Source organism: Peromyscus leucopus, chromosome 20 (genome assembly GCF_004664715.2).
Source record: "Peromyscus leucopus breed LL Stock chromosome 20, UCI_PerLeu_2.1, whole genome shotgun sequence".
Taxonomy (NCBI): Eukaryota; Metazoa; Chordata; class Mammalia; order Rodentia; family Cricetidae; genus Peromyscus; species Peromyscus leucopus.
Window position 1 is genome coordinate 40,177,627 of NC_051080.1, and position 72,089 is coordinate 40,249,715.

At 39.5% G+C, this 72,089-nt stretch overlaps 1 protein-coding gene across 1 annotated transcript; it reads right to left on the reverse strand.

Moving 5' to 3' along the window:
* Nucleotides 1-9,658: 9,658 nt before the first annotated feature.
* LOC114709800 (zinc finger protein 431-like) lies at nt 9,659-52,324 on the reverse strand. Its single transcript, XM_037197720.1, has 4 exons — nt 52,162-52,324; nt 12,103-12,229; nt 11,840-11,900; nt 9,659-10,744 (listed from the first exon to the last, which is right to left on the reverse strand). The coding sequence occupies exons 1-4, from the start codon at nt 52,162-52,164 to the stop codon at nt 9,799-9,801; spliced, it is 1,137 nt and encodes a 378-aa protein (XP_037053615.1). The 5' UTR covers nt 52,165-52,324; the 3' UTR covers nt 9,659-9,798.
* Nucleotides 52,325-72,089: the final 19,765 nt, after the last annotated feature.

Sequence of the window (72,089 nt, forward strand, 5' to 3'; positions counted from 1 at the left end):
GGTTAATGTAGCATAAAACAAATTGAAGGTATCCATGAACTTCCTGCTGCCACTGGATAATCTGGTTATTACCCTATTTATACTAAATAGGTGATACCTGATTTCAATGGTGTGTGTTAGTTTTATTTTTCACACATTGCTTTACCTGATATATTTAATGCATTTTCTTAGCCATGGGACTCCAACACTAGCAAAGCATCAAAGGGATCTGGCACTTTTAAATGGTTAGGCATGGAAAGATCAAATAAATTTTCATCAGCCTAGAAGCAGTTTTGGACAAGCACAAGCCCTACCAAAGAATACACCACCAAGTGCCAGAAAAATTGTTTCCAGCAGACACATTTTATAGCTGCGGGCTGGAGATGGAGGTTATTCTGGGTTTTTCTTAATAGCTAGCTTTCCCACCTGAAATCACCAAAACTTTTTCTCTAAATATTACTACAGTCCATGTTCTCTGCTCACTTTAGCACTAACATGCACTAAAAACAATGTCTTTATTTTAATTTTCTAGTCTCTTCACAGGCCTTGGAAAAGCAGAATATCATCCCTTCCAGACACATCAATATTCATGCCCGCCAATTCCTTTTCTCTCCTTATAGGATGCATAAACTATAGCAGGGGTTCTTAACAAGTGTCTGGTGGGCTCTCATTGCTACCTATTTACCACATTTGAGGTAGAGATAGTCTTGCTGCTTTGGTCAAGCAGTCATTTTAAGACTTCGGTTGTAATATTCTCTGCTGAAAAATCTTTGCACTCTTCCCTTATTTTGTGCAGATTTGGGCTCATAAATTTCTTGAAGCAGCAATTCTAAGTTACTTTCTGTTGCTAAGCAACCTTATATTTCTTCTGGATCATCAGGACTGAAGTAAAAATGAACTGAAAAATGGCTATTTACATCTTACTGCTATCAATGACACGTAAGGGGTATGAATAGATGGCTCAGCAGCTACAAACACTGGTTTTTTTATCCACAGGGCCTGGCTTTGATTTCTACCACAGAGGAGACAGCTGTCTGTCATTCCAGTCATGGGTTATCTAACAACCTCTTCTGGCCTCCACTGGTACCTGGAATTGAATTGATATACACACTGGCAAACATATACAATCAAAATTAATTTTAATTAAAAGATAACACATATATGAAAAAAATTTTAAAAAATATGTAGTTACATATATGTATCTACACCATATGCATATCTGGGCCCAGGGAGGCCAAAAGAATGCATATCTTCTGCATTTAAGATTACAGGAAGTTCTGAACCATCTGACATCGGTGCTAGGAATCAAAATTGGGTATCTAATAGGATCATCATTACTGAGCCAACTCTCAAGCTACTAAATGTCATTGTAATGCAGATGAAGATACCCCATTACTCTTTCTGTCATCTGTCACTTGAAGGTAATGAAAGCCCCTGCTACATCGTTGAATGATTCAAGGGATTTCTAGTCTTCTGTGAATAGACTCTGAGGGTTATTGTTATTGTTGACCCACTTGTCTTAATGTGAGTTAAGGCAAGAAAAGGTTTTTTTCAGTAGAGATGAGTCCAGCCAGATTACATAAAAAAATTTCCATAATCTAGGTGGGTTTTGTTGTTGTTGTTCCTTTGAATTTTTGGGACAGGATTTCTCTACATAGTGATGGATGTCCTAGAATTCACTATCTTGATCATGTTGGTCTGAAACTCAGAGAGATCCTCCTGTGCTGCATTTACAGGCATGTACCACTATGCCCAGCTGAGATATGATGATAAATATCCTATTTTTGAAACAGAATCAACCAATAATATAAATTTTAAACAGGAACCATCATTTTGATGATCAGTCTACAATGTATTCATTTCAACTGGTAAATCATTTCATGTTCTCAATATTTTGGTTATTTTCTTTGCATTCCTGAATTTAACTTTTTAAATTGTTTTAACTGTGTATACACTTGTGCTATGGTGTTGACATTAAGAGGACAACTTACAGGTGTAATTTACTATTTTGCCCATGGGAGTTCTAACAATCAAATGAAGGTAGTTAAGTTTGGCTGCAAGTGACCTCACTCACCTCATTTCAGTTTAAATATTATTTGTGTATGTGCTGGTATGTGAGTTTGCAATATGCCCAGCCCAGATAGAGAAATAAGAGAAAAACTTGGAAGAGTAATCTGGATCTCCCAGAAATTGAACTCAGATCATCAGGCTTAGCAGCAACCAATTTTACCCAGTGAGACAATTCTCTGGAACAAGTGTTTAACTCTCAAAATAAACTAACACTATCAAAAAAAAAAATGACAACATAAGTATCATTTTCATTTCAAAATAGGATTCATTATTCAAATTGCCCCATGTTCCTCTATCTTTAAATGACTCTATGTTTACAATTTGAATAAAAGAATAGTTTATTGCTGTAATGTTTCTACTAATCATATATGAGGACTGGTGAGACGCCTCGTTAGAAAAAACACTGTCTGCAATGTACAAGGCTGGCAACCTGACTGTGATCAATGGCTTAGGATTTCTATTGCTGTAAAGGGACATTTGACCAAGGCAACTCTTATGAAGAAAACATTTAATTTTGACTGGCTTACAGTTTCAGAGGTTTGACCCATTCTTTTTTGAGAGACATGGAAACATACAGGCAGAAATGGTGCTGGATGAGTGGAGAATTCTACAATTTGATCAGCAAGCAGCAGAAGCAACTGTGTATCACAATGGGCATAGCTTGGAGCATAAGAGATCTCAAAGTCCATCCCCCACAGTGACACACTTCATTCAACAACACCATACCTAAAGCAATAAAGTCACACCTTCAAATAGTGCCACTCCCTAAGGGGACCATTTACTTTCAACTCATGACAATCGCCATATGAAGAGGGCCAAAAGAATCCCCACAAGGTATTCTTCTAGACCCAACATATTTGTCATTGCCTACAAACCCATAATTGTAATACATACACACACAATGGAAATGTTTTTAAAAAAATAAATCCAGAGCTGGGCAGCGGTGGCACACGCCTTTAATCCCAGCACTCAGGAGGCAGAGGCAGGCGGGTCTCTGTGAGTTCGAGAGCAAAGCTATGCAGAGAAACTTTGTCTCAAAAAGTCAAAAAAAAGAAGAAAAAATCCCATTGCCCTTACATTATCTAGAATTGTTGTTGATACTTTTAAGTTTTTCTCCTCAATAAATAATCTTGTGTAATTAAACTAAGTTTGTTGGCTAAAGATCGGAACAAATCCATTATAGTCAGAGTTCTTTAGTATGATCAAATTCTATGATATAAAAGGCTTAAATTAATTAGTCGGTGCAGGATTTACTCTTGGATAATTTCTTTAAGGGTTTCAAAGACTAAGGTGATGGACAAAGACTTTACAACACTGATTACATTCATAGTTACTCTTCAATATGAATTTTTCCATGACTTTGAGGATAACTGTGACATGCAAAAGTTTTATCACATTGTTTATATTCATAGGGTTTTTCTCCAGTATTTCTGGGGTTTTTGTTGTTATTGTTTTAAGATTTATTTATTATATATAGTGTTCTGTCTGCATGTATGGCTGCAGACCAGAAGAGGGCACCAGATCTCATTATAGATGGTTGTGAGCCATCATGTGGTTGCTGGGAATTGAACTCAGGTTCTCTGGAAGAGCAGCTAGTGCTCTTAACCACTGAGGCATCTCTCCAGCCCCAAAATAAGGAGATTGCTTGTGGTTGTGTTTTTTTTTTGTTGTTTTTTTTTTTTTTTTTTTTTTTTTTTTTTTTTTTTTTTTTTTTTTTTGAGGCAGGGTTTCTCTGTGTAGCTTTGCACCTTTCCTGGAACTCACTTGGTAGCCCAGGCTGGCCTCGAACTCTGCCTCCCGCCCAGCTTCTGTTTTTGTTAATTTAACATAATTTCCTTACTGAATCATTGGGAATTTCTCATCATGCACACCAATTCCACTCAACTTCCAGTCCAGCCATATCCTCACTTCATCCCTGCAGCACCCCCAAGCAAATTATTTAAAAAAAACAAATCAAACCAAGCAAAAAACAAAACAAACCACAAAAAAACTTATTTGCTTCTCTATCTTCCCCACCTTTCCAACACCTCTTCATTTGGCCTGAGGACATTGAGATCCTTGGTGTTCACACAGTATATCCTTTTGTACAATCAGCTTTACTTGCAAATGATCATTGCAATGAGTTTTATTCAAGGTCTCTTGTTATACCAGTATAACTTTATCCCTGGATCCTCACAGAAACTCCTCTTGGATATCCAGCAGATGCCCCAAGTCATGGAGATTCTGACGGTATTGTTCCATATAACCAATCCCTTCAGGAGCTCCAGTAGGTCCTAAATGACTCCATGTTAGAGTGTTAGAGTGGGCCAACCCCAGGCCTGGCTGTGGGTCTGCATGGTTGTTGAGCTGGTCAGTCCAGGCACCTAGGGTTTCTTCCCTTAGGCAAAGAGTGGATAGAGCCAACTCTCTTATGCCCAAGTCATCAGGGTAAATCCTCCCTTGCCCATGGTATGGGGTATGGCCATCTCCCCAGAGTACAGGGATGGGGCCAGCTCTTTCAGTACCCAATGAGGGGCAGGAGCTGCTATCCTGAGGCTAGCCAAGGGCAGGGATGGCTCAGTATGGCCTTCTGATTTCATGACAAATGGTTCCTACGGTCCCCTGTGGTGACACATGACACAGGAATCCACACGGAGCCCTGTTGCAGGAGAACCAGAGACCCAGACATTGCCCTCAGCAGGAGCTTGGACCCAAATGGCATCCTGGCTCTGGATGGAAGCATACACCACTCGGATCACGATGGCTCTGGTGGTGGCCTGGCTCCCGCATACCAGTAAGGCCACAGGTTTTGGCCCTGACCCCAGGTTTCCATGTAACCTTTGGTAGCAGGACAGGCCTCGGACTTTAACACAGACCCTAGCTGGGAGAGGAACACAGACCCAGATATGGTTCTTACCAGCAGCTGGGTCTGGATGTCACTACTGTTTTGCATGGCAGTGCAGGTCACTCAGGTTGATAGCCCCAACAGTAATAGGGCCCTAGGACTCTAACACGACAACAAAACTTGGGCATTCACATGATCTTTGATGGTAACAGAACACTGAACATCAACAGACAGTTGATGCAGTAGGGCCATGGACCCAGACATGGCTCTCAGATGCAGCTGTGGCCTAGACATCACCATGGCATAGGGTAGCAATACAGGCTGCTCAGGTCTGCATGGCCCTGGCTTCAACATGGACTCAGGTGGGTGACCAGAATCTGGGAATCAACATGGCCCTTGGTGGCAACAAGGGCCATGGACTTCATCACAGATCCAGGCTGCAGTAGGTCCATGATGCCAGACATAGTCCTTGGCAGCAATCTGGGTGCATATGTCACCATGGCCCCTGGTGGTGGCTCAGGCCACACAGGCAGGAATGGCTTTGGTAGCAGGGCAACCCTCAGACATCAACATGGCCAAAGGTAGTGGCCCAGACCCCAGAAATCAACATGCCCCCGCCCCCCGCCTGGCATCAGGAGCCATGGACATCAACACAGACCCTGGCTGTTATGGGGCCACAGACAGAGACATGGTACTTGGCAGCAGCCTGGGCCCAGATGACACCATGGCCTTGGGTGGTAGCACAGGTCACTCAGATCTGTATGGCCCTCACTGGGGCAAGGTCCTCAGCCTCTAACAAGGTCACAGGTATCAGGTGGCAACAAGAGCCACAGACTTGAACAGACTCCAGCTGTGGTAGGACCACGAACTCTGACATGGCTATTGGCAGCAACCCCCTTCTGGATGTCACCATGGCCCCAGGTGGCAGCACATGGTAGAACAGCCCCTGAACATTGTCTTAGGGTTTTTATTGCTGTGAAGGGGCATCATAACCACAGCAACTTTTATATAAAAAACATTTAATTGGGGTGGCTCACTTACAGTTTCAGAATAAAGTTCACTATTGTGATGAACATGGCAGTGTGCAGGCAGACATGGCACTGAAACTGAGTCCTACATCTTGTAAGCAATAGGAAGTTGACTATGCTCAGTTGACTATTCAGGATACTGAGCATAGGAAACCTTAAAGCCTGCCCCTAAAAAGACAAACTTACTCCAACAAGGCCATACACACTTCAACAAAGCCATATCTCCTAATAGTGCCACTCCCTATGAGATTATGGGGGTCAAATACATTTAAAGAACCACATCTACTCCCTGACCCCCATAAACACTATTATGGCCCCATAACAGTATCATAATGGAAAATGCAGTTAGCCCGACTTCCAAAGTTCCCATATGTGATATGTATATCACAGTCTCATCAATGTTTAGAAATCCAAAGTCTCTTGAGATTCATGAAATCTCTCAACTGTAAAATCAAAATGCAGATCACATCATTCCAGCATATAATGGTACAGGATATACATTACCATTCCAACATGTAGGGAAAGGACCATAGTGAGGAAATACAGGACCAAAGCAAGACCAAAAACCAGATGGCCAAATCCAAACTCTGCATTGAAACACCACCTCCAACTCTGTTCAGCTTTATTGACAGCAACACACTTTACTCTTGGCCTGGTTCCAACTCCTAGTTAGCAGCTCTCCTTGGTGAGTATATCCCATGACTCTGGCATCTCTAACATCTTGGGTTCTCCAAGGAAATCCAGGCTATAGCTTCAGTTACACATAATGGTCTTTCTACTAGGCCTCCATTCTGTGACACTCCTGACACATGCCTGGCCTCAGTGGCATTCTTGAGGCATTGAAACTATTTCCATAACCTACTTCTATCCTTAACTCTAAAGCCTGAACAACATGGACAAAGCTGCCAAGTTCTGCTGCTTGCTGGGGCTGGAACATAGCCCCCACGTTCAACTACATCTTCACCAGTTTTCTGTTTTCCACTTTCACTGCCTAAGCTTGACTGTATTTGAACTTTATACCAGGTTGGCGTCAAACTAAGAGATCTATCAGCCTCTGCCTCCTGAGTGCTGGGATTAAAGGCATCCACCACCAATTTGGCTCTAAGCTTTTCTTTAGTTCCTTTCTACATGTTGGAAACATAGCTGGATAGGATCTTTCCCTGAAATAACCACTCACTTTATTCCATTTCTTGATCTTCAACACAGGACTTAGTACCATTCTACTTTTTGGTGTTCCTTTTCTCCTTAAATTTTACATTTTGTAATTCACCCTGTTCAACTTCTTCCTTTTCATAAATCTTCATAAGAGTTGCCACTAATAACAACATGACAGAATCTATACTATGCCGTTTTGAGATTTCTTCTGCCAATGAAACTAATCCATAATTCTTCAATTTATATTCAGGCACACTCTTCAGGTAAGGGCAAAAGGCAGTAATTTTATTTATTTTGTTTTAGCTTCTGGAGGGCTCTGGGTCAATACCACAGTCACCTTGAGTTTATTTCTAATTGGATTTTTATACACCAGCAAGGGGACAGGCAAAAGACCTGCCCCTTTCAAGATCAAAGTACAAACAAGTGTAGAACTTTCCATAACTGTTTTTCTTTCTTTTATTTATTAAGGAAATTTTTATTCATTTTACATACCAACCACAAATGCCCATCTCTTCCCTTCACATACGCCTCCACCAGCCTTTTCCCACCAACCCATTCCCCCATTCCCTCCTCCAACAAGGTAGGGCCTCCCATAGGGAATCATCAGAGCCTGGTCCATTCAGTACAGGCAGGTCCAAGCCCCTCCCCCTGCATCAAAGCTGTGCAAGGGGGGCACCATAGGCACTGGACTCCAAAAAGCCAGCTCATGCACCAGGGATAGATCCTGATCCCACTGCAAGGGAACCCTTTAGTGGATAAAGCTACACAACTGTCTTGTTTATGCAGAGGGCTTACTTCTGTCCCATGGAGGCTCCACAGTTTTGGTCTAAAGTTCATGAGTTCCAACTAGTTTGATTTGGTTGTCTCTGTATGTTTCTCCATCATGACCTTGATGCCCCTTGCTCAAAGAATCCCTCTTCTCTCTCTTCAACTGGACTCCTGAAGCTTGGACTGATGCTTGGCTGTGGATCTTGGAATCTGTTTTCAGCAGTTACTGGATGAAGACGCTATGATGACAAGGTATTCACTGATCTGATTACTGGAGTAAGCCAGCTCAGGTACCCTCTCCACTATTGATAGTAGTCTAAGATGGGGTCCTCTTTGTGAACTGCTGGGAACTTCCCTAGCACACAGTTTCTCCCTATCTCCATGTCTCCCTCTATCAAGGTTTCTCTTTCATTGCTCTCCTATTCCGTACTATTTCAACTCAACCACCCCATTCCCTTATGTTCTCATCCCCCATACCTTACCCTCTATTGCTCCCCCTCATCCCCAGTTTACTCTTGGAGATCTCATCTATTTCACCTTCTCAGGGTGATCCATTTCTCCCGCTTAGGGTCCTCGTTAGCTGGCTACTCTGAAGCTGTGGGCTGTAGTCAAATTATCCTTTGCTTTACATCTAGTATCCAGTTAAGAGTGAGAACATACCATGTTTTTCCTTCTAAGTCTGGGTTACCTCATTCGGAATATTTTCTAATTCCATCCATTTGCCTGCAAATTTCAAGATGTCATTTTTTTTACTGCTGAGTAGTACTTCATTGTATATATGTGCCACATTTTCTTAATCCATTCTTCAGTTGAGGAGCATGTACGTTGTTTCCGGGTTCTAGCTATAACAAATCATGCTGCTATGAACAAAGTTGAGCATGTATCTTTGGGTATGATTAAGCATTCCTTGGGTATATGCCCCAAGAGTGGTATGGCTGAGTCTTGAGGTAGATAGATTCCCAATTTTCTGAGAAACCACCATACTGATTTCTACAGTGGTTGTACAAGTTTGCACTCCCAACAGTTGTACATTCATTTTCATTGAATTCTAGGAAGTCTTTAATTTCTTTCTTTATTTCTTCCTTGACCCAATAGTGATTCAATTGAGGATTATTCAATTTCCATGAGACTGTAGCCTTTCTGTAGTTTGTGATGTTGCTGAAATCTACCACTCCACTTTTTCGTGTTCCTTCTCTCCTTAAATTTTACATTTTGTAATTTATACTGTTCAGCTTGCTCCTTTTCATTATAAATCTTCCTTAGAGTTACCATTCATAACCACATGACAGAATCTATACTATGCTGTTTTGAGGTTTCTTCTGCAGAAGGAACTAATCCAAATTTCTTTACACTCAGGCAGGCTCTAGATAAAGGCAAAAGCCAGCCATTTTCTTAACCAAAATAATAAAAGAATGGTCGATCTAAGCAACATACTAAAATCTTCTCTTCTTCTTCTTGAGTGAGCCACTCACATTTTATCAAAATCACATTCAGTACCACTGTCTTCTATGTACCTACTAGTTTGGTTCATTAAGTAGTAGTGCTTAAAACATTCCACTGCTTTCCAAACACCAAATTCCTCCAAACAAAATCATGGATCATGGTCAGGCCAATATGGATGTCTTCCCACCAGCTGAGGTCTTAACCCAGTCTGGCCTGTGGGTGGCTTGTATCCATCGGAGCCAAGTGGCATCAGATGGGCCATGGATGTCTTTTTGCCAGGCCAGATCTTGAGAACCCAGGCTGGCCTATGAGTGGCTTGGGACCCCCTGAAATGAGTAGCAAAAGTTGGGCTTGTTTGTCTTCCCCTACTATGAATTTTGTATGCATTTGGAGACCACTGTATTCTGAAAACACTCTACCACATTCATTAGATTCATAGGGTTTCTACTGATTATGAATTATTTTATGTGCTTGGAGACTATTGTAATCTGAAAAGTCTTTCCCACATTAATCACATTCTTAGGTTTTCACTCAAATATGAGTTCTTTTATGAATTTTGAGATGACTCCATTGTGAAAAGGCTTTCCCACATTGCTTACATTCATAGGGTTTCTCTCCAGTATGAGTTCTTTTATGCGATTGGAGACCACTGTGTTTTGCAAAGGCTTTCCCACATTCATTACATTGATAGGGTTTCTCTCCAGTATGAGTTCTTTTATGTGTTTGGAGACTATTGTGGTGTGAAAAGGCTTTCCCACATTGATCACATTCATACGGTTTCACTCCAGTATGAGTTCTGTCATGTATTTTAAGAGCACTGCAATTTGCAAAAGTTTTATAACATTGCTTGCATTCATAGGGTTTTTCTCCAGTATGGGTTCTTTTATGAATTTGGAGATGACTCCGTTGTGAAAAGGCTTTCCCACATTGCTTACATTCATAGGGTTTCTCTCCAGTATGAGTTCTTTCATGTAATTTAACATAACTGTAATCTGCAAAAGCTTTTCCACAATGATTACATTGATAGGGTTTCTCTCCAGTATGAGTTCTTTTATGTGTTTGGAGACTACCATGTTTTGAAAAGGCTTTACCACATTGTTTACATTCATAGGGTTTCACTCCAGTATGAATTATTGCATGTCTTCTAAGATGAGTGTAATCTGTAAAAGCTTTTTCACATTGATTACATTGATAGGGTTTCTCTCCAGTATGGATTCTTTTATGAATGTTGAGATGACTCTGTTGTGAAAAGGCTTTTCCACAATGATTACATGAATAGGGTTTCTCTCCAGTGTGGCACCTTTTATGAATGTTGAGATGACTTCGATTTGCAAAGGCTTTTCCACATTGATTACATTCATAGGGTTTCTCTCCAGTATGTCTTCTTTCATGGTTATGGAGATAACATCGATGGGAAAAGGCTTTACCACATTGCTTACATTCATAGGGTCTCTCTTCAGTACGACTTCTTTTATGCCTGGGAAGATAATTCGCACACGTAAATGTTTTACCATATTGATTAAGTTAATGAATGCTTTTATCAATATGACTTAATTTTACAGTTTGGTCTAATGGTAAAGAGGAGTCATATCTTAATGTTTTACCATGTTGTTTACATTCATAGGGCTCTTTGTAATAATGGGTTCTTTTGTGTGTTTGAAGATACCTGTGATGGTCAGAGCATTAGTACACCGCTCATATTTTTGGCATTTTCCTATGAGCTTTTTCATGTTAATTGGAGAGAATTGGAAGAGCCCAGAGCTACACACTGATTACATTCATACCATTCTCCTATACTATGAGTCACACTACATTTGCAATGTGAATCAGAACAAACAGAAGCATTTCCACTTTTTTTTATTCACAGGGTTTTATGTGGTATGAGTTTGTTGATATATTTCAGATGAAGTTTACCACATTCAGAAAGCCTACTCAAAGTGGGGACTTACTACATATCTTCTAATTGTTCTAGGAGAAAGGTACATTGTATTCTTTCCATATCCTTTATGCAACTTGGTTAAAGAGTGGCATATATTATACCAATAAAGAAAAAATACTAAAGGTTTCCATAATGCACCCACAGTTTAATTTTTTGTTCATCATAGAGATATGGTATTAAAATTTCTTGGCAACCTTAACTCTCATAAACTGCCACTCTCACTATATTTTGCTAACTCACCACCACAAATACCTGAGTAACACTACCTTTACTATAGACTATATGCTTATTAGAAGGCTTCAGACATACACTTATTGCCTAATCGACAGGTATGCCTTTTGCTATATCCCACTGGTATGGAACTAAATGGATTGACAGATCTACAGCCTAGCACTCATGGAGCTATGAGTAAAATGACGATATCTGTTAAAGCATTGTTTCCTTATCTTCTTTCTTAGAAAAATGCTTTTCAAACAGAGAGATCAGCTACCTGACATTGAGGTACATCATGTTGTAAGAATTTAATAGTCATCAACACACTTAAAGCTGTGCTTATTTTCACTGTTGCTTTTCCTTAAAACTTCCAAGGCACATTAAAGTTCTTGTGAGTATTAGCTTGCACATGAAAATTACCTTCCACGTCTTCGAAATCTTTGACAATGTTCTTCGATATTATGGTCTTCCCATTTGTAGCCTATAATATAGTATCAGAAAATGCACAATGTATTACTGGAAATTATGCAAGATTTAAGTTACTATATTCATTGACCCTAAAAACCATGCCTGATTTATTCACCACATTCTGCAGCATTTTCAATCAAAATTAAAGAGGAGCATCAATAACGAAAAAACAGTTGTCTCCTTATTTTAAATGTTGAAGGGAAATTCAGTCTTACCTATAGCAGTAAGGTTACTGTAGGTTTCCAGCATCACATCTTTGTAGAGTCTCTTCTGGGAAGCATCCAGCAAAGCCCACTCTTTGCAAGTAAAGTTGATATGCACGTCATCATAGGTCAATGAATTCTGAAATATCCCATATATGTGTGCAACAGAAAGCATGATATTGATCACAATGTGAATATATACATCTTTGACAATATAACATATTCATATAATTCTGGTGTTTCACAGACTCATTCCTTGATGGAGAAATTCTAATATAATCACCAAGTCATTTTAGAAGGAAACTCAAAAGGAGGTTCACATGTGTCATTTCTTAGCTCTTTGAATAGGATTTATCCTTCTAGGAAAAATGACTATTAACAGATATAAAGAGACAAGCAACAAATCAACAATACTAAGTACACATTGGAGAAATTGAAGGAACAATTACTAACTACAAAAAAAAATAGGGAAAACATGGTATATTGTCCCATGTCTTTAATACTACCACACAAGAAGGTGAATCTCATTGAGTTAGAGGACAGTCTGCTCTATGAAATAAATTCCAAGAAGGTACATATTTGGACCATGCCCTACCCCTTCAAAAGACCTAAATCAACAAACAAAAGAGAGGATCTCATTGAAGTTCCTACAAAGAGACATGCATTCATTATGGTTCTGAATTCATTTTCCGAAAACTGGAATGTCATAGTTTGAATTGTAAGATTAATAAGATTTTACTAAAAGGGAATGCATGTTTAAATTCATTAGAGATGGATAGATGAAAACATAAGCATTGTAAAGGGAGATCATGAAAAAAAGAAAAAATAGGGTAGGATAGTTGGTGCAGCAGTGAACAGCACTTTCTGGTCTTGTAGAGATGTGTTCAATTTCCAATACTTATATGAGGGCTCACAACTATCAATAACACCAAGTTCAGGTTTTCTGGGATGATGTTCTGACTACTGGGTTCACCAGGCACACATGTGGTACATATCCATATAGACGGGCAAAATATTCATATTTGTTCAAAAATTTCAAAACATACACAAAAGGTAGTAAGAATGTCACACCCCTGCATTCCAATGACTCAAGAACCTAAAACAGTATTAGTGTCATGTATATAAGCCATCCAAGGAGATAGCCTCTGCCATAGTTTTTAATTCAAGACATGTGAAGTTCAGCACAACAGAGTATGTTTTACATGTACAAAAACCTACATTCCAGGTTTACCAGCCAATAATATAAAACTTAGAAACCTGGGCATGTTACCCCACACCTGAAATGTCAGTGCCTAAAAGGCAGAGTGAGGCAGATCTCTGATTTTGAAACCAGCCTAGTCTCAAAAACTATTTTAAGAACACCCAGTGCTATACAGAGAAACCTTGTCTTCTAAAACAAAACAACAAAATAAATAGATAAAAATGGGCAACAAAAATGGCTTACAGATGAAAAGCATTTTCTTCTAGCCTATGTTATTTAAGGATAGAGTCAACTTGGTAGTGAATACATGACAGCATGAGGAGCTGGTTGATCAATTTCAACCACAAGAAAGAAGACACAAAGAACAGAAAATGGGGTGAGGCTATAGACCCTCAAATCACATCCCAAACGAGGAGGAACTTCCTTTAGAAAAGCACCTCCTTGCCGGGCGGTGGTGGCGCACGCCCCCCCCCCCCCCCCCCCCCCCAGGTTTTTCAAGACAGGATTTCTCTGTGTAGCTTTGCACCTTTCCTGGGACTCACTTGGTAGCCCAGGCTGGCCTCGAACTCACAGAGATCCGCCTGCCTCTGCCTCCCGAGTGCTGGGATTAAAGGCATGCGCCACCACCGCCTGGCTGTAATCACTTTCTGACACAATTTTTTTCACACTTCTAAGGTGTTTTAGTTGCTGCTTAATAGCTTGAAGATGAGAAAGGCTGCTTTAATCATCTCTTCATTGGCTAGATAATCAGCCAGATTACTAAGAATATATCATTTTATACAAGCCGAATAGTCTGCTTTAGACTTTGTGGGCTAGTGAGACACTGGGAAGTCATAGCAAGGCCTAAACTGCAGGTTGAGATGAAGGAAGATGCAACCATCACTGGACAGATAGGTCCAAAGTGACTTAGGAAAGGAGGAAATGTTTCCCAGGACATGAGACAGTCTTTCCCAACACGGCTCTCTGCTTAGATTTATTTTGCATCCTGCCATCCCAATCTGGACTCATATAACTTCTCTGTATGTACAGGTGCACATGCTCCTTTGCTGATCAATATGTGGATTAGAAAATTAAAAAACAACACCCCTCCCCCCGGAAAAAAAAAGCAGGTATTAGGACAATAGGGAAAAACACAAAGACAAATTATACTTCCTTTTAAATGTTCCTTTAAGAACTAGGTACATGAGCTGGGCGGTGGTGGTGCACGCCTTTAATCCCAGCACTCGGGAGGCAGAGCCAGGCAGATCTCTGAGTTCAAGGCCAGCCTGGGCTACCAAGTGAGTTCCAGGAAAGGCGCAAAGCTACACAGAGAAACCCTGTCTCGAAAAAAAAAAAAAAAAGAACTAGGTACAGAGCTAGGCTAGTGTGCATGTCTAATCTTAGCACTCAAGAGGCAGGACAGCCAGGGCCACATAGACTTTCAAAAACACCAAAAAGCAAAACAACAGAAAAACCAACTAGGTAGTAAGCAACAAAGAGTTTTCAGCTCATACACTAATTTACAAATACAAATGAGTCACTGCTGCTGTATTGTGTGAGGTTCTTTGGTGGAGGTAAGAGCTGGGACTGCTGTGGTCACTGCATGAGGAGGAATATCTGCTGTGGGAATCCACAGAGACCAGATGGAAGAATAGGGATGTTTTCTATTACATTTAAAGTTCATAAAACAATCAAAATGCACAGGTGCATTTGCATTCCTTTGACCCACCCACCCACCCCCCCAAAAAAAAAACAAAACAAAACAAAAAAACACATACTGTCCTTTTAAAAATAATCCTAAGAGATCTTAAAGCCATATAGTCTCAACATCGTAATGTACACTTGTAATAAAAATCCCATTATGCCGGGCGTTGGTGGCGCACGCCTTTAATTCCAGCACTCGGGAGGCAGAGCCAGGCGGATCTCTGTGAGTTCGAGCAGCCTGGCTACAAGTGAGTCCAGGAAAGGCAAAACACAGAAAACCCTTCGAAAAAAAAAAAAAAAAAAAAAAAAAAAAATCCCATTACTTGGGAAACAGATGGCAGGATTTGAGTTCAAGATCAGCTGGGTTGTATAGTGAGACTCTGGAAAAACAATATCTTAAAAGTTGTGCTAAAATATTAGCTAATTTATTATTTACTAAATTTTCAGAAAACTTTGATCATCAATTATATTATATTTTGAAACTTATTCTTAAAGTTCTCAACACTTCTCTAATGAATTAGAGCCTTCCTAAAATGTTTTTGCTTGTGCAACTTGAAGGTACAGTGCACTGGAGAAGATTTATCCATTTTGTACCCTCACCAAATCTTTCTGGATAACAACATCTTGCAAGTTTATGGAATTTACTGCTAAGCTATGTATTGATGCAATGAAATCTAACATATGCTGTTATTTAGTTTGGGTATTTTATTACTTCAGTCACTTCTGACCATATTTCCTTTTATATGATTGCTCACTCTTTAAACACACCAGATGATTGTACATGGAACACTTAATAAAATTCATATGTGTTAAAATATAAGTGTTTTCATTTATTTGTCCTAATTTGTTTAAATTTTGGTTATATGGGTATTGGTAGAAAACACATAGCATGAGCCAGTGAGACAGTTTAGTAGGTAAAGGTTCTTGCCACCAAGTTTGACAATCTGAGTTCAGTCTCCAGAACCCACATGGTAGAAGGAAAGAACTGACTACTGTCCATGCTCATACATTCATACCTACATGCAAACACATAAGTGTAAAATATAGAAATTCTGATCTTAAAAAAATCCCATATCTGTAAGGACATTTCCAGAGAAGTTGAACTGAGACCAGCTCTGAAATTGGGTGGCACCATCCTATGGCCTAAGATCCAAGGATAAATAAAAAGGAAAAAAGGAGAAAGCAGCTGGGTGTTAGCATTCATCTACCCTTGCTTCTTGACTGTGGGAGCAATATGACCAACTTTGTTAAATTCCTGCCATATTGGGTTGATTATATGCCCTCAGACCAATGATTCTCTGTTGGGAGCCCTGCGGTCTAGTTTTGGACCAGTATGTGAGTGCTTGTCCAACAGGTCCAGATGAGGTAAAAGCCCACAGGGACAGTCTTACTCGCAAGGACCAGTGGACTTCAGGATACTGCTGGGACCATGCGGCCTGCATTCTCTCTTATCTCTTGTGATATTGATGATTCTCTTGGTGGATTTAGTGTCATTTTGTCAATCTTGCATGGAACAGATGTGATCATTCCTGGAAACCCAATTTTTCTCCAATATTTTCCCCTAAAATTCTTTGGGAGCTGATGCTTCTCAGGTTTCTTGTCTGGGGAAGCCAGCTGTCTGAAAGAGCCTGGGAGCTGTTCTGATTCAGAGCTGACAAGATCGGAGGCAGATCACCTGTATTTCTGTAAATATGTTTTGAATGATATTGTTGTTCTTGAAAATGTGTGCCTATGTCAATTACCTTTTAGTTTTGTAAAGACAGGATGTACCCAACTCGATATTTGGCCAAGCCAGCAAAATGATAACTGTTGTTTTGGGTTTAAAGATGTTTTGATGTTAAAGTTGGCCGCCGGCAATGGGGGTGCACGCCTTTTCTTTTCTTTTTTTTTCAGAGCTGAGGACCGAACCCAGGGCCTTGCACTTGCTAGGCAAGTGCTCTACCACTGAGCTAAATCCCTAACCCTAAAATCCCTTTCTTAAAATGAACTCAACAATCCCAGTTTAACAACAGCAGAGGTCCCTATAAACAACTGGTTTGTTACAATACAGCAGTGTCTCTGACTCTTTCATCTTTGCACAGAACTGCTATTTTTGTCTGGCCATTCTCAAGTCTCACTAAATAAAAGGGCACACTTGAGGCAGAAATGGGTGTGCAAGCCTGTAATAGCAGCAACACACTGGAGACAGAGGCAATAAGACCACTGTCAATTTGAGGAAAGCCTTGCTATATATTCTCCCCCCCCCTCTCTCTCTCACACACACACACACACACACACACACACAGAGTTAAATATAATTTTGTTTTGTTGTTTGTGACAGGATCTCATTAGACAGCTCCAGTTGGCCTGGAACTCTCTATGTATACTTTAATTTATAATGTATACTAAAACTCATTATTCAAAGTATAAAGGTTTTCTAAACAAAAGGGAACTTCCAGCAATATTCTTTATATTTATTAATATTTGAAGAAAACTGGAAGTGAGAGAAATTTATACAGTTTACACTACTATGTTGTTTACCTTCATCCTATCATTCTATGAAACCAGTATCTTTTCTTAAACTTTCTATTTTATAAACATTTCAATTACTTTGTAAATTAAGCTGTTTGCATTTTGTTTTACTGCTAAGACCCTAACTAACTATAGAAGCTGAAACAATGCCTATTAAAGTAAATATTCTAGCTACTAACAACCCAGTAAATTTTTAAGGTTTTTTCAAAAGTAGAAAATTTCCAAGGATTACATTAAAATTTTAGGAAGATCAATTATTTTTCTTATTTTACTGGGGTCCAAAAGAGAAAAGGAAGTTGTTGAAACAGTTATACTATCATTTGTTGTGCTATCAACACATTGAGTTAAATAGTAGTCACTTAACCTCTTGGTCCAATGAGAGCTGGTAGATAGGGGTTGCAGGCAGATGGGTATTGGTGTAGGGCATGGGGTCTTGTTGCAGGATCTGATGGTGGGTTTTTGTGGGGGAGCCTGGCCTCAGGAGTTTTCCCTGCTGGCTAGCAACTGGGGCTGATTTCTGTTGAACATTTTTATGTGTTTGTCAGCCAGTTGTGTTTTATATTCTAAGCATTCTCTATTTAGCTCCGTGTCTCATGATTAGTATTTAAAATATGAATACATATCAACTCCCTTCCCCTTCCTTTCTTTCTCCAATCACCTCATGCCCCTCACAGACTCCATCTTAAATTCATTGCCTCTTTTGTTATTATTATTGATATATATTTATTAAGTATGCACATAAATATTTAAATATAACCTGTTGAGTCCAGTTGGTGCTTTGTATGATTTCATGGCAGACTACTTGGTTTTGCATAATCAACCAACAGGCTCATCCCTGGGAAAGAATTATTCTCCCCTCTCAATCATTGTTAGTTTTGTTTTGTTCATAGATGGGGTCTCATATTTCCCCTCTCCTTCTATGTTAGTATGCTGTTTCTCCTTTACCTGACATCTTGCAGAACTCAGGGTCTGTCTACCCTCCCAGCTTTGGCTCTGGAAAATTCCCCTTAAAAAATTGAGGAACAGACAAACAAACAAACAAACAAACAAACAAAAAGAAATCAGTAAATCCCTTAAAGAAAGCCAAGAAAACCATGAAAAGGCAATTAAACATGTGAATGAAGGGAACAGTTCAACATCTGAAAATTGAAATAGAAACATTGAAGAAGAGGCAATGCTGGAAATAGAAAATCTGAGTAAATGAACAGGAAACAAAGATGCAAGTATAACCAACAGAATACAAGAGATGGGAGAGAATCCCTAGTGTAAAGGATACAATAGAGGAATAGATTAGTCAGTCAAAGAAAACACTAAAGCCAAAAAAGTCATAATACAAAATGTCCAGGAAATTTGGGACACCACTTAAAGGCCAAAACTTAGAACAGGGATAGAAGGAGAAAATACCAACTCAAACTCACCGAAAACATATTCAACAAAATCATGGAAGAAAACTTTCCCAACTTGCGGACAAAAAGAAACTTGTGAAAGTCTTCAAAAAGAAATTTGCCTGTAATGGTACTGTGATTGAACATCCTGAGTATGGAGAGGTTATTCAGCTTCAAGGTGACCAAAGAAAGAACATTTGCCAGTTTCTTTTGGAGGTTGGCATCGTCAAGGAAGAGCAGCTGAAGGTTCATGGATTCTAAGATGAACCCAAACCCTTAAATGGTTTTGTTCTCTCAACCTTGTTTGGCTGCCTCAGGGAGATGATTCTCTACATTAAACGATGGACTTTGCATTTATTTAATCATTCAGACTTCCACTCACACCTGCATGGCTACAGAAAACACAGGGTATGTAGGCTCCTGAGTCATAAGAAAATCGAGGTGAGATGGGAACGAAGCCCCAGTTCGTCCTAACATGTTTTCAATGGAAAAGATTTCGTTTTGAGTGTTTATTGTTCAGTTTATTTTCACTTGATTATTACATGTTTGTTGTTGTTGTTGTTGTATTAAACCGTGTATGTTGCAGCTTAACAATAAAAAAGAAAGAAAGAATATTAAGAACAGCAAAGGAAAAAGCCAAGTGACTTATAAAGACAGACCCAGCAGAATAACACCGGACTTCTCAATGGAGACTTTGAAAGCCAGAAGGTCCTAGACAGATGTAACGCAGACAGTAAGAGACCATGGATGCCAGCCTAGACTAATATGCCCAGTGAAACTTTCAATCACCATAGACATAATGAAGAAGACATTCCAAGACAAAACCATATAAGGATATCTATCCACAAATCCAGCCCTACAGAAAACACTAGAAGAAAAATCCAACCTAAGGAAGTCAGATACACCCATGAAAACACAGGCAAGAGATAAACCCACAGCAGTAAATCCCAAAGAAGAGAAACACACACACTACCACCAAAAGAAAACAGGAAAGAACAATCACTGGTCATTAATACCCCTTAATATCAATGAACTTAGTATACCTATGAAAAGACACAGGCTAATAGAATGGATAAAAAAGCAAGACCCATCTTTCTGCTACATACAAGAAACACAGTTCAACTTCAAAGACAGACACTACCTCGGAGTAAAAAGCTGGGAAAAGGCTTTCAATCAAATGGACTTAAGAAGCAAGCTGGTGTAGCTATCCTAATATCTAATAAAATAGTCTTCAAACTAAAACCAATCGAAAGAGATTGGGAAGGACCTTACATATTTATCACAGAGAAAATCAACAAGATGAAGTCTCAATTCTGAATATTTATGCCCCAAATACAAGGACACCTACATTTGTAAAAGAAACATTACTAAAGCTTAAAATGCACATCAAACTCCATACACTAGTAGTGGGAGACTTTAGCACCCCACTCTCACCAATGGACAGGTCTGCCAAACAGACTTAACAGAGAAATAAGGGAACTAACAGACATTATGACTCAAATGGACTTAATAGATATCTACAGAATATTCCACCCTAACACAAAAGAATATACCTTCTTCTCAGCACCCTATGGAACCTTCTCTAAAATTAACCAAATACTCAGTCACAAAGCAAATCTCAACAAATACAAAAAACTTGGAATAACCTCCTGTATTCTATTGGACCACTATGGCTTAAAGTTAGATTTCAACAACAACAAAAATTACAGAAAGCCTACAATCTCATGGAAACTGAATAATGCTCAACTGAATCACCAATGAATCAAGGAAGAAATAAACAAAGAAATTAAAGACTTCCTAGAATTCAATGAAAATGAATGTACTACATACCCAAAATTATGGGACACTATGAAAGCAGTGCTAAGAGGAAAATTCATAGTATTAAATGCCCAGATAAAGAAGTGGAAGAAATCTTACACTAGTGACTTAACAGCACACCTAAAAGCTCTAGAACAAAAGAAGCAAAGTCGCCCAGGAAGAATAGATGCCAGGAAATCACCAAATTGAGACCTGAAATCAATAAAATAGAAACAAAGAGAACAACAGAAAAAAAATCAATGAAACCAAGAGTTGGTTCTTTGGGAAAATCAACAAGATAGTCAAGCCCTTATCAAGACTAACCAAAAGGCAGAAATAGAACATCCAAATTTAAAAAATGAGAAATGAAAAGGGAGACATAAGACAACAAGGAAATTCAGAGAATCATCAGGTCATACTTCAAACACCTGTACTCCACAAAATTGGAAAATCTAAAAGAAATGGACAATTTTCTGGATAAGTACCACATAACAAAGTAAAATGAAGACCAAATAATTTAAATAGACCAATAGCCCCCTAAAGAAATAGAGTCATTAAAAGTCTCCCAACCAAAAGGAGCCCAGGGCCAGATGGTTTCAATGCAGAATTCTGCCACATTTTAAAAGAAGAGTTAATACCAATAATCTTCAAACTGTTCCACATAATAGAAACAGAAGGAATGTTACCAAACTCCTTTTATGAGGTTACAGTTACTCTGATTACCAAGCCACACAAAGATGCAACAAAGAAAAAGAATTATAGACAGATCTCCCTCATGAACATAGAAGTAATAATAATACTCAATAAAAAAATATTGGCAAACTGACTCCAAGAACACATCGAAAAACTATTCACCATGATCAAGTAGGCTTTATCCCAGAGATGCAAGGATGGTTCAACATATGAAAGTCTGTCAATGTAATACAACATATAAACAAACTGAAAGAAAAAAAAACACATAATCATTTCATTAGATTCTGAAAACACCTTTGACAAAATCCAACACCTCTTCATGATAAAGGTTTTGGAGAGATCAGGAATACAGGGAACATACCTAAACATAATAAAGGCAATTTATAGCAAGCCAACAGCCAACATTAAATTAAATGGAGAGAAACTCAAAGCGATTCCACTAAAATCAGGAACAACGCACGGCTGTCCACTCTCCCATGTTTATTCAATATAGTACTCAAAGTCTTAGCTAGAGCAATAAGACAACAAAAGGAGATCAACGGGATACAAATTGGAAGGAAAGAAGTCAAACTTTCGCTATGATAGTATACATAAGTGACCCCAAAAATTCTACCAGGGAACTCCTACAGTTGATAAACTCCTTCAGTAATGTGGCAGGATACAAGATTAACTCAAAAAACAGTAGCCCTCCTATATACAAATGATAAATGGGCTGAGAAAGAAATCAAAGAAACATCACCCTTTACAAAAGCCACAAATAATATAAAATACCTTGGGGTAACTCTAACTAAGCAAGTGAAATACCTGTATGACAAGAACTTTAAGTCTCTGAAGGAAGAAATTGAAGAGAATCTCAAAAAATGTAAAGATTTCCCATGCTCATGGATCGGAAGGATTAACATAGTAAAAATGGCAATCTTACCAAAAGCAATCTACAGATTCAATGCAATCCCCATTAAAATCCCAACACAATTCTTCACAGACTTGGAAAGAACAATACTCAACTTCATTTGGAAAAACAAAAAACCCAAGATAGCTGAAAGAATCCTGTACAACAAAGCCTCCTCTGGAGGCATCACCATCCCTGACATCAAGCTCTACTATTGAGCTATAGTAATAAAAACAGCTTGGTAATGGCATAAAAAATGACATAGGGACCAATGGAATCGAATTGAAGACCCTGACATTAACCCACACACCTATGAACACCTGATTTTTGACAAAGAAGCCAATACTGTACAATGGAAAAAAGAAAGCATCTTTCAACAAATGGTGCTAGCATAACTGGACATCAACATGTAGAAGACTGCCAATAGATCCATATCTATAACCATGCACAAAACTCAAGTCCAAGTGGGTCAAAGACCTCAGTAAAAACACTTCAAGTTACAGTAATGACTGATCTGGCAAGACCTGCCCACTGATATTTACAACAGCAGCACAAATATCATGAGAGTAAACAACCACTTCCTAACTGTATCTAAGTCCCTCGCCACAGGATGAAACACACACTTGGAACCATTATCATACTAGTAAGTCATGGGCCTTAGCAAAGTATTTAACTATTATGCTGCTAACTGGACATAGATTTAAACTGACTTCAAATAACTTACCATTCTATCCATAGATTAATGGATCTCCTATCCCTCATCTTTGATGTTTCTAATTGAAGTTGATTGTGATTAAAGTGATACATAACTGGCCAAGGTGCAGAGAATAAGGGACTGGGGAATGGTCTTAAAGCAACCAATCACCTACTAAGACTCAGGGATCATTGTGGAAAATGTTACAGGAAGAGCAAAAATGGCAGAAGTGTGTTCTGTTCTTCCAGATCCAATTCCCTCAGGCTTGTCCCTAGTGGCCCAACAAATGACCAGCCAAAGCCTACCTTCCCCACTGCCCACATCTCCTGTGGATCTGACAAATCTTCATCTCAAAACATCCCTCCACACACTGGTTGCTGCATCCCAGTCACCAACACTAGCAGGCTTTCCCTGTGAACACACAGCTGAGCAGACCAGTAAATGGGCCACACACAGCCAAAACACTTTCATAAAATCCAGAGAGGAAACAAAAAACAAAGAACATAACACCCAACCAACTAAGACAAATCCAGAAATCAACACCTAGACCTATAATCATCACAGATCCAGATGCCAGCATAAGAATATCATCAATAACAACCAGGGCAATATGTCTCTACCAGAACCCAGCTATCCTACCACAGCAGGCCCTGAGTATTTCAAAAATAGCTGTAGCACAAAAAAAAAAAAAAAAAAAAAAAAAAAAAAAAAAAAAAAGACCTTATACCAATATGAAGATGATAAATGTCCTTAAAGAAAAAATTAATAAATCCTTTAAAGAAAGCCAGGAAAAGCCAGTGGTGGTGGAACACATCTTTAATCCCAGCACTCAGGGAGGCAGAGCCAGGCGAATCTCTGTGAGTCAAGGCCAGACTGTTCTACAGAGTGAGTTCTACAACAGCCAAGACTACACACAGAAACCCTGTCTCGAGAAGAAAAAAAAAAATTCCATTCTCTAGGATCCATCTCATAACGGCTCTGATTTAAGAGTAACTCAAATGTTGAGTAATCTGTATAGTAAGTGTTAATATTCTGATCTGCCGTCTTGAAATCTCACCCTTTGGCACTGCCTGATGTAAAAGGCTCATGTTAAGGAAAAACTCTACCCCTTCTCTCTCTCTCTCCACTCCTACGAACCCCTCGATTCCTCTCTCTCCCTCCCTCCTTCTCTCCCTCTCCCCAATCTTTTCTTCATCTCTCTATTATAACAAACCATTACTGCATGCGGATGTAGTGTCTGGGTTGTGAAGATACACCTGCCGCCCCACCGCCATGCCTGCATGAAGTGGGTCACCCACCAGCTCACTGCTGCACCTGCCCAGCATGCCAGCATGGTTCCCTGCACAAGTGGGATACCCTAGTCCGGACAGCTGGGGGGTTCCTACATGTGCATAATTCATAACACTGATGCCCAACATCGCCAGGCAATCCTATTGCTTTCAACTGTGCAACAGTAGTCTGTGGAGCTCTGGGATCCTATACTACCTGCCATTTTTCTAGCTGGAGGATCTCAGGGGACTCTTTACCCTTCCGCATTGGTAAGATTCCTCTCTTCCTTTCTGGCCTGCCATTTTTCTAGCTGGACTTCACTGCCATTGTAAATTCCTCTCTTCCTTTCTGGCCATTTACCCACAACTAAGGATTCATCTCCTTTCACTCACTGGTACTGTATGTCTTTTGGGCTCTAAGCCCCTCAGCCCCCACCCCTATGTGATGGCATATGGAGGTGGCCTGTGCCCTCTGAATTCCACAGCCCATAGCCTCTATAATGACGGTCCATTAGCTATCCATTATCATTGGCCCTCGCTGACCCTCTAGGGTGCTGGAAGTCAGTCTGCTGGGCCTTGTACCTCATTATGGAAAAATGCACCCACCCCCTCCCAGTCGCCCCCCCCCCATGCTCCTCTAACCTCTGATGAGCAATTGCATCATTATCTGCTGCCAGGTTCCTTTATATTTCATGTACACCCCTTGCCTCTACTTCCTTGTCTATAATTCTCTCTTAAATCTTTTCTCTCTGTCACTTGATTCCTGTTCCACCCACAGGACTTTGGTGAAGGGCCCTTACCAAGCCCTACTGGTTGCTATGACACTGCCCAGAGCCAAGCCCCTCCTGCCTCCAGCAGCCCACCTTTCTTCTACTGCCACTGCTACCAGAGCTTGAGAGATGGCCATGTTACCTTGTTTCTGACTAACTTTTAAATGCTTCACTTTACCTGTTCCTTATCTGTTCAATTTGTCTTGCCCCCCCCCAAAAAAGACCATGTGGTCAGTCGCTATATTTGATAGGGGCGATCACTGATCAGGCGGCACCATCTTAAATAAGGACAATCACGTGATCAAAGCAGCATCTCGAATGTGGGCAACCAGGTGATCATCTTAAATAGATGTGATCTAGTCACCATCTTGGCTAAGGTCAAAACAGGCAGGTCATATGGCCTCCCTGCCATCTTTACTAAAGGTAGCATGGGCAGAGCAACCGGCGCTTGTGCCGTCCGTATGGAGGGAAGTTAGGGAATCATCTCCCCTTACACATTTTTCACCATTATTTTATGGGCAAAGGAAAAGCCCTCCAGCCTTGGCCTGGCATCCCCCAGCTGCCTCTCTCAGGCTCCAGCCATCTGGGTAAAGGGAAGTCCAGTTGCAACATGTCATTTGTTCCTCTGCAGCTATTCATGTGGGCTGGGCATGGAGAGGTATGTACTCCCTTCTGGGGCATCAGTGGAACCACATACAGGTGTTATTGTTATATTAAGATTTTAAATTTCAGATTTTAACATTAATACAATTCTGATACACTTTGGGTCACAAGCTCAGGGTTTTAAATTTTCCTTGGCTACTCATTACCTGCTTTTCCACAATTTGGATTTCGGCACTGATTGATAATACTAATTTATCTAAAATTTTTATTTTTTCCTCACTTGTCTATGCCTAAGGATGGTATTTTTTCTCTCTCCTGGTCTTGGGACTCCTCCTCTTCTCAATTACTAAGAACATGGGCCAAAAGGCTCTAAACAAATACATAAATTTTAACTTCTGTCTCTAGCCTATATATTTCAGCAGGCTGGAAGTAGACCACAACCTACATCACTTTCCCTGCTATGGATGCCAGCAGAGATTCTTGTCTACATGATGTGGACCAACCCAGCCAAACGTAACTGTTCCCTAACTCTACAGCCAAGTCAGACAACCACATGCTTCTGACAAATGCCCCATTGCCCAGCCTTTGACTAGACATTCAGCCTTTTTGGGAACTCTGACAACACCACAATGCCAGCTTGAAGCAGTTCCAGAAGAGAATACATCGTCCCATGTTCCCTGTCCAGAATAGGCTCAAATGCTGGGTCCAAAGGAAACCTCCTGGCATAGAGAACCAATTGGCTAACTAATGCCAATTGATATTTATTAATTAAAATGGTTCTGCAATAAGACAAGACACTTGACCTTCTTCATGCAGAGCCAGAGATATTGTATGACTTTAAGGGATTATTGTTTCTGTATAAATCCTTTGGGATGGAATTTCTGGTCCACCAAGAGGATCCTTTTCCTTTTCTCAATGTTGGGTTGCACCCTCGCTTGCAAGCCCCTTTTTGTCTGTTCTCATTCGGCCGTGGGATCTTTCCCTATCACTCTTCTTTGCCTTCTCAGGATACAGCTTAAGAAATAATTAATTATTTTACCGGGGGTAGTGATGCACACCTTTAATCCCAGCACTCGGGAGGCAGAGCCAGATGGATCTCTGAGTTCGAGGCCACCTTGATCTACAGAGCAAGACACAGGACAGGCACCAAAACTACACAGAGAAACCCTGCCTCAAAAAAACCAAGACAAAATTATTATTATTATTATTATTATTATTATTATTATTATTATTATTATTTCTATATAAGCCATTCAGGATTATAATCTGGCTGTACTCAAAGATAAGCACCCCCTTCACTGCTAACTAACTGGGAAACCTGTATATTCAGATTTAAGTCATATATATATGCTCTCAAAGTTATAAATACATCTAACAGATTTTGTTCCCCCAGTCCTAAAACAATTGAAGAGATCTGAGAATATGGCATTTAATATAAAAGCTTTTTATGATAAAGAGACATGTCAGCTCCTGGAAGCATCCTTTATCTCCTCCAAGAAGATGGATGGCCTCAGAAGAACTTCCACCCAGAAGCTTACGGCAAGGCTGGCCACACAGCAAAAAGCTGAGATCCTGTCCAGACTTCGAATAAGTGGAACAATGGAGGACCCATTGCCCCCTACTGCAAAGCCAAGGTGGGTCAGTCTCCCCAAATTTCTACTCCACAGAAAAAAATGTCAGATCTTCTAGGCCTATCAGGTGAACAAGTGCTGCCTTTGGGGCTCCCACCACACACACAACCATGGAGAAACTTGGGATTGCTGCTTAGGTAGCTGGGAAGCTGTCTCACTTCTTAAATTTATCATTCTCAGATCTGATGATATTTGATTACTACGGTATCAGTTTAACAGCCCCAATCCCAAGATTTTATTTATATATTTGCTCTCCAATTACAGACAGGTGTGCTTCATTCACAAACTTCATGGTACTGGTTTCAGATATAACTCTGGTGGCTCAAAGTTTTAATATTGATAAATGCAGCTTTGATAAACTGATGGAACATTGACCACAAAGAGTTCTTAAATTTCTATGAATTTTTAACCCTTTTGCTATGATGTAAATCCATTCCAACTGTCTTACAGATTACCTTCAGGTTCTAAGAAAAACTTCTGCTAAATCTATTCTAGCAACCTGTCCACTCAGCCCACTTAAGGAACAGTCACCTGAGATCTCCATGTCTGAGATTTCAACAATGACAGCTAACTATGCTTCTTTACTCCTGCCTCCCGCCTTGAGAATTCAGCACCCTTGTTCCTCCACTTCCTCCCATAACTCTTTTTATAATAATCAAAATGGAAGAATGTTAATATTCTGATCCACCACTATTGATGTAACCAACCATCTTATTAAATAAGAAACACAGAAACAATGTAAAAGAGAAAGCCGAGAGGTCAGAGCTCAGAGCTAAAATCTCACCCTCCCGCCTTCGGTATCCCAGCTTCCCAAAAGAGACCTATTTCCTGTCTGTTCGTCTATTTATAGTATTTTGTTCTGCCTTCTCATTGGTTGTAAACCCAAACACGTGACTGCCTTGTCACTGTCTGAATGTACAGCCCCCTAGGTCTTAAAGGCATATGTCTCCAATGCTGGCTGTATCCCTGAACACACAGAGATCTATGGGATTAAAGGCGTGTGCCACCACCGCCACACTCTTGCTATGGCTCTAATAGCTCTGACCCCCGGGCAACTTTATTAACATACAATCAAAATCACATTTCAGTACAATTAGATTACCACCACATTTCCCCTTTTCTATTTTAATAAAAAGAAAAAGAAAGCAAAAGGTTATAACTAACAAAAGAAAAACTATATACAAAGTACAATAACTATATACAATATATACAAATAATAAATACCTAAACAGGTATTTGACAAATCAGAGAAAGTAATTCCATTATCTATCCTATTTTGGTAAATCCAAGATGTATCTAATGTACTTTCTATCCTAATTAATTTTCAACTATAACTAACTAATCTTCAGCCATAACTAACTAATAATCTTCAACTCCCTCAGAGACCCAAGAAGGGAATAATATTAGCTAACAAAAATAAAAACAGGAAGTGCATGCAAGCAACTTCCAAAAAATTTTGTGAGTTGACAGAAACAGCCAGCTGCCTGGGCAGTCACCTGAGGTTTCTCCGCAGTGTTGGGGCATCATCTTCAGCCTATAGGCTTAGTGTATCTGACAGACTCATTTGTGAAGTAGGATGTACACAAGGTCAACCGTTCAACCTCACATTGGGTGAGAGCAGACCATGTACCAGAAACACCTGAATTCCACTAGTGTCCTGTCATGATTCAGGATTTTCAATTCTGGAAATTGTTGACAGTTTTTTAATTCAGCTGTTCATTCTTCTTGGCTGTGTATATATGGCTTCATCTCAGCATCCCCTTCTTCTCCACATCGACGCCCACATTCCCAAAGAGGTGGTGTGGGGCGGGTGGTTTTTTGGTCTTTTTAATGGGTTTTGGGTCTGGGATAATTTTCAGTATTTAGGGGGGTTGGTTACAAGTTATTGTCAAGGGTTAGGAAAAAGGCTAAGCAAAGGAGATTAGATTTAAGGTTCTTGTTTAAAAAAAAAAAAGAAAAAGAAAAAGAAAGAAATGAAAAAGACAATTACTAGTTTTAAATACTTTACATTGGATTGGATTGTTTTATATTGTATACAAATTTGAAATTGATATTGTTAGAAAATGCTATATGTATATTTCTAATTGTATTCATACCATTCATTTAACAATGTAATGCAAATTTCTGATCCTTGAATGTTATTATTACCAACTATTAGGATATAAAGAAATGAAAGATAGTAGTTAGACATTACAATAGAACTTGTAGTCATAGTAGATATGTTTTAAAAATTGAGCAGAGATGTTTTAGACAGGTCATCTTCAAACCCTTCAGAGATCTACAGAATATGGCATTTAAAATGTTTTAATAACTTAGAAAATTTTTCTTTTTTGAGACATGTCGGCTCCTGGCAGTACCAATCTACTTCAGAGAAAATATGGGCATTGAAGAAACTGCATGTGAAGTCAACTTTCATTGTGGCAAAAGCTAGCCACTGGACAACAAAGTATCCTCGAATCAACAGGACAAAATGGACAGACAGAACACAAAACAAGGGACTACCGATTCTTGCCAAAACAAGTGTGGTTATGGCTTTATCAAAAGGCATCTTCTGAGGCCAGGACAATATGGCCCCATCCCTGAAGTGGCCTTCGCAATCCGGAAAGGTACAGTGCCCTTTTCTTTGAAGGCAGCTTAACAGGCAGAGGGCCGATGGCTTCTGTTGTGCAATGGAACAGCAGCTGAAAGCTCATACCTCTCGAAAGTAGACTGGCATTTAATAGAGAGACACTGTAGCCACGGCCAGGACAAGCAGCATGTAAAGACTCTGGTAAGCCACCAGCCACGTGGCAAGGTATAGATTTATAAAAATGGGTTAATTTAAGATATAAGAACAGTTAGCAAGAAGCCTGCCATGGCCATACAGTTTATAAGTGATATAAGCATCTGAGTGATTATTTTATACGTGGATTGTGGGACTGCAGGGCTTGGGGAACCTGGAGAGAAGCCCTCCAGCAACACACCACCTTGAAAAACAGCCCCTTGGGGCCACCCTGAATCGTGATGTAAAATCCTCATCTTAAGGAAAACTCTGCCCTTCTTTACTTTTCCTCCCATGAGGTGTGCACCCCTCTCTTTTGCTTCATCTTACTCTCTCTCTCTCCCTCTTCCTGCCTTTCTACCTCGCCATCTCTCTATTTTAATAAACTTTCCATGTGAATGCAACATTTGGGTTGTGAATTACTGGCTGCCACCACGCCTGCATGTCATACATCTGCCTAGCTCCCACTGCATCTGTCCAGCATATTTTGCACAGGATATCCTCAGGGGTCCCCTTTCCCCACAAGCAAATTCATAGCAGTAAGCAATCCTAACAAGCAGCCAAATTTGGTTATCATTACTCCACACTTGTTGAGTTTTTGTTTTTCAATCCCTCCAACCAATGTATGAATGGCACAATGAATGTAAACAAATGCCCTGTTTCTCTGCAGCCTCTGTTATATAGCTCAAATTGCCTGAACCATTTTCCTTTCTAACTCTAAAAGAAGTAAACCTAGCTCTTCAGATCTGACACTAAATTTAACTATTCAGGAGTACATGGCATACAGGCCTAGCACTCAGAAGCTGGAAGGAAAACTGCCATGAATCAGTGGCTAACCTGGGCTAGATCACAAAACAATAAAAAAAATCCACTCAGGACAGTAAGAACAGGCCTAAGATTTCCAAGTCACTGAAAAACTCTAAAACCTCAGAGTGGCATAAACTGAGCAACAATTTAACTCGATCACTTTGGTTCCTGACCTGCTTTGGTGGGGTAGTGGATGGGGGGGGGGGTTCAGATCCCAAAGAAGATATGTAGAGTCTGAGGAGGTGATTGGAAGGAGACCTACATGGTCTGAGGGTGAAACGGGTTGGCTGTCAGCAACTTTTAATTGGAAAAAAAAAAAACTATACCTTTCATACTCAATAGTTGCACATAGGATTAAAAGGGAGACTAGGGGTGTGACTTGAGATCAAGGGTTGACAAATCTAACATTGACCTTGACATACAATACTCATGAAAATGAAAGGGCCACAATATCCTCTTGCTGGAAATAAGAATGTCTCCCTTGCCAGGCAGTCGTAGTGAACATCTTTAATCCCAGCACTCGGGAAGCAGAGGTAGTTGTATCTCTGTGAGTTAGAGGTCAGCCTGGTCTACAGAGTGAGTTCCAGGATAACCAGGGCTGTTACACAGAGAAATCATGTCTTGAGAAAATAAAAAAATTTTAAAAAAAGAATGACTCCCATTTTAGCAAGCCAGAACTTTTCTCAAGACCCCGAGGGAATGGAGACCCTTATCCAAATGACTGACCTTGGGAAAAGGACTTCTTTGGGGGAGCACACAACTATTCTATAATTTCTTTATATTTTGGCACATTCTGCTCATAATGCTCTCAAAAGGGAAGGTCCTGATGTCTTACTCCTTTCCCATTATACTGTACACTTCTGTTTCTCTGTATTTATTAACTGAACTCTTGCCCTTTTGGCCTCAGTCTCTGGATCTGAATTGTAGGCATTTCATCCTTGGGATCAGGTGTATCTAGTAAATAGCTAACATTCCTGTTCTTAGTGTAATTAGGAGGGAACAAATTAATTCCTGGTTCCATGGATTTTTTTCCAACAAATTATTTTGTTTACACGGTTTTATCCTTTACCAAAGCACACTCAAAATTTCTCAAAAAGAAAGGCATCAATATCAAGAATCATTAAAGATGAAATTAAAAAGGTGCTAGAGATGTGTGGTCTGCAATGTTGCAATGCTGGAACTTTGTCAAGCAGCAATGGTCACCATGCAGACCATGCTATCTCCCCCTTTTTGTTTTTAATTTAGACATTTTGAAATCATGTTGAGATCTAACAAGGCTTGTTGGTCACTGGAGGATGACTGGAAGGAGAAGGATGAGAATGAGCACAACGGCTAGAATAACGGCTAAGTTGGTAATAAATGACCAAAGGGTTTTTCCTGTCACAATAACTAGATCACTCTGGTTCTTATATGGGAAATAACTATGTAGCAAAAAAGGAAAAAACACCACTCGGTACTCTTACAAAGGGGTAGAGTGTCAGTTGACTGATGCTAGAGTAAGAATGCCAATGAGCTGGTACCTTTGAGACACTGTAAAAAGTAGTGTGACACTATTGTCAATCATTCCACTGCCTAGTATTATATATGTTCAGTCTCTTTTTAAGGGTTTCTGTGACACCTGATAAGATTTAATGAATGTAAATCTGTGTGGTTTTAAAGCATTTTTTTGTTGTTTTTTGGTTTTTTTTTTTGGGGGGGGGGTGTTTGTTTGTTTTTGGTTTTTTTGAGACAGGGTTCCTGTCCTAGAACTCACTCTGTAGCCCAGGCTGGCCTCAAACTCACAGAAATCCACCTGCCTCTGCCTCCCAAGTGCTGGGATTAAAGATGTGTGCCACCACCACCCAGCTTAAAGCAAGATTTTTAAAGGAAGAAATTATTTCTGTTTTCACTGGACCAAAAATACTTATTAGTCAATCAAATTATTGAAATAAAAATATAAGCAAGTTAAATTTTAAATCAAATTTTAAACTCCCTTTATTAAAAGTACAGCAAAGAAACTTTATCCTAAGAAGGGGAAAGGTGGCTTCTCCCTAGAGAAACTTTTGGTATGATTTAAAATTGAAACTTTTTAAAGAAAAAGCACTAGCATGTAGCAACTTGGCCTAGAATTATACATGCACACTGTACTATAAAGGCCGTAGTCCTAACTTTGACATTACAAATTAGTTAGGTAAAAACTAAGCACTGAGGATAGTTTAATAAAGGTATGAGAATCAAAGCCATTTTTAAACTAATTCATCCCATATTAAACACTACCAAGTATGTTTTCAGTTTGTGTCGCTTCTGTGTCTAGAACTTAACAGCATAGAGAGAATGTCTTGACTCCCCTATTCATAGTTCTCCATTTTATTTCCTTCTTTGTAAAATTATAATAATAGACATACTACTTATGCTACTTTCCAATGTTAAAATGAGGATCAAATGTATCTCGGCAGTTTCTATTGTTAATTGAAAAACCTGTATGGCTGGACAGCAGCGGTGTACTTGGGAGGCAGAGCCAGGTGGATCTCTGTGAGTTCAAGGCCAGCCTGGTCTACAGAGTGAGATCCAGGACAGGCACCAAAACTATACAGAGAAACCCTGTCTCAAAAAAACAAAAAAAGAAAGAAAGAAAAGAAAAGAAAACCCTGTGTAAATGTACCTCAATGAGCATAAGGCCACACTGAATACTATTTATTTAAAAAGACCAGACATTATTAAGCTGTATCTAGAAAGCAAATTATTTCCAATGATCATTACTGAATAATTCTCCATGATACTGGTGTGGTACACAAAAGTTTTCAGTACCTTTTGATGTTTTGGGTGTCTCTTTAGACTTTACCAGCTAAGCATATATCATCCATAAGGCAAAAGCATTTTGACAGGATTTCAGATTTTATGATGAGGCATGCTCAAAATACCTAGTGAATATTTTAGAAGATAAGAACACATTTCCAGAACTAATGGGATAAAAAAAAAAAATCATATAGGCTAGAAACTTCAATACTTAGAAGCAATACTCACTCTCTAAAACATGCAGTTTTCCTTTCTACTAAAACAATTTCCAATTTTAAGTAATGAACTATGTAATTTACTAAAGTCTCACAAATTCAGGAACTAAGAAATAGTCAATTGAATCACTGGTCAACATAAAAAAAAAATGTCATCTACCATGTACTCCAAATATACTTTTTCACACTAATTCCAGGAGGATAATAATGGATATTCCAAGGCTGAAGTTTTGTTAACAGCTTCATGGAATCCCTACAATGACACCACAGCCTTCTCTCCTATTCTTAAACTGTTGGGATCCTCTCATGACTTTCTTTTCTTTGTTTTTGAACACAATGAAAATAAAAATAGATCCAGGAACTGTGGATCATTCCCCTAGTCCCATAACTCAAAAGGCTGGGGCAGTAGGGTAAACACATAGTACAGCCCAGTCTCAAAGAAAGACAAAGTATACATTACAAACACATGTACAATGAACTTCAATGATTTCAAAGATACACTCTGAGGGGTTGGGGATTTAGCTCAGTGGTAGAGCGCTTGCCTAGCAAGCGCAAAGCCCTGGGTTCGGTCCTCAGCTCCAAGAAAAAAAAAAAAGATGTACTCTGATTTCTAGAATAAAGGGTGATTTTATGAGAATGTAGGTTTCTGTGGGTTTAATCCATTCCAACAGTTCTATAGTAAGAATGAAAATCTGAATAACAAAAAGAAAAATATTTATTTTATGGTATTTCATTCCTGTTGTAAAAGACTATAAAAGAATGGAGTTATGGTATCTGTTTCAATCCAGGAGGAGACATATATGTGGTGGAATGTGGTATAATTAAGCAAATGACTAAGTGAGGAAAATGACTAAAACTGCTTGCAAATGGAACTAATGAATAAGGATACACATGAAAAGGAAACAAAAACCAACAAGTCCTTATGAGTTCATTTATAAAGGAAAATAAAAATTAAGAAAAAAATAAAAATGTAAGCAATTAAACCACCAGTAGGCCCACGTTCAGTCAAAAATTTCCAAGAAATGCTTCCAAGCAAAGATCACATTATAGCTTGACTTCCAAGAGGATCACACACAACTCTTGACACATGATATATGTTAATGTTTGTTGTATGATTAAGCAACAGAATTTGGTGAAGAATAATTTCAAAGATACTCACTGCCTCCCTATAAATCGATGAAATCATTTAGAAATGTTTTCTTGAGTGAAAATTAAGGTAGAATGGTAATGGGTGGCATGGACCACATGGCAACCACTATTGCTTGACAAAGTTCCAGCATTTCAACTTTGCAGACGACAATTCCCCAACACCTTATTACTTTCATTTTAATGATTCACACTATGTATTTTGGGAGTTCCCTTATGCCTTTTCTTTTGGGAAATTCTGAGTGGGCTTTGAAGAATGAAAATGTATATACAATGACAGTCTCTTTAAACAAAATAATTCTTTGGAAAAAATCCTTACTACTGTGTAACCATATAGTATGATGACTACACACTGGAATCCCCAATGTGCCCTCCTGATTACACCAAGGACAGGAAAGTTAAAGAGATTTACTAACTGGACATACCTGACCCCAAGAATGAAAAGCATCCAATCTAGATCCAGAGCTGAAGGCCATTAAAGGCAAGAGTTCAGTTAGTAAGTATGGAGCAGTCAGAATGGTATGGTATCATGGAAGAGGGGTAAGAAATCAGATCCTTCCCTTTTGGGAGCATATGAGACAAACAGGCTCATATAGTAAAATTAAGACACAAAGAAACACAATTAGGGAAAAGCTCACTGTTTTTGCTGCATCATGCCCCTTGAGGAATGAAAATTGCTCTTAAATTGTAGTGGAGTGTCTGGTCTCCAAGGATGGCCTTTCTCAAGGTCAGGTATTTGGATAAGGGCCTCCATCCCCTTAGGTGCTTGAGGAAAGTTCCTGCTTGCTAAGGCAGTCATTCTGCTTATCTCTGGCAGGAGGAACTTGTGGCCCTTCCAGTTGATGTAAGAGGGTGCCAAGTAGAGTTACTGAACCTTTGAGAACAACAGGCATTCAGATACTTGATCAATGATGGATTGGATCCCCTCAAAGCCTGAATCCTTTGCAGGCTTAGCCATGGAATGAAAAATATCATAGTGGAAATGGTACCTATCTGAATTCCTTCGTGACCTGGATATGGTAGCAAAGGAGTCTGTGCCTTCCCGAACTGAAGAAATAGTTCAATCGCCTATAGTCCCCATCCTTAAACTGCTCACCCCTCACCCAAAAGAGGCACTTATTGGATTTGGGAACCAACGGAATGGTCACGGCAATAGTAGCACTGCTGGCTATAAGACAACCAACTAAGGAAGGCATAAAGAAAAGCTTTATCTTCTCCAATTCATGGTGTGTGTACAATGGTATAGCCATGTGGTCATCAAAATGGAAAACCACAAGCTGGCAGATAATAATTTGCTCAAGGGAGGCATCGATGGAAATGACAAAACATAGCAAAGACATCAAAACTTATGTAAGCCATGTAAACATGCACACAGGCAGGTCAGACAAGACACTTAAAAATAATGAAATAGTAGACAAATTGGCATTGTGTTCAATTAAGACTAGAATATTAAAACTTCCTAGGGAACAAATTCAGAATAAATTATCAAGGATGATAGATCACATAGTTGGTGAACTTGAAAGTTTATCCCTACCACTAAAAAATGAGGGGAAATGGAGAACCAAATTAAATCATGACAACCCTATGAGAATAATTATTTTTTTAATTTTATAATTTAATTTAATTTTACATATCAGCCACGGATTCCCCTGGCTTCCCTACTCCCCAGAATAATCATTAAAATGAACACAGACTGGAAAATTAAGAAACCTGAGAATATTAGCATAACAGTAAACGAGAAATCCTAGATCACTTAAAACATAGACACACGTGGTTTGATAAAAAGAGCGTTCAAGTATCCTGGCAGGCCTGTAAAGAAGCCATTAGAGACTGCTGCCTTTGTCCAGTACTTAAAACTAGATTCAGAAATCGAGTATCAGCTATAACATGGTCTCTTAAATAATTTAATTATAAACTACAAATAGATTTCATTGAACGCTTGACTAGTCACAGGGGTCTATCTGCCTGCACCCTTGTAGATATAAGCACAATCCTTGGATTAGCTAGAGAAAGTCATAGACCAGACCAAATGGCAACAGATATATACTCTAGTGTTGGGTAGCCAGATACAACTGCCTAATAATTACTGAGTCAGATCAAGGAACATTTAACAGGGTCTAAAGTCCACAGGTGGTTCCAGACTATTGACAGTGGGTCTTCCAATTTAGCATATAACCCAATTGCAGTTGGCAATATAAAAAGATGGAATGGACTGCTTCAAACCAATTACAACTCAAAGATACCCCTTGAAAATGCTATTTAAATTGCATGCTGTGAGTTGAACACTAGACAAAGACTGAATAGAGCTTTTATTGAATAGAGCTTAGAAAAAGCTATTAACTCAGATTTAGAGATAGAATAACCATATAGTTCTTGACTATGCAGAATAATTCCCCATGAATGTCTTTACAGAAACAAGAAATACTTTAGATTTAAAGAGACAGAAGTTGTGGCACCTGGAAGAAGCAATACAATCTGGACCACAGACAAGAAAGGAAATCTGAACTGTAGAGAAAGAGAACACAAGATGGAATACCACCATGATATCAATCTGCTAGGGCAAAGCACACAGGACACTACTCCTGGGACTCCTCCTGTTGAATTCCGTAAATTAAACATTACCCAATTAGTCAAGATCAGGCTCGCTAACAACACCATTGTTTGCTTCACCATCACCAACACCATTTGGATGGTCAAAGTCAGAGTCATCATCAACAGCTAAATCTACAGCAACAGGAACAATGAACAAAACAACCACCATACCAACAGCTTCCATAACAAAAAAACCAAGAGTAAACTATGATATTTGTGATTTACCCTACTACACCTTGGATGGATTCCTACCAGAATATTAGAACAATGAACACTCCATTCTAAACCCATACACACCAGGAATACATTATATGATCAATATGCTCATTGTGAAGCTATTAGCAATGCAGTTTGGTATAGCTATTGTGATGAGAAAAGCTAATGCCCATATTGCACCAAGTTTGACAGTCACCAAAGACCAAAAGGACAAGGAAAATGCCGATTTTAAAGAAACACATTGAAATATCATTTAACATAAATTTGGAGAAATATCACAGCAGCATCAGGCATCTACAATTTAAACTAGAGAGAAATATCTCTTAAACCATCCTTCCACCCTTACTATGAAGAACAAGGAGATAATGAGATTTGAGATGCCAGATACGGCAGCAAACATAAAATTCCTCTCAGCACTTTTGGCCTTATACATATGGCAGACAAACCCTGTGTTTGGTTACCAGTACAATAAAACTACAGGGATTGCAAATAAAATGTATACAATAATCAGGATTGAGACCAGAATGAAGAGCCAGGTTACTTGACTGAAGGGACATTCAGCATCAACCATCACAAATCCATGAGACAGTCAGTGACAGAACACCACGGAAGCATTTTCGCTCTTGGAATACAATACCACTACCATACGAATGCAAATGCTCAAATTCACTTTTTGGACTATAACCACAACTGAATAGGACAAACATAACTGTAGTGTTTCTGGCTGAATTTCCTAACCTACCCTACTATGGTAAAATGGACATATGGAATAACTGATAGAGAAGGCAGAAAATGATTCGTTTCCACCAATTAATAACTGGCTGGAAATTACAGCATTGGGAACACAACATTACAGACTTTCATTGATCTTGACTGACCTGCTGCCACAACCCTTCATAACCACCACCTGAGGAGAACCCATGTGTTCTATGGAACTCAGATTATACCTTAGCACAGTTAGTCATATTTTATACAGACATGGCCTATATAGCACAATTTTTAATGCAAAAGGCCTCAACCCCCATATAAGAATCTCTGAGGCCGGGCGGTGGTGGCGCACGCCTTTAATCCCAGCACTCGGGAGGCAGAGCCAGGCGGATCTCTGTGAGTTCGAGGCCAGCCTGGGCTACCAAGTGAGTTCCAGGAAAGGCGCAACGCTACACAGAGAAACCCTGTCTCGAAAAAAAAAAAAAAAAGAAAAGAAAAAAAGAATCTCTGAGATGGGTACCAAATGATGCGAATAGGACTAATATACTAACTAATGTCACCTCTAACATATGGGATAAACTCTCAATGCAATCATCCAATTCACACTAGATCTGAGAGAGCAAGTCTTTTCAAATTGCCTTGTAGTCCATCAAGTGCTCCAACTTCAACTGGACTTCCACTATACAAGGTTCAATAAACCACCAATGAAACAACAAATCTAAGTGGTAAGAAGAGACAATGTAGTCTAACTAACCTATCCATCATTTTCATACACCATTTTCAGAAGATTTACAACTTGACAAGTACATTTACTGATGTATTTTTAAGGAAAATTATGAAAGCATTGGAACAATGGACTCTACTAATTATCAATGATACAAACCCATCTTTATAACAAAAAAAAAAAAAAAAAAAAAAAAACCTGATTGCCAAATGAGGAAAAAAATTTTTGTGCTGTGATACCAAGCATACACTCCATGACAATGAAACAACACTTCTCAATTCCACTGAATACACACCAAGAATATCACATACTTCTTTCCTCCCAGAATATGAAACATTAGTTCCCAAACTGTTGAAATTTCAGCCTAGACTTATACCAGCTACCAAATTGATTATGTCAACCCAAGAGTGGATATGATACAATTTACAACCAGAAGATGCTCTAGATACTATGACTCTTTTGTGCCAAGTTATCACATAAAAGACAGACCACAGAAACTTACAGTTATGGAAAACTGCAGGTATGATCTTTCCCAAACTGAAAACATGCACACCTAGGACTTCCCTATTATTTCTACATGATTCTTCCACTGCCACAGCTCAAGGAATGGGGCACTGGAAACTGTGTGGTCTATGAGCCCAACCGCACATCACATGCAGGAACTCTTCACAAAGGACCCCAATTTGATGAGTGATATATCTTCCCCATAACATGGAAATCCTGTAAAATCAAAGAAAGCAGTCTAACACCATTCATTTGTCAACTCCCCTAATTCCCCTCAAATGGTTACCAGAGAGCCCATGGTGATGCCTTGACAGAGTCCACAAAGATACACAGTAATGAGAGCTGATATTTATAAGGCTACCATACAGAGAAATTCCTATCTGATGGAGGTTAAGTTCATAAGCAAGACTTATGAAAAATACTGTCTATAAATAACTGGTTGCATCTACCTGTGATTCTCTTATGTTATCTCATGGTTTCTCTTTATAACAGGACTTGTCACACAAATGCTGGCATATATTCCTCAGTTTCTGAGCACTATTATCCCTGTGTGCTATAGAAGGATGACTTTTTCCTACACTGTATTTTCTGGTATATAAAACAAGTTCTCAGAGTACAGTCATTATCTCATTTTTTGGTGAGAAACTGATGCCTGTTCTCTATCAACAGCCCAACTGACAGGGTAAGTTACCCAAAGAAATGTCCTTGTGAAGAGAACACAGGAGGAACTTTCACAGATATTATTCATGAGAGGAACTGCAGCTGTCTAGTCTTGCTTAGATCAAAGCCCTTCAGAAGACTTGTGGTGAACTAGATGGATAGTGTAGGTGTCTGTCCTTGTTATATTATAGTCCTTCAAGAGATCAAATAGCGACTTGAGCTCCCTTCAACCCTTATCAGAACCGGCATTTCCACGCTCTGACTCAAAAGAGCACTTTACGCTTTGTTTAGAGCTTACACACCAGTTTTTGATGTAAGATCTAAGCTCAGTTAACTGATTACCTTTAGTCCTGGATTTTATGTGCCTATCAGACAATTAGCCAACTAAATTATTTTAACCCAATTCAGAGGGGATTTAGTGTTACACTCAGCTCTACCATGGGAAAAGGCTCCAGAGCCCACAAGTTATGAGATGCCCAGTCTCTCAGCCTTAAACAAAAAGTTACTAGACCCATTCCCTAGGCTATGGTAGGGCAGAAAATGTATTCTTAGATCTGAAATGTCCCCTTTTTTATGCAGCCAGCTTTTGGTGAATCAGCTCTACTTGCTTCCTCCTTGGTTAACAGGTTGCCATGGTTACTAACTATACCTGGCTCAGCAGGAAGCTGCTTTTTCAGGAAAGCGGCAGTCCCTGTGCTTTTTTTAACCTTTCTGCATTTTAGGGAGTACAAAATATTAGCCTACACTCTTGTATAATATTTGAGGGACCAGCCTTAATATTATACATCCCAGGGGCTCAGGAGAGAGAACTACTAACGGCGAGGACTATTTTCAGGAAATATAATCTCAGCACACCGAGTTCTATAGTCCACTTGCTTTAATTCCTCTGGCATAACATCCTTTATACACAGCTTCAGTTCTGTTCTCATGTCTAGCTCCTCTCTTGCCTGATTTCTCTATATTTATCTACTGTCCCCTCTAGGTTCTATCTTAATTCCTTCATCTAGTTTTGTCCCTTCTAGGTTCTCATCTATCTAGTTCTTTCCCCTATCAGCTCCTCTCACATCTCCTCTCTCATCTGGCTCTTCCTCATCTTGTTCTTCCCCATCTGGCTCTTCCTCATCTTCCATCTCATTCCTCTAGTCCTCTCTTTTAGCCCTCCATTCTAGTTCTTCCCCATCTCATTTTGTTCCTCTCAAGTTCTTACCCATCTAGTTCTTCCAATCTCTTTTCTCTTCTGCCTCCTGGAAGTCTCGGTATATAAAGGGAGGGTCCGAGCTAAATTGTGTAAAGCTATTACTTAACGTCCACCTCTCCTAGGCGGTGTCTCCTTGTGGAATTTACCATAAATCAGGTGACTTGCATGTGGGCTGTTATCATTGTTAGTCCACCTGGGACTAACAATGGGCGCCCACCTGGGTGGTGTTTCCTGTAGTCCTTCAAAGTGGTCAAGGGAGATAATCTGGTTCCAGAGAAAGCCTTTCCTGAGGCTGTTCTCCAAATACCTGGAATGTGTATGTCCAGAGAGTGATCAGTCTACACTGTTAGCCCTTCTTAGGGAAAAGTCAATTGGGAAAGCTATGAAGGCACACATGATTTTCATAACAGAAAACAGCTAATATATAACAAGCCAAGTAACACCAAAAACTCCTTGGGATTTGGCTTCCTCTGGAGGAATTCCCTGATCACTCCAGGTAGTGACTTTGTCATAACCAGCTGAGTTCTTATGATATATTCCTGTGGCCCGCAGCACTACACTATTAGTACACTTAAGAAATGTAAAATAATGCATATATTGTTTGCCTTTTTCTTAGATCTCTCAATGGTTTAGTTTCCTCCCTTTATAACCTGCCGCAGCCCCTTTAAGAGGCAGTGGAACCTTCAGAGCTGAGCTGCAGTTGGCTACAATATAGAAAAGTTTTGTTCCATGTAACTTTCATCATTTCTTCAAAGAATGCCTGTGTTCCTGAGATGTGACCTTTGTAAACTTTTTTAATGTTATCAAGTTGTTAATGAATGGATATATATGCTTGTGAATTTATAATGAGAATAAAGAACACATATAATGAAGAACCCTGGCCTGTGTGTGTGAAGTTACTACAGAAATCATTTACCCCTCTCACTGCTGAGAAGTTTTTCTGAGGAACCCTGGGTAAGGGCTGGGAGCTGATCCTCTGGATCCTTACAATGCCTGACCTTAGTCTACCTGCACGACATAATTACACAAAGGATCCAGAAGATCTCACTTACCTTCAACCTCAAATCATGACTACTACCTGAAGAACTCTGCTCTGAGACTGAATTTAGGAGAATACCAGTCTTCTACTACTCAGGAAATAGGTTTGCTGCAAGAAAATCTTTATAATTGATAGTTGCTGGAGTTACGTTGGTTAGCTCCTTACTTGGAGTTCTTTTGGATATCAATACAGATATAGATATAGCAGACATTAGAAATCTTACTTAACAACAAAAATTGACTAATAATCCCTTGTCTGATGGACTAGCTACTACTCACAAACTGATTACCTGCCTTCATTTGGAACTAACTGTCTTAAAGCAATCATTGGCAGATACTAACAAATATACAGCTTAAAGTTTGAAGAGACTAGCTACAGCCAGCCAGATCTCTCAAAATTATCTGCTACAACTTATTCAGAAGAACAGACAAAGAGAAGAATATATCCAAGCAAAACTCAGTTTTCAATGAGTATGCAGACCTATTTCAGCCCTTTTCTACAGGATTTGAAACAAAATGGTAATCTGTAAGTTTCTACTGGACCCAAGGCAAACCTCTTTGTGTGATCATGGATTCTGCAAAATATATTTACTCTTAGTCTATATGAACAATGCAGTACCAGCTTAATACACACACCTACTGCCTATTAGTCTAACTACAGAGATTATCTAGTACACAGAGAAACATACCATTTCACTTGGGACCTTTGTGTCCACCCACCCTCTGCCCAGTGAGCTCCAAATGTCGGAACTGACTCCTTATGTATTTGCAAACCAACTTAAAGACCAGTCTTTATGGAATGCTACATGAAGGCCTTCAACTTCACAGTTATTATCTACATCATCACCAGGGATACCTTGGACTTCACTTTTTATTCTGCACAACCTAAATGTCTGGCTATATAGAATGCTACTAGAGTTACAACTCATTTCTCAGGACATGTAAACATGTCCAGGATCTCCAGCCTAATCCCTGAACAGAGACATGTTTTTGACTCAGGTACCCTATATAATAATGAACTCACAGATGTCTTAGGAAAAGCTAGAAAGCCATTAATGACATTTCCACTGTTCTTTCCTTTAACATGCCACAATTACAGTCAATGGATTATGAGATTACTAGGGATATTGAGACCCTGGGAGGACAGATAGACAGATAAGAGTCCATCATTTATGAGCTGTATTCAAAGCAGACACCATTGCCTATGCCCATAGTAAGCAAGCTTAAAAAATGCTCTTGATTTGATATAACTTGTAGAATATTTAGATTTGACTATACCAGATGCCCCACGAGGAACTTATTCCACTGGATAAAGGAAAGCTTTTGGGGTTTTTTTGTATACATATTGGTCCTCTGGGCATATAAATTCCTTATGATTATTTTGGGCTTGTTTAATAAGCTTCATTTTAGGAGTAACTTTGACAACAAGCTCCAGAGACTAGTGTTACCACAGAAGGAACAAAGCAAGAACTTATGATTCTGGCAGACATATCTGTGCAAATCATTATTCAAGAAACTTTTTTAGGAAATGTTTCATCTCCATGATGACACCTCAGGCTATATTATATTATATCCCATATCCTTGGTTCTGTCCTACAACATCATTGTCATTTTTGCCCAAAGGGGGGGGGGTCTATATACATTGGTCATACACAAAGGTGGAAGCCTCTAGAGACTCACCAGACTTCCTGATGTTTATACTCATAATTTTTTTCATAATATTAACATACAAAAAAACTGAGAAACAACTTTAGAAGCTAATTATGATGCTTACTGAACTCTTAGTTGCTCTTTTCATTAATAAAAGAAGAAATATCTGGCCCACAACCATGAACCCCAGGCTCTTATTTGACACTATCAAGTTAGGATGATGCTGTAGTTTGATTGGCTTAGCTCAGAGCCCTACAGCTCCAACAAGGCTATGCCCCCTTTACAACATTTTTGTTTGAAAGTGATTGCATTTCCTTCTATTTATGAATTTGTTTTCAACTTGGTGCATACCAAACTTGGAGAAACAAATTTGGGAAAGTAAGTATATGCCAGAGGGATCATAACAATATCCTGTGATCTATATAATTGTTACATGAATCTTAAAAGGTCTTAATAAAAACAAACCTGGAGCCAGGTATTGGGGTGAATGCTGAAAGATCAGAGAGACAAAACAGGCCACAGCTAACCTCACCTCGCCAATACCTCAGCTGATCTTGTTTCCTCAAACTGGAAGCCTCCAAGTGCTCATTCATAATCAATCTCAGCTGAACTGCTGCTAAAAACCTAAAAGCTGAACCAGGCTCTAGTTCCTGGTTTTCATGCCTTATATACCTTTCTGCTTCCTGCCATCACTTCCCGGGATTAAAGGCGTGTGTCACCATGCCTGGCTGTTTCCAGTGTGGCTTTGAACTCAGAGATCCAGATGGATGTCTGCCTCCAGAATGCTAAGATTAAAGGTGTATGTGCCACCATTTTCTGGCCTCTATGTCTATCTAGTGGCTGTTCTGTTCTCTGACTCCAGATAAGTTTATTAAGGTTCACAATATATTGGGGACACGCCAGGCGGTGGTGGCGCACACCTTTAATCCCAGCACTCGGGAGGCAGAGGCAGGGGGATCTCTGTGAGTTCGAGGCCAGCTTGGGCCACAGAGTGAGTTCCAGCAAAGGCACAAAACTACAGAGAAACCCTGTCTCGAAAAAAAAAAAATAAATAAAAATGTTGGGGGACACAACATCACAACATAACATTTTGAATAGTTTTATGTTTTGGTTCCTGAGACTTTTTTTTATATTTATTTGTCTATTAGTAATTAAAATATTCATTGTATGCTTTGTCATTTTCCTATTGTGGCCTGAATTTGCAAATTTCTGTGAAAGTGTTAATAATTCTTATATGTGGTACCCATTGGCACTATGCCTCAAGGACCAGGGGATGAAATGTAATGAGCATAGTTTTAAAAAGACCTTTTAGATATGTAAAAGTAGCTGAATCAGGAACCCCACTATACTCAAAGCTGTACCCAAAAAGCAGTGAGTAATATCACTCACTCAAGATAACCAGACACAGCTCTAGAACTCCAAGACACCACTGGAGAGCGTATAAACAGAAACCAAGAGCAATGTTCCGCTCTGCACATCTGGAGAGACATGACCAAGATCAGCCCAGTGGCTAGAGTGTCTCCCCTAGGATCCTGACCCTTGAATCAGACACTTCTATTATAAGCTGGACCTGAACTTCAGTTAAAATAGGTCACACAGGTAAGCAGCCTTGGGGAAATAGGCTTAGGACCTTAGTTAGGAATTTAGAGTGTGAATCTTGTGTGATGACAAACAGCATAATAAAATACAACTTTTGTTATACTAACTATGCATATCAATCCTCTTGTTCACAAAAGTTAGGATCATTTTCCTATGATTAATATTTAGATATTTAGATAAAAGTCTGCATCAGAGTGAGGAAAGGAAAATTTGCTAAACCAAAGGCAAGATAACAAATTTGTTTTGTTTTGGTTTGGTTTGGTTTTGGTTTTTCGAGACAGGGTTTCTCTATGTAGCTTTGCACTTTTCCTGGAACTCACTCTGTAGCCCAGGCTGGCCTCGAACTCACAGAGGTCCGCCTGCCTCTGCCTCCTAAGTGCTGGGGTTAAAGGCGTGGGCCACCACCAGGCAAGATAACAGATTTTTAAAGAAACATTGTAATAAATACCTAAAGCAACTTGTTTTGCTCTAATTGCTTTATAAGTCACAAGCACTTTTGAAAACAAATTTATCCCCATTTTTATGTGTATGTTTGTGTGTATCAGAGTGTCTTCCATGTGTGTGCAGATGACCCAGCAGAAAAAATTGTATCAGATCCCCTGGACCTGGAGTATAGGTGGTTATAAGCCTCTAAACTTGGATGCTGGGCTCTAACTCAGGTTATCTCCAAGAAGAATGTACTGACCAACCAAGCCCCATAATACTTTTTATCCAATAATCTAAAAGTCTTTCTCACAGATTAACAACAAAATCTAAATAAATACAGTAAATAAATAATCCTTGGGAACATGATGCATCAATGTTAAGATGTTGTTTATGGTCGATTTGCACCAGAAATTGAATACAATCCAAAAACAATGACCCAAAATTTGTAACAGCCAAGCTGAATTCAAAGCCACATGCAAAATTGAAACACTTCAGAATGCTAAAATGGAATTATTAAAAAATAGTACACACATTGACACAATGTAACTTCTATATTTACCACTAAAGCTACAATAATAAAGAATGTGTGGGCATATACCCAGGGGTGCTCAATCATGATACATGCTCAACTAAGTTCATAGCAGAACTATTCGTAATAGCCAGAACCTGGAAACAACCTAGATGCCCGTCAACTAAAGAATGGATTAAGAAAATGTGGTACATATACACAATGGAGTACTACTCAGCAGAGAAAAACAATGACAGCATGAAATTTGCAGGCAAATGGATGGAACTAGAAAATATGATCCTGAGTGAGGTAACCCAAACCCAGAAGGACAAACATGGCATGTACTTACTCATAAGTGGATACTAGATATAAAGCAAAGGACAATCAGACTGCAACCCACAGAATGAGGGAGGCTATAAAGCAGGGGGGGGCTTATAATAAGTTTTGGTTTTACTCAATTACTGGGCAAGTCTCAATAAAACATTTCACTATTAGGATTAAGAATTTATACTGCATCAAGCTGATAACAGAAAAATAAGTAAATAAATAAAAATGAAAAAAAGAATGTGTACAGTATTTGTGAAAGAATGAAGGAGATAGAGAGAAAAAGCCAAGACAAATACAGTCAATTTTAACCAAAAGACCAAAGGAAACCCAGCCAGGAAAACTGTGATCTTGAGCAATGCTACCTATGAGTCTATGTGTATAGAAATTAAATAATTGGGACTTCACAACTCCTACAAAATTAACTCAAAGTGATCCTTAAACTGTTAATTTTCTGACCCTCCGGCTACTGATATTTCTTACGGAGAGGCTCCATGCTCAGAGCTCTCTCTGCAAATGGAGGTGATCTCCTCCAGAGCTTATTTTGGGCAAACTGAGCCCCAGTGATTCCCAATCACAAATCAATGTTCTCTGCTTCCTGCCACATGGATTATGGCACAAGATGTGGCATCAGTGTGGGAGGGGGGAGAATAGGGGAATTCGTGGCTGATATGTAGAACTGAATGGTATTGTAAAATAAAATAAAATAAAAAAGAGTTTAAAAAAAAAAAAAAAAGATGTGGCATCAGCCCTATCCACCTGCCCAACACCATGCAAACCTGAGATACCTCTGCAGCTCAGAAACTCCGTTTGTCCCCTGGAACTGAACTTCACTAATCCACACCATGGTGGCTAACAGTAGCAGACAGTTAAAAGCATTCTAATCATGTATTGCTTTAGGATGATCCCCATTACTACTTCCTACCATTTTCTAAACTATCTGTAACATTATAAGATGAACTTGAAAGTGGAGTGCAACATTCAGAACTTCTAGAAACTAGGTCTTCAGCTTTGCAACCTGTCTTCCCACTACACAACCAAAAGCAATGCCTATGTATGTGTGTGCACACTAGACCATGATTATTATAAGCATCATAGCCTCCCATACCATGGTGGCAGAGCCTCTCCCTCTTCAGGGAATCCATACTCAGCAAAGCAAAGAGGTCAACAGCTACCACACAGGGACCAACAGAACCAGCATGGTCCAACTCAGTCCCAGCAGCTTAGACTCTGACAGTTCAGCCAACCTGCTCTTCCTGGACTGGGGATAGTGGTCCCCACACTCACTATGACATTGCTTGTGGCCTCGCTCACAGCTTCCTATAGCAGAACCAGAGAAGAATCCTGAAAGAGCCTAGAAGCTACCTCCCATTGGTGCTCCTGATTGTTAAGTCTTCCTTCCAGAGTACCTCATTAGCTAGGACCACCCAGCTGCGTCGCAGGATATTAGCAGTTACTATACTGGGTGAGCTGATATCAAATGACTCAGACAACAAAGGCCTTCCCAGCTCTGCCTTTCCACCCTAGGGTCACACAGGGTCCGAGTCTAGGAAACTGTAGTTTAGTAGAATCTTCCATTCTCCCAGAACACTTCCTGTTTCTCTTACAAGGTACAGGGTCCTCTGTGTGCACATTCCATTATACAGTCAATGCCCAGTGCAGTCAAACACAGATCACATTCAAACAGTAACTGTTGTTAAAGCAAAAAAAGGCCATGGATTAGCAAACAATGAAGGGTCTATGGGAGGGTTTGGAGGCAGGACAGAGATAGTGGAAATGACATAGCTATAATCCCCAAAAATTATGTTAAAAAGTTGAGACAGGTTTTATGGCTATGTGCTCAAGAGACCAGAGATTTGTATTAGAGCACACTAAGTACTACTTATACCATTTCTCTAAAGTTGTGCATCTTAAACCTTGAAAAAACACAGACATGTTAGGCAGGGCCACACCATTTTATCCAGTTCTTCTATTCTGGCTGAACTTAGTGTAACTAAGTAGATAAAAGTTCTTTATCCAGATTCTTAATTGCCTTGTCTGTGAACCCAGGAAATGGTCAGTCAGGACATTTACAGAACATCTAAAATTGATTCCCTCACTACTCATTGCTAATGTCAACTACTGTCAAAGCAGGAAAGCTTTTGTTATGAATTTGCAAGAGTGGGGAACCCCCAGCTGGCCAGAACAAGGTTATCCTACAAGTTGAGGGAAAATATGCGAGGCAGATGCAGTTCGGGGAGGGGGGCAGCATGTGGAAAGTCCTTCACACCCAGGTGCTGCATCCACATGGAGAGTTTTATTATAATAGAGAGATGAAGAGAAAGATAGGAAAGAAGGAGAGAAGAAACAAAGAGAAAGTGAGAGATGTCAAGGATGCACACTTGGAGGAAAAGCGGAAGAGAGGGAGAAAGGGGAGGAGTTTTCCCTTAAAATGAGGCTTTTACTTCAGAACACAGGGCGGCCCCAAGGGGCCAGGTCAGAATATTAACAGCTTTCATCCTTCATCTTGACCTTTCCTTTCTTTGCTGTGACTACAACTGCTTTAAAGTTGGTCAGTGAACTCAATTCTTACACAAGTCCCTCTTCATTTGTAAATTCCCAATAAAATCTAGAGGACTTGGAGGATACTAATTCACTAGTAAATTTTTCCTTCTCACAAACCAGCCAAGGCCCAGCCTGAAAGGAGTTGCAAGCCCTGGGCAGCACAGGCAGGATTAGGTGTTCAAAGAAATCCTCAATTATATATTGTGAGGCAGGCCTGAGCTACAGGAGACATTGATCTAAACCAGTGTTTCTCAACCTTCCTAATGTTGTGACCCTTGAATACAGTTCCTCATGATGTGGTGAGACCACAACCATAAAACTATTTTCACTGATACTTCATGACTATAATTTTGCTACTATTTTGAACTGTAATATAAATATTTGCGTTTTCCAATGGTCTTAGACCACTCTTGTGATAGGGTAATTTGATTCCCCCAAAGGGAGCTGCAACCAAGTTGAGAACCACTAATATAAACTGATATAAATAAATATCACTTAAGAAAAAAATGGAGCCGGGCGGCGGTGGCCCACGCCTTTAATCCCAGCACTCGCCCACGCCTTTAATCCCAGCACTCGGAAGGCAGAGGCAGGCGAATCTCTAAATTCTAGACCAGCCTGGTCTACCGAGCAAGATCCAGGACAGGCACCAAAACTACACAGAGAAACCTTGTCTCAAAAAAACCAAAAAAAAAAAAAAAAAAAAAAAAGAAAAGAAAAGAAATAAATAGAATGAAAGTCTTAATGACTAGAAAATAGAAACAAATAGAAATTAAAGCAGTAATGCACTTAAAGAAAATGAAATTTTAAAATTGACTTTTTAAAATGATAAAAATAATTGGAAGAACACTTTGCTATACTGACTTTGAAACAAAGTAGGTGTTTCCCTGGTTGAGAGAATGCCAATAACAAGACATTTTAATTCTTTGTCCCTGTAAAATGTTAGCTGCTAAGTGCTTTAAACTGACACAGATTTGCAGCTAATGGCCTGTGTCTTAAACCTATGAGCTGTGTCAACCAGTATTGCACATATCTGCACAGGAGAATTTTCTAACTGCAAACTGAATACTTGGTAATTCAAGCTACACTCCCTAAATTGTACACCCACCAATTCTGTGTCTTCATTCACATGGAAGGAATTAATACATGCCGGGAAATTACACAGAAAATCACTCACTGTGCCCCATCGGCTCCTTCTTTATGATGGAGACCCCTGCAGCTCACTGCCTTAAACTTCAATCTGTGTCCTAGCTGTTGCCTAATCTGTTTCCCCCTGCAGTGTACACAGTACTGTTCCTCCTCTAGTGATCTGCAGGGAGAAGCCCTGCTCCACACATAAACCTTTCTTTCTTTTTCCTGTTACTGCAATGGACAGTCTACTATGTAACCCAAACTGGTAAGTTTAGAATGCTGTGGTGCTGCAGACCTGTAATTCAAAAATTTAGGTTGGTCAGTCAGGGGGACAGCAAGGGCAATGTGGCTACAGACAGGGTTCAAGTCCACCTCAATCTACATCTGAGACTTTAACTAAAAACCACTTTTCTTTTTTGTTTTGTTTTGTTTTGTTTTTCAAGAGAGGGTTTTGCTTTGGAGCCTGTGCTGGAACTCATTCTGTAAGCCACAGACTGGCCTTGAATTCAGTCCGCCTGCCTCTGTCTCTCAAGTGCAGGGATTAAAGGTGTGCACCACCACCGCCCAGCACTCCAGCATTCAAAACTATTTTTCAAAAAGGCTGGAGATGCAGCTGTTCTACAATATACCTTTAAAGCACACCGGGACTTAATGGTGGTTGTGACACTGTAATGTCCCCTTGAGCAGCATGTTAGAGGCCTACTTTTTGATGGGTGGGTGGGTCTTGTGGCTGGTTGTAAATCAGGGTGGTCTCCTTTGTTATGGGAATGTGGCTTAATGTCTGGTTAATCTTGGTGAACATTTACATCTTATCCTACTAATCTCTAACAAGCATGGCTAGCATACTACTTATCTTTGGAGTATTTGGGAGGAAGCCCTCCCCTAGCTAAATTCTACTTTGTGTAACTTAATGTCTCCTAAGAATTGATAAATCCTTATACCATCAATTCTAATCTACATCACAGTTTAGTAGTGGAGTACTACTCGGAACAGGAGATACAGTTTTACTCCAGACAGATCCTAAAACTAAATGTTTAAAATACAGAACTTCTGGAAGATACTAGAGAGATCAGAGCTCTACCAGTTTAGCAAATCTGCCCTCCATAATGATAATACAAGCACTACAAGACCCAGTATTTCACAGTGACTTCCACAAGGATACTTCTAAGCGCAGTCCCACTCCCAGTGATCTGCAGACCCAGTCCTTAGAGTGAAGTTATGCAGAAGCTGCTGCCCAGGCCCAAGGAGGTGCAAGGACTATCAGGCAGGACCAGGAAGGACGTGCAGGAACACGCGGTTCTGGCCGCTAGCTCCCACCCAGCCGGGGAAGGACACGGGTTCCCTCGGCTCAGCAGTACGCTCCTCCCAGTCTGAACATGGCCAGCCACTCCTCCCCATCTGAGGACAGCAGCCTCTCACTCACCATGATGCGGCTGCCGAGGTTGTCTACGCTCTCTCCACAGCGGAAAACACACCGCAGCCCAGGAGCCAACTTCCAACGTCCTCACGGCTGAAAACACACCGCAGCACAGGAAACAACTTCCGACTTCTTCAGCAGAAGTGCTGAGTTAGAAGCCTGGTGCCGGAAGAACCCTCCCATCTGACTAGCGGTTCCGCTGGAGGCTCTGATTGGCTAGTGAGGCCTGAGTGACAAGACGGGGTAAGCTGAAGGACATATCCCTGTGGTTCTCAGCCCTGGCTTCCACCTGAAGCACAGATCTATCCTAGGTTAGCTGGAGATTTGTGGCAAATTCAACAGCAAGTCTCTTGTTAAAGTAAACCAATGGGTTCAGTTTTAAAAGGAAGTATACAAATTTAGAAGGAAACTAATCAGACAATGTTGCACAAGAGGAACACAGGGTATTTTAAAGAACATAAACAAATGCCACAGTAGTGTTGAGACTGATAGCCACAGCAACATATGTGGCAAGAGTTGATTTCTCAGGATCTGAAGCAACCCCTTCCCAAAGGCCCTGTCTCCAGATCTTTTCCAGATCTCTCAAACATTTTACTTGTTTTTGAGATGGAGTTCTGTTTTTGCTCTATACATCAGGCCTTAGACAAACCTCCCAAGGCCTAGGCAGATCGCCAAACTTGGAGAGGCCTAGTTTTTCAAGTATCTTCTAGAAGTTCCGGACTTCCCATTTGACATTTAGGTGCAAGGTCTATTCGCAGTTAATTTTGTGAAAGTTATAATTGGCATCTCATGTACTCCATTACTAAGTTGTGATGTAAAAGAGAAGAATTGATGAGGATTTACCAATGCTTAGGAGATAGTCACACAAAGTAGAATTTAGCTGGGGGCAGGGGGCTGTAAAATACCCCAAAGATAAGTAGTAAGCTAACCAGGCCTGTTAGAGGTCAGAATGCTAATTTAAATGTTTGTTGACTTTTTATGTATACTGTTATTGGTCACACATCTGTGGTAAAAACAACTAATGAGATCTTCATCCATGAAGAGTCTAGAGAGAAACCTCTGTGTAAAGATTTCTCTATACTAAGCTTGGGCATCATAGTTTTAAGAGGGATTTCTTAATCATATTGTACTGGATGCTACACACATTAATTCAAAGATGTTTTGTTATGTATTTGCTATTTCTTTGTATCAACTACAAAGACACATTAAAAACCAAAAGTATGCTTATAGTAGTAATGTCATGTATTATATGATGACTACCTTGTATTTTCTCTAAGGTTTAGTTTAACAGATTGTACCTAGGAAATATTATTACATTATCTTATACACAATTTCTATTCAACTTTCTGTCTTTCCTTTTTTTTTTATTTTTTATTTTTTATTTTTCAAGACAGGGTTTCTCAGTGTAACAGCCTTGGCTGTCCTGTAACTCACTCTGTAGACCAGGCTAGCCTTGAACTCACAGAGATCCGCCTGGCTCTGCCTCCCAAGTGCTGGGATTAAAGGCGTGTACCACCACTGCCCGGCTCTATTCAACTTTCTTATATTTAATTGTTGTTGCTCAACACTATCTTTTTTTTTTTTCATTTTATTTATTTATTTATTTTTCTATTATCAGCTTGATACAGTATAAATTCTTATCCTAATAATGAAATGTTTCATTGAGGATTGCCCAGTAATTAAGTAAAACCAAAGCTTATTATAAGCCACAGTCATCCTAGGTCCACCCCCACCCCACCCCCCACCCCGCCCCCCATCCCATCCCATATCCCATACACACACACACACACACACACACACACACACACACACACACTCACACACGCTTTATAGCCTCCCTCGTCCTGTGGGTTGCAGGGTTGCAGTCTGATTGTTCTTTGCTTTATATCTAGTATCCACCAATGAGTGAGTACATACCATGTTTGTCCTTCTGGGTTTGGGTTACCTCACTCAGGATCATATTTTCTAGTTCCATCCATTTGCCTGCAAATTTCATGCTGTCATTGTTTTTCTCTACTGAGTAATACTCCATTGTGTATATGTACCACATTTTCTTAATCCATTCTTCAGTTGACAGGCATCTAGGTTGTTTCCAGGTTCTGGCTATTATGATGAATAGTTCTGCTATGAACATAGTTGAGCATGTATCTTTGTGGTATGATTGAGCATTCCTTGGGAATATAAATGCCCAAGAGTGGTATGGCTGAGGTCTTGAGGTCCCAATTTTCCAAGAAACTACCATACTGATTTCCATAGTGGTTGTACAAGTTTGCACTCCCACCAACAGTGGAGGAGTGTTCCCTTTGCCCTGCATCCTCTCCAACATAGACTGTCATTAGTGTTTTTGATCATAGTCATTCTGACAGGTGTAAGGTGGTATCCTAGAGTCATTTTGATTTGCATTTCTCTGATGATTAAGGATAATGAGCATTTCTTTAAATGTCTTTCAGTCATTTGTGATTCTTCTTTTGAGAATTCTCTCTTTAGCTCTTTAGCCCATTTTTTAATTGGATTGTTTAGTATTTTAATGTCTAGTTTATTGAGTTCTTTATATACTTTGGAGATCAGCATTCTGTCAGACGTGGGGTTGGTGAAGGTCTTTTTCCATTCTGTAGGTTGTCTTTTTGTCTTATTGACTGTGTCTTTTGCCCTACAAAAGCTTCTCAGTTTCAAGAGGTCCCATTTACTAATTGTTGCTCTCAGTGTCTGTGCTGCTGGTGTTATATTTAGGAAGTGGTCTTGTGTGCCAATGAGTTCAAGACTTTTTTGAAGAGGACTAGTGTTCAAGACAGGAGTTTCAACCTGGCCTCAAACTCGAAGATCTGACTGTTTCTTCCTCCCAAGTGCTAGGATTAAAAGTATGAACCACCTCTACCCTGCTTGGAATGCTCAGTTTGGGGGAGGGGGGGTTGTTTGTTTGGTTTTGGTTTTGGTTTTAGTTTTTGTTTGTTTTCTTTTTCTTTTTTCTTTTTTTTCCAGAGCTGAGGACTGAACCCAGGGCCTTGCACTTTCTAAGCAAGCGCTCAACCACTGAGCTAAATCCCCAACCCCTGGAATGCTCAGTTTTAAAGCAACATATTTAGGTCAATTCCCTCCTAAGTCTCAGGGATCACTGTGGAAGATATAGCAGAAAAAGCATAAAAGGTAGAAGTGTTCTCTGTTCCTCTAGCCCCAATACCCTCAGCTTGTCCCTTGTGCTACAACAGATCACCAGCCTCCCCACTGTCCACATCTCCTGTGGATCCCACAGACAATCCTCTCTTAACCTCCCTCCCCCAACTACTTGCTGCAGCCCAACCTCCAGCACCAGCAGGCATTCCCTGTGAACACAACAGAGGAAGGTCAACAAATCAGGCAACACACAGCCATCACACTCTTTCAAAAATCCAAAGAGGAAACAGAAACCAAGGAGCATAACACACACCCAACAGGGACAAATCCAGACCTAATAATCATCCCAAACTCAGATAACCTAGATGCCCGAATAGGAACTTAATCAATAATAGCCAAGGCAATATATTTCCACCAGAGTCCAGCTATCCTACCATAGCAGGCCCTGAATACTCCAAAATAGCTAAAACACAAGAAAAAGACCCTAAAGCCAACTCTATGCAGGTGAAAGAGGTCCTTAAAGAGGAATGAACAAATCCTTTAAAAAAATCCAGGAAAACACAAATAAACAATTGGAAGAAATGAATAGAGCCTTTAAAGAAAGCCAATAATAAACAAACAGTTGAAGGAAATGGAGGAAAAAAAATACTCTCCCAGATCTGAAAACAGAAATAGAAACAATCAAGAAAAATCAATGAATAGGCCGGGCGGTGGTGGCCCACGCCTTTAATCCCAGCACTCGGGAGGCAGAGGCAGGTGGATCTCTGTGAGTTCAAGGCCAGCCTGGGCTACCAGGTGAGTTCCAGGAAAGTCGCAAAGCTATACAGAGAAACCCTCTCTTGAAAAACCAAAAAAAAAAAAAAAGAAAGAAAACACAAACAGAAAATTCTGGAAATGAAAAATTTAGGCATGCAAACAGAAACCACAGAAACAAACTCAACCAATAGAATACAAGGGATGGAAGAAAGAATCCCAAGCATTGAAGACATGATAGAAGAAGTGGATATATCAGTCAAAGACAATGTTAAATCTAAAAAAAAAAAAAAAAATCCTGACACAAAACATTAAGGAAATCTGGGATACTATGAAAAGACCAAATATATGAATAACAGGAATACAGGAAGGAGAAGGATACCAGCTCAAAGGCCCAGTAAACATTTTCAACAAAATCATAGGAGCCAGGCGTGGTGGCCCACACCTTTAATCCCAGCACTCGGGAGGCAGAGGCAGGAGGATCTCTGTGAGTTCGAGGCCAGCCTGAGCTACCAAGTGAGTCCCAGGAAAGGCGCAAAGCTACACAGAGAAACCCTGTCTCAAAAAACAAAACAAAACAAACAAAAAAAAAAATCATAGGAGAAATTTTTCTTAATCTAAAGAAAATGCCTATAAAGGTACAAGAAGCATACAGAACAACAAATAGATTAGACCAGAAAAGAAAGTTCCCCCATCACGTAATAATCAAAACACTAAACATACAGAACAAAGAAAGAATATTAAAAGCTGCAAGGCTAACAGATCAAGTAACACATACAGACATGGCTATTAAAAATATACCTGAACTCTGCAATGAGATCCTAAAAGCCAGAAGGGCCTGGACAGATGTGATGTAGACTCTAAGAGACCAGATATGGCACCCCAGAATATTATACCCAGGAAAATTTTTAATCAGCATGGATGGAGAAAATAAAGTATTCCATGATAAAGTCAAATATAAACAATATCTATGTACAATTCCAGCCCTATAGAAAGTGTTTCTTTTTTTTTCTTTTTTTTTTTTTTGGTTTTTCCAGACAGGGTTTCTCTGTGTAGCTTTGTGCCTTTCCTGGAACTTGCTTTGGAGACCAGGCTGGCCTCGAACTCACAGAGATCCACCTGCCTCTGCCTCCCGAGTGCTGGGATTAAAGGCGTGCGCCGCCACCCGGCTTAGAAGGTGTTTCTTAGAAAGAAAACTCCAACACAAGGATGATAACTATACCCATGAAAACATAAGAGTTAAATCATCTCACACCAGCAAAATCAAAAGAAGAGAAACACACACACAAGCTGGATAGAAGAGCGTACATAAAATTCTATGAAGCTTGACCTTAGTCACACAGTTAGGAAATTTTAAAGTTTTGTTTTTTTTGTTTTTTTGTTTTGCTTTAGAAAGGTTAATTACAATGTTCCATATATTAAAACAAGATGGGCTCCTTCGGTATAAAAAATAAAGTAAGTTTTAAAAATATTTTTATCTTCAATAAAATAAATGTCAAGTTTATAGAAATTGTCTAAGAAGAGTGTGTGAGAATGCATGACTTTAGAAGGGACCGCTAAGAGTCAGGCTGATCTCTAAGGCTTTGAGGCTATCCTGGTCTACATAGCAAGTTCTGGTGTCTTGCATGGGCTCACTCTCGTGGAATGGTCCTCAAGTCAGATCAAACCTTGGTTGGACATTCCCATAAGTTCTGTGCCAACATTGCCCCAACACATCTCACATGCAGAACTTACTGTACGTCAAAGGTTTTGTGGCTGGGTTGGTGTCCATGTTTCTTTTCCAGTAGCCTACAGAGTACCTCCCTGCATCAAAGAGACTAGAATGTAGGTGTGAAGGCTCCATGCAGGCATGAGCTCGACATCTGCTCATTCAGTGAACTATGTGGATATTGTCCTCAGCAATGGGGCCATGGTGTTAGTTTGGGAAAAACAATTCTCTGTCCTAGCCTGAGTTGTTTAGAGATCTCCACAGAATCACCTCAGCTAATGACCCAACCCAATGTAGCCCACTTTTGCCACTGAAAGTCTTGCCTGAATACAAGAGATGGCCAATAGATACTGCATATCCTCATTATTAGGAGACCTCACTGGGGCCACCCTCATAGATTTCACAAGGTTTTTACACACACCCCAAGTGACTCTCAATTCCAGTCATTTTTTCCCACTACCCTCTCCCACTATCTGCCCACACCTGATTCATCTTGTACACATTCCTACCTGCCCGAAGTCCATCAGCAAAATCTATTCTATTTCCTTTTCCTAGGGAGATCCTTGCACCCTGCTTAGAGTATTCCTTGTTGCTTACCCTCTCTCAGACTGTGGATTATAGCATGATCATCCTTTACTTAACAGCTAATGTCTACTTATAAGTGAGTACATATCATCTTTGTTTTTCTGGGTCAGGGTTGCCTCACACAGGATAACTTTTTTTTAGTTCTACCCGTTTGCCTGCAAACTTCAGGATGTCATTTTTTTTTTTTTCTAACAGCTGAATAATACTCCATTGTGTAAATGTACCACATTTTCTTTATCCACTTTTCTATTGAGGTACATCTAGGTTGTATCCAGTTTCTGGTGATTATGAATAAAGCTGCTATGAACAAAGTTCAGCAAGTGTCCTTATAGTAGGGTAGAGTGTCTTTTGGATATATGCCCAAGAGTGGTGTAGCTGGATCTTGGGGTAGATTGATTCCCAATTTTCTGAGAAACCATCATATTGATTTTCATAGTGGCTGTAGAAATTTGCACTCCCACCAGCAATGGTGGAGTGTTTCCTTTGCTCCACATCTTTGCAATCATAAGCTGTCACTTGTAATATTGACCTTAACCATTCTGACAGGTGTAAGATGGAATCTCAGAGTAGTTTTGATTTGCGTTTCTCTGATGGCTAAGAATGTAGAACATTTCTTTAAATGTTTCTCCACCATTTGAGATTACTCTATTTAGAATTTTTTTTGTTTAGATCTGTACACCATTTTTAGTTGGATTATTTGGTTTGTTGATGTCTAGTTTTTTGAGTTCTTTATAGATTTTGGATATTAGTCCTCTATCAGATGTGCAGTTGGTGAAAATCTTTTCCCATTTTTGTCTAATTAATAGTGCCATTTGCTTTACAGAAGCTTTCAGTTTTGTGAGGTCCAATTTACTAATTGTTGATCTTAGTGCCTGTGCTATTGGTGTTTTGTTCAGAAAGTCATCTTCTGTGCCACTTTCTCTTCTATCAGGTTCAGTGTATCTGATTTTATGTTGGTGTCTTTGATCCATTGGACTTGAGTTTTATGTAGGGTGATAAATATGAATCTATTTACATTCTTTTACATGCAGACATCCGGTTTGACCAGGACCATTTGTTGAAGATGTTGTATTTTTTCTTATTTCTGACTTCTTCATAAAAAAACAGATGTCCAATGAGGTGACACAGAGACCTAAGGTAGAACCATACTCAACTGGTATAAAAAAATCAATGAATAGGCCGGGCGGTGGTGGCGCATGCCTTTAATCTCAGCACGTGGGAGGCAGAGGCAGGCAGATCTCTGTGAGTTCTCCAAAGCGAGTTCCAGGAAAGGCGCAAAGCTACACAGAGAAACCCTGTCTCGAAAAAAAAAAAAAAAAAAAAAAAAAAAGTCAATGAAATTATTCACAGTGATATTCTGCTATACTCATAGATGAGTGCTTTGTCATCAGAGAAGCTTCCTCTGACAGCAGATGGCAGCAAGTGCAGAGACCCACAGACAGACATTATGTGGAGAGAGAGAGTCTAAACTGGAGGTTTAGGCTCCTTCTCCTTGGAACTCAGGGAATCCTAAAGAAGAGTGGATAGGAAGATTGAAGGAGTCAGAATGGGACTTCACCAGGTCCTCTGTGTATATGCTGTGGCTGTTGGCTTGGTGTTTCTGTGGGACTCCTGACTGTGAGAGCCAATGGGTCTCTGACTCTTTTGCCTGCCCTGGGAACATTTTTCCTCCTGTTGGGTTGCCTTGTCCAGCTTTGGTGTAAGGGCTTTTGCCTTGTCTTACTGTAGTCTGTTTTGTGGTGTTTGGTTGCTGTGTCTTGGAGGTCTGATCTTTTATGATAGAAGATGGAGGGGAATAGATCTGGGGGAGGGGAGGTGTGTGGAGAGCTAGGAGGAATGTAATGAGAGGAAACTGTGGTTGGGACATATTGTATTTGAGAAGAATCAATTTAAAAAACCAAAATATTGGGTTAGAAAGCTACAGTGTTTCTTAATTTTCTAGAAAATTTTCAACATTTACTTCAGTTATACAAAATGATATGAAGTTTATATGTAGTATAAACATTAAAAGATAGTAGGTAGTAACTATGAGATCAAACCATATTGTATTTATTCTTGCTCATAATATTAAGATTAGAATTAAACACACACAACCAATAAACTATAAGGTAATTACTATAGTTGTAGATACATAAAACTTGTGCCAAATAACTAATAGCTATCATTTCAAAATTTCTAGTCAATAGATTTTTGAGTGTAAAAATTATCCAGAGCTAGTCATCACACGCTAGAGATATACAATGAAATGTCACACCATAGCCCATGAATACATAGTATAAAAAAATTAAAAGTAAAAAACAGTGCTGTAATAGTAACTCATGGTAAGGTGAGTACCTAGATTCAATCCAGAAGAATGAAAGGATCTGACAAATTCTGAGAGTTTTCTAAAGAAGGTCCACTGTTGATTATTTTTTCCCCAATCCACAACTCTTCTAACTCTATGACCAAGAAAATACAAAGAGCAAACTCTCAAGCTGCATGTCAGTTTTAAAGTTATCAATATACAATGACCATAGTACCCTCAAACTTGCCACCTCAAGTGTATAAAAGGACCTCAACTGTATAAAAAAGAAAATCATCAGTTATCTAATATATAGACTTATCATGTTACACAAAGTACCAATAAAAGATATAGATTGGACTATGACAGTGATGTACAAACTTCTGTACAGACACATCAATAAATTACCAACTTGTATGAACACATAGCTATTAGAATCTTATTCTAGTTTCTTCATACAAAGAAGACACTACTATAACAGAAGCCTTCAAAGACAGGTACATCAGGAATAACACCATGACTAGCCCTACCACTTAATTACCTACAAATTTTACTTCCTTAACCAAACAAAAAATTCCTTTTGGTTCTATATGGCTAAAAGTAAAACATATATAGGTCAAAATGTTCAGATGAAAATTTAAAACGATACTTCAAATACCTGTTAAGTCAAAATGAAAGCAGATTATAGAAACTAGGGAAGATGGAGCTGCAACTACTTCCTACCATCACCAGACAGAAGGCATTTACAGAAGTACCTATCTATGGCTGTACCATGACTCCCCAGACATTTCTGAATGCCATGGTGGGAGGTATGTGTAGCTAATGGAGCTGATATAACAACAATTTATACTATAGGACAGTCTCTCCAGCAAAGAATTGCCTGATCCAAAATGTCACTAGTGATACAGTAAATCCCAATTGAGGTTTCTCTAAACTACTAAGTGCAGAAAAATATAGTCCCGACACAATTAATACCAAAAGAAAAATTTTATCTGTACAAGTCTGAATATAAGATTGTGAAAACATTTCCACTATCTCTTTATGTGTAAGAATCTTCAGACTCCTTTCATTTTTTGAAAAGAACACACTCCATAAATTATTCTAGCTAAATAAATGCCAATAAACTTCCAATAGGTTTTGGACAACATCAAATGATTAAATGGGATACTAGTTTTATTATTACAGTAACATATACAACCTAGTGAAAAAAATTGAACAGGAAAAATGAAATCCAATGTAGCTAAAGTTCTTTCTCAACCATTATTTAAAACTTTAAAAATAGGCTAGGTGGTGGTGGCACACGCCTTTAATCGCAGTGCTTAGAAGGCAGAGGCAGGCGAATCTCTGAGTTTGAGGCCAGTCTGGTCTACAAAGTGAGTTCCAGGACAGCAAGAACTAAGCAGAGAAACCTTGTCTTGAAAAAGAAAAAGAAAAAGAAAAAGAAAACAAAAATATAGATAGGATAGGATAAAAGGGTAGATTATTGAGTCTACTTTTAAAGAGCAACAACTTGTTTAAAATTGCTATAGATTTTAGTTTATTACAAATTTATAGTTAATTTTGTTATACTGTATAATATATATATTTCTACTCTTATTTAAAGTATGTTTTATGCAGCTCATTTGAAATTGTAACATATAATTAAGAAATATAGATTAATAGTCATCCATGATAATCAAACTTATAGTCATATTAGTTAAGTTTTCTAAGTACACATAGATATATTTCAATTAGGTAGGTAATCCTCAAACACTTCAAAGACCTACAGAATATGGCATTTAAAATGTTTTAAAAACTTAGACTTTCTGGACAGTGAGACACATCTGCTCCAGGCAGCACTGATTTACTTCAAAGAGAAAGATGGGCATCAAAGACACTATATGAAGTTTATCTTCTTGGCAAAAACAGACATTTGGGCAAAAAACTCCTCTTGCCTGGACTGCTGATAATATGTTATATACACTGGATGAGCAGAACCCATAGAAAAATGACCAACAAATTTGCCAAAACAAAGCAAAATGGTCCTTCAGTTTCCTACTTTGCAGAGGAGACTACCAGATAATCTACAGGACTAAAGAAGAAGCAACTGAGAGACTCTAGGCCTATAGGCCAAAGGTAATGCCCCAATGTTGCAGAGAAACTTTGGGTGACTGTCCAAACAGCCAGCTATCTGTGTCATTCTAGAATTTTGGAAGTTGCTTACAATTATTTTCCTGTTTACCTAGGTAATATTATATCCTTCTGGGGTCTTTGATGTAGTTGAAGACTAAATAGCTACAATTACAATTTTTCTTCGTTATGATAAAAGATAAATTAGTTATAAAACTTTAGATTCACAAATATAGGATAGATAGAATATTTTCTTTAATTTTGCCAAATACAAATAGACTAGATATTATAACTGTAATTCTTCTTGATAACTGTTTTGTTGTATGTAATTTTATTAGATTAAAGTTAAAGCCTTCCTTTTTTATTAGACAGAAAAGGGGAAGTGCTGTGGGATGGCGTTCTGTATGCTGTGAATATATGTTGCTCTGATTGGTTGATAAATAAAACACTGATTGGCCAGTAGCCAGACAGAAAGTATAGGTGGGACAAGTACACGAGGAGAATTCTGGGAAGAGGAAGGTCAGAGTCAGGAGTCAGGAGTTGCCAGCCAGACACAGAGGAAGCAAGATGACAAGGCATAACTGAGAAAAGGTACCAAGCCACGTGGCTAAACATAAATAAGAATTATGGGTTAATTTAAGTGTAAGACCTAGTCAATAATAAGCCTGAGCTAATGGCCAAATATTTTTAATTAATATAAGCTTCCAAGTGATTATTTTATAAGTAGGCCATGGGACTGTGGGGGCTTGCCAGGACCAGAGGAACAATTCCGACTACACAAAAATTACATACTTTCATCACTCCAGCCACAGGCCTACTGACTCATTATTTGTACATATGGGAATTTAGTTTCAGTTAAGTGGCAGATGTGAATTATAGAGTGAAATGGCTGAAAATGGCCCAATATTCAAACAATTAGTGGTACATTGAAGTAGAATGGTATAGGCAATAATTTAACAGACAGAGAATCATAAACTTACTTGGAAGCAGATCCCTGAAATATGATTAAACAACAAGAAAAATGGGTTAAAACAATAAATAATCTTATTTTTGGTGATAATACAAACATGTCTGATTTCTATACACATATATATAGTAAACAAAATATGTATCTCACAATGTTCCTAGTTCATGAAAATTAAAAGTTTACCCCTCTAACTCTTTTTTCCCTTATTTTTTGGAGTCTCACTATGTATCCTTGGCTGGCATGGCACATACTTTGTAACTAGGATGGCCTGCAACTCATAGAGATCCATAGAGAACTTATTATTGCCTTCCTAATACAGGGATTAAAGGAACACATGCCTCTTAGGTTTGACAGAGGAAGAAAGGGGTACCTTGGTGAATTGGGACAAAAAAAAATGCCACAAAGTCACACCACTCAACAGGCCTCACACAAGAGATGTATTAGGGGGAGAGGGGCTTGGTATACAAAGGCTGCCTCTGAGCAAGGCTGGAGGAGAAAGAGGACAGGCCAAGAAGGTACTGGCTTTATAAAGGGGAATAATACATGTGCATAGGGAGAATACAGGACTCATGGCAACAGTTGAAATGTGTTGCATTTGGCAGTTGATGAGAATGTGGTCATTGTTGCTGAGTTACTGGAGGTGGGCTGAGTGGTGGGTGGTTTCCAAGAATGACATTAGACCTTTCCAACTTTTAAACTTATAAACAGGCCTTACTTTAAAATCATGAAAAATTTAAACTTTGAAAAGATGCCAACATATAACTGAACACACACAAATCTTCCCATCACTCTTTCAAAATTATATCTCTTAGCTTTTACCTGTATAAACTCTACACCAAGAGAAGATTGACTAAAGTAGGTTGGCACTACAGTAAAAACACAGCAGACATGGGCTTCCCTCTCAGGAACCACTAGCCAAACCCTAGGTACAATGCACTGGCTTAATTCAGTACAGTCTAATTCCAGAAACTAAATCACAAGCTCACTATATTTTCCTTCTTATGCCTTTATTTTAAATGTTTTTTTCACGCCCAGGTATGTTACTTCTCCATGCTTCCTGCCCACTAATTGCACAAGTGACAATGTTAGCATTCAGGCATTTACTGCTGCCTGCCCTCAGGGACCTAGAAGGACATGTCATCAGCAGCAACCAAGATGTGACACTGTTGCTACTGCCACCACTGAGTCACACAATCCCTCTGTGCACATACACTGTCTTTCCTTATAAAAAGCAAGCTCTTCTCTCCACGCTCTCTCTTACCACCAAGGTATTTTTCACTGTTAAATCATTACAATAAGCTATATGCTATTTAATTACTTCAATAGAAAAATCTGTCTCATTTTCATTTCCTTGACTAAAGTCAATTAGTTACCTGAGACAAAAGTCAACACAGGATTAGAACCCACATTTTCTGTCTCCAAATAAAATGTTCTGTAATTCTTTCTAACTTAATACTTTAAATTAGTTCCTACAAATTAAGTGCAATTTTAGTCCTATTTAGAAGATTTATTGTATCTTTTGCTACAAGTTTGCTGCAGGTCGCAGGAATATGTCATAAGAACTCAGCTGGTTATGGCAAAGTCACTACCTGGAGGGATCAGGGAATTCCTCCAGAGGAAGTCAAATCCCAAGGAGTTTTTGGTATTACTTGGCTTGTTATATATCAACTGTATTCTGTTATGAAAATCATGTGTGCCTTCATAGTTTTCCCAATTGACTTTTCCCTAAGAAGGGCTAACAGTGTGGACTGATCACTCTCTGGACATACACATTCCAGGTATTTGGAGAACTGCCTCAGGAGAGGCTTTCTCTGGAATCAGATACCTCCCTTAGCCACTTTCAAGGACTAGCAGTAATAACAGTCCACATGCAAGTCTCTTGATTTAAGGTAAATTCCACAAGGAGACACTACCTAGGTCAGGTGGACGTTAAGTAATAGCTTTACACAATTCAGCTCGGACCCTCCTTTCTTACAGCCTTACTAACTTTATAGACCTTTAACTCCTTACCTAACCACTTCTAGGAATATTTAGATAACCTTCTGTGCTAATAGCTATGCTCAGCCAGAACTCCAGTTCAAGCCTGCCTGTAATTATCATCATTGGCAGCATCCGGCCAGGTCCATCCCCAGATGGAGGAAAGTACCTTATCAGAGATACCTCTGTACTAAGAACAGACTTAAGCATTCAGGCTACCTGTCTGAGAAGGCCTGTTGGATGTGCCAATTAATCTTACCTCTGGTTCCAGATCTCCCTTTAACTATCACCAAAGGCATCTATCTAGCTGTGCACAGGTTGCCTAGTGACTGAGCACACTTTCCCCCACCTTGCAGAAAAATGGCAGATAGCTTAAACAGATAGGAGCCACAGGAAAAAAGAAGACAGTTTTATTTTCTCCTATTGACCTAGCAACTTATAGATTCTTAACATTTTCTACCAATCACATTTAAGACTATAGTTGAGCACATAAGATTCCCTCTTCTTAGATATTACATGAATTTAGTCTTTAGTTAATTCATTTCCCCATTGGTCACTTCCCTTTTGGGTTGCAAATGATAATTAACAGTTATTGCCTCTCAACATAATTCTTATCACCCCTCCATTTGACCCTGGAAGCCTGGCTTTATATACCAGGACTTCCAGGGCACAGGGGATGGAGAAGAGAAAAAAAAATGAAAGAACTAGACAGGTAAGAACTTGAGAGGAACAAACTGAGATGGGGAAGAACTAGATTAAAGGGCTAGAAGAGAGTACTAGAGGAATGAGATGGAAGATGAGGAAGAGCCAGATGGGGAAGTACTAGCTGGGTAAGAACAAGCTAAAAAGGACCTAGATGAGGCAGAATTAAAATGAGAGAATTAAGATAGAACTTAGAGGGAGCAATAGATAAGTATAGAGAGGAATCAGGCAAGAAAGGAACTAGACATGAGAACAGAACTGAAGCTGTATATAAAGGATGTTATGCCAGAGGAATTAAAGCAAGTGGTCGATAGATCTTCGTGTGCTGAGATTCTATTTTCTGAAAATAGTCCTCGCCGTTAGTAGTTCTCTCTCCTGAGGCCCTGGGATGTATAATATTAAGGCTGGTTCCGATAATATTATACAAGACAAGTTCACCCTAATAATCTGCAAACTGAGGAGGTGGAGGCACATGGGTCAGGAATTAAAGGTCAACCTCAGCTGCATAGCCACTTTGAAGCTGGCTAAGCAAAAATAAGTGAAGAAAATAACAAGAAAATTAAATTTCATCAAACCTCATTACTTTTCTCATTCAACAGCTACAGAAATCTACAACTTATACTCATTCTAGGTATTTGAAATATCCATTTCTAAAAATCCATAATGAAATTTAGGTTATAATATTTACACTACAATCACATCCTATTAAACCTAGAAAGCTAACACCTCTTTTACTCAATATTAAATGGTACTTCAAGATTGTATAATCCTAGACAGAGACCTTCAAGCATTCAAAGGCTGATGAGGGAAGAACAAGCTAGTCTGTCTTTTCAGGGAGGACACTGATCTCAATCTTAAATGGTCAGCCCTAAACACATACAAATGCAGGCAACATACTAAGCTTAGTATGGCAAGGTGTGTGTGTGTGTGTGTGTGTGTGTGTGTATGTATTAGTGTATACACAGCAAAGATCAACATAGAAGAATATATCATAAGTTTGCAAAGGTGTGCCTTCATCCACTGAGCCATCCCATCAACCCAGTGCTTTCAATTTTGTTTTTGTTTCTGTTTTCCTGTTGTGCCCAGTTTGTAACCCCAGAGAGACCACCAAGGACAAGCATACCAGAATGCAAAAGCAAGATTTATCTGTTACAAGTCATGACAGGGAACTCATCTCAAGCATTCACTGGCCTCAGCGCAGTGAGGCAGGGAGGAGTTACTCTTTCTTAGGGAAGTTAGTTTTTATATGCAAAACCCATAAAAGTTCTTAGAGGGGAGGGGGTTAGTATGGGTCCATCCTTGTTTGGTCCAGTCTTTCCCAGGCCTGGACTTTGTCTTATTTTACCTTATCTGTTTGCCCTGCCAGGAGTTTTACAACCCATCTCCGGGGTCTGGTCATGTTATCTCCGGAGAGGGGTTAACTGGTTACCATCAGACATCCTGACTTTGTTCTTTTGAAAACACCTGACTTCACCCTCTCCAGGAAGGGGGAACTGACTCAGTTTTGTTTATTTTTAAGATGTCTCTTTCCTCAGTTCTTTTGGGTTTCTGGGGAAACTGTGTCTGGGTCTTTTATCTCCAGTGCTGAGATTAAAGGCGTGTGCCACCATATTCCCATCCCATTTGGTTTCGAGACAGGATCTCTATAGCCCAAATTGGCCTGTGTTATGCCCAGACCCAGTCCCCAAAGAAGCCACTGGAGACTTTAGGTACAGAATGCATAAGCAAGGTGTATTCTAAGTTTACAAGCCCTGGCAGGAAAGCTCAGAACGAGCCTCTCTGACAGCAGGGAGGTTGGAAGGAGCAAGCACTCCTTCTTTGTGAGGCTAGTTCTTAAAGCACAGACCATATAATTCATTTCAACCTGCCTCCCTTTTTCAGTCCTTTGGTCGAATATCCTGACTCTTTGTTTTTCAAAGTCCCTGTAGCAGATACAGCCACCTGGGAAAAAGGGGTCTAAGTTCTTATCTACACTTAGGAATCCTGGTTTAAGCTTCTCTTTGTAGGGAATAGAGTGTTTGTGTGTGGGGGGAAGGGTTACTGAGGTATCACATTTCCCTTTTATTGAAATAAATTCTTTTCTCATAAAATATATCCTGATTGCAATTTCTTCTCCCTCTATGCCTCCTAGTTCCTCCCCTCCCATCCAGATTTGCTTTCTTTCTGTCATTTATTAGAAAATAACATACTTCTCAAAGAGAGCAACAAAACAGAACACAATAAAATATAATTAAAAAAAAGCCATCATATGGAAGTTGGGTAAGACTAACCAACAGGACAAGAGTCCAACACAAGGCACAAGAATCAGAGACTTGTTTATATACCCAAGAGTCCCATATAAACACTAAGCTGAGTGCCACCACAGATATGCACACCTCTGCAGGCCTCATGCTTGCTGCCTCAGCCTCTGTGAGCTCCTATGAGCTTTATGCATAATGTATGTCGAGGGCCTTGATTTCATGGTGTCCTCCTTCCCCTCAGGCTCTTACACTATTTCCACCTCCTCTTCTGAAGGGATCCCTGAGCTCTGAGGGGAAGGATTTGATGGGGATCTCCTATTTTAGAACTGAGTATTTTCAGTTTTAAAATTAAACCCACCAGAAACAAAAATTATTATTTGATTAACTCCCAGAAGTTTTGAGGGGCAAAAATTAATCATTCTGATGTTAAGTATTTTTAATTAGCATACCAAGTATTAGTTTTCTGTATGATATTTTTAAAAACAACTTGTTTTTGAAGACACCCCCCCACCTCCAACATTCCTACCCTTTTGTACCTTTTCATCCCTAATTGACTTTTTGTCAGTTTTCCTGTCATAGGCATTCTATTATTACACTCCCTATCCCCATTAGGACAGCTATTTTCCCTTTCTTCCTTATAGCTCATGAGCTGCCTATAGCCACATCACTGCCACATAATACACACATAAAAAGCTAAGATCTGAGGACTGAGGAGACGGCTCAGTCAGTAAAGTGATTGCTCTACAAGCATGAGGGCTCAAGTTCAACTCCAAAATCTGTTTCTCAGTTCTGCAAGAAAGTCCTTTTCCCAAAGTCTGGCAATTAGACAAAACTGGCATTGCCTCCAGGGCTTGAAGAAAATTCCTATTGCTAAAAAGATGTCTTTCTCCTTATCTCTGACAAAAGGGACCTGTTGCTACCATTAACATATGACTGTGGTGTCTATTAGCATGACAAGGGTGAGGCTTCCTCCGGTCTACTCATGAGCCCCACCTCAACTCACAGGTGCCCTTCATTCCAGGTGAGGCAGGGTGATCAGAACTGGATAAGGCTACTACAATGAAACCTTCTGTCAACAAAAGACAAAACAAAAAAATCAGACTGCTTATATTTCAACCCTATTCTGTAGATCACAAAAAAATTTTCTGTTTTCTAACTCCCCTAAGAAGAGTCAATGAATATAATTCTGTCTGTGTTATTATAAAGCATAATTTATTTTATTTTATTTTATTTTATTATTTTTTTTTCGAGACAGGGTTTCTCTGCGTAGCTTTGCGCCTTTCCTGGAGCTCACTTGGTAGCCCAGGCTGGCCTCGAACTCACAGAGATCCACTTGGCTCTGCCTCCCGAGTGCTGGGATTAAAGGCGTGCACCACCACCGCCCGGCATAAAGCATAAATTTTAAAGAAAAAAAAAAAAACTATCTCTGTTTTCACTTGACCAAAAATACTTATTCATCAATCAAATTATTGAAATATAAGTATCAGTAAATTAAATTCTGTATCAAATTTCCAACTCTCTTTGTCAAGAATTTAATAGAGTAAGAAAGTTTATCCTAAGAAGGGGGCAGAGTGGCTTCTTCTCGAGAAACTTTTGGTATGATTTAAAGTTGAACCATCTTTTTTTTTTTTTTTTTTTTTGGTTTTTTAAGACAGGGTTTCTCTATGTAGCTTTGCGCCTTTCCTGGAACTCGCTTTGTAGACCAGGCTGGCGTCGAACTCACAGAGATCCGCCTGCCTCTACCTCCCGAGTGCTGGAATTAAAGGCATGTGCCACCACTGCCCGGCTAACTATCTTTTAAAATAGAAGACACTAGCATGTAACAGCTTGGCCTAGAGCTGAACACTTCACTATATGAATGATATATTAATGGCTGCTAAAGATAAAAAACTTGTTTTTGATGCCTTTTCTAAATTACAAAAGGTTTTTAGCCTAGCTAATTTACAAATAGCCCCAGAAAAGGTACAGGTATCCTTTCCCTATGATTATTTAGGTCATGAATTGTTACGCACAGGCATACATCCACAAAAGATTACTCTGCATACGGATCAACTACGCACGCTTAATGATTTCCAAACCTTTCTGAGAGATATTCAATGGCTTTGGTCCACTTTAAAAATTCCAACAGGTCAGCTTCACTCTTTGTATGATGTCTTAAAGGGCGACCCTGACCCTTTATCTCCCCGTAAGTTAACATCTGAAGGGCATACAGCCCTAAAACGAGTGCAAGAGGCCAGGGAACAGGCTCACGTGCAGTATATAGATCTTTCTTCTCCCTTATTGTATTTGATATTTTGTTTTTCTCACTCACCTACTGGAGTGTTTTGGCAAACAGGTCCTATTCTATGGGTACATTCCCCAGCTTCTCCAGCAAAAATCATTACTCCTTATCCATAGGCTGTTGCTCAGATTATATCTAAGGGAATCAAGATCAATGTTCAAACTTTTGGTAAGGAGGCAGATATTGTGGTGACCCCATACACCCAGTCTCAAATAACATGGTTGCAAGCTAATGATAATGATTAGAACATATTGACATGCTCCATGCAGGGTCAGTTTGATACTCACTACCCCTCCAATGATGTGTGTCAATTTTTTAAATTGCATCCTGTTATATTTCTCAAGATAGTACAGATGACTCCTATTCCTCAGGCCCATGTGGTATTTACTGATGGCACTTCACGTGGTTTTGATGTGATGGTTTCTAGTAACATAGTGAAGAGAATGAAAATCCAGGGCACTTCTGCCCAGATGATAGAGGTACAGGCACTGTTGCTTGCTGTGGATACCACTCTATATAAATAAAACACTGATGGCCAGTGACCAGACAGGAAGTATAGGCAGGACAAGGAGAGAGGAGAATTGGGGAAACAGGAAGAAGGGGGGAGAGACACTGCAGCCACCGCCAGGACAAGCAGCATGTAAAGACGCTGGTAAGCCATCAGTCATGTGGCAAGATATAGATTTATAGAAATGGGTTAATTTAAGATATAAGAACAGTTAGCAAGAACCCTGTCACGGCCATACAGTTTGTAAGCAATATAAGTCTCTGTGTTTACTTGGTCGGGTCTGAGCGGCTGTGGGACTGGCAGGTGACAAAGATTTGTCCTGACTGTGGGCAAGGCAGGAAAACTCTAGCTACAGTTGCTTGCTTTACAGATGTTTTCTGATGAGAGTGTAAATATTTATACTGATAGTCAATATATGGTACATGCCATTATGCCTTTGGAGACAACAGCCTACATACCATCCATTTTTCCCATTCATGAATATTTATTGCAAGTACAAGGACTCATATGGTCCCACTCACATAACCTTTATGTGGGTCATATTAGAGCTCATACCCAATTGCCTGGACCTCTAAGCAAAGGTAATCAGAGGGCTGATGCCATTACTCGTATGGCTGTCACATTAATTTGTTCTGCCTTTAAAAAGGCTACTAAGATGCATCAACGTTATCATCTTAATGCTGGATCTCTTCATCATCACACAGGCATAACC

Bases quoted from the DNA above. Each gene is read 5' to 3' on its own strand.
- LOC114709800 (XM_037197720.1), bottom strand. The intron at 11,901-12,102 runs GTAAGACTGAAT...ACTATATTATAG, and splicing joins CAGTAACCTTACTGCTATAG to GCTACAAATGGGAAGACCAT. The intron at 10,745-11,839 runs GTAATTTTCATG...TTATCTTCCCAG, and splicing joins AGATTTCGAAGACGTGGAAG to GCATAAAAGAAGTCGTACTG.